This window comes from Strix uralensis, chromosome 22 (genome assembly GCF_047716275.1).
Source record: "Strix uralensis isolate ZFMK-TIS-50842 chromosome 22, bStrUra1, whole genome shotgun sequence".
Classification (NCBI taxonomy): domain Eukaryota; kingdom Metazoa; phylum Chordata; class Aves; order Strigiformes; family Strigidae; genus Strix; species Strix uralensis.
Genome location: NC_133993.1, coordinates 5,199,793 through 5,269,708, shown reverse-complemented (window position 1 = coordinate 5,269,708; position 69,916 = coordinate 5,199,793). Strand labels below are relative to the sequence as shown.

General features: G+C 52.6%; 3 protein-coding genes and 3 pseudogenes across 3 annotated transcripts; 2 read left to right on the top strand and 4 right to left on the bottom strand.

Moving 5' to 3' along the window:
- Nucleotides 1-13,170: 13,170 nt before the first annotated feature.
- LOC141953374 (feather keratin Cos1-2-like) lies at nucleotides 13,171-14,019 on the top strand (annotated as a pseudogene).
- Nucleotides 14,020-20,914: 6,895 nt separating this feature from the next.
- On the bottom strand, nucleotides 20,915-21,220 carry LOC141953391 (feather keratin Cos1-1/Cos1-3/Cos2-1). The gene has a single exon (XM_074891927.1). It carries the CDS (start codon nucleotides 21,218-21,220, stop codon nucleotides 20,915-20,917), a length of 306 nt encoding a protein of 101 aa, XP_074748028.1.
- A 10,599-nt stretch (nucleotides 21,221-31,819) lies between these two features.
- On the bottom strand, nucleotides 31,820-32,125 carry LOC141953392 (feather keratin Cos1-2). Its single transcript, XM_074891928.1, has one exon. The coding sequence runs from the start codon at nucleotides 32,123-32,125 to the stop codon at nucleotides 31,820-31,822; it is 306 nt and encodes a 101-aa protein (XP_074748029.1).
- A 4,175-nt stretch (nucleotides 32,126-36,300) lies between these two features.
- LOC141953271 (T cell receptor alpha variable 26-2-like) lies at nucleotides 36,301-39,170 on the top strand (annotated as a pseudogene).
- Nucleotides 39,171-50,915: 11,745 nt separating this feature from the next.
- Nucleotides 50,916-52,427, bottom strand: LOC141953270 (feather keratin Cos1-2-like; annotated as a pseudogene).
- A 6,686-nt stretch (nucleotides 52,428-59,113) lies between these two features.
- LOC141953316 (feather keratin Cos1-2) lies at nucleotides 59,114-59,875 on the bottom strand. Its single transcript, XM_074891794.1, has 2 exons — nucleotides 59,803-59,875; nucleotides 59,114-59,421 (listed from the first exon to the last, which is right to left on the bottom strand). The coding sequence occupies exon 2, from the start codon at nucleotides 59,417-59,419 to the stop codon at nucleotides 59,114-59,116; it is 306 nt and encodes a 101-aa protein (XP_074747895.1). The 5' UTR covers nucleotides 59,420-59,421; nucleotides 59,803-59,875.
- Nucleotides 59,876-69,916: the final 10,041 nt, after the last annotated feature.

The window sequence follows — 69,916 nt, the reverse complement described above, 5'->3', positions numbered from 1 at the left end:
CCAAAGATTTCATGAACACCACGAGCAGTGGGAAGGTCAGAAGTTCCTGCAAGTTTGGGGATGACACCCAACCACAGGGAACAGGTGGGACACTGACCTTTGCCACAGAAATTGTTCCCAGCAGGTGCAGGAAATAAGTGTTCAAAGGAAAGAGAGAAGATGGACTAGACTGTGGAGGTGCTCTGTGACATGAGTCGAGGCTTCTGGAAGAGGGAGATTTCTAGTTAAGCAAGAGGCATAAAGAAAGAATGAGAAGTGGAATGGATTTCCCTGGGAGATTCTGCAATCTCCATCCTGGAGCGGCCTGATCTAATGGGAACTGTGCCAGGTGGGGGTTGATCCAGACAACCTCTGCAGGTCCCTGCTCAGCTACATTGTGACTGTGTGATTCCCCCTGTCCCCTGCCCTCCCTGAAGCCTGCACGCCCAGGTCACCCTTGGCCTCCCATCCCCTCTGCTAGAGAGCAGCTCGGAGGCATTGTGCTCGGCCTGCAGAGGGGCAGCTGAAGGGAGGCTCTCAGCCTCCTCCGTGCCATGGGCAGGAGGTGAGTGGCTGCTGTTTGCAGGCGCTGAGCTCGGGGACAGCTCTGGGAAGCTGCTGCATGTGCTGGGCCAAGGCCCTGCTGCTGCCCCAGGCTGCAGCTGGCGCTGGGCAGGCTTCTTGTTGCTGGGGAGCCCTTGCTGGAGGAGGGAGAGAGTGGGATTGCCGGGAGCACAAGTGGTGGCGGTGCAGAGCCGCTGAGCACTCTGAGCCCGGGCGAGCCCCCGAGCGGCGCCGGCGCAGGGCTCAGCCCCGGGGCGGAGCTGGCGGCGGCCGAGAGGAGAGGAGGCGGCGGAGAGGAGGCGCCGCGGCCGGAGCAGAGAGCCGGGGCTGGCGGGGGGCAGCGAGGCGCGGGCGGCGGAGCGGCGGGATGCGGCGGGGCCGGGGCGCAGGGCTGGCGGGGCTGGCCGCGGTGCTCCTGGGTGCGCGGGGCTGGCGGCGGCGGCTGGGACAGGGGCTGCGGGGGCCGGGGCTGGGCCGGGGCTTGCCTGTGACCCTCCTGCTCCTCTTGAACCTTATTCTCTTCTCTGTCCTCCCTTCTGTCCCCAACGAGCTCTTCCCTCTAAGCTTTCTTCTCTATTCTGTTACTCCACTTCCGCATCCATCCATCCATCCATCCATCCATCCCAGCCAATCTCTTTTCCTCAGTCCCTTCTCCTCTTCCTCACTCGGACTGTCCTTCCAAACATTCCTGTCCCCAAAGAACCACTCTCAGAGGAACTGTCTCTCCATCCCGTGTTCTCAGATCACACCCCCATCATTTGTGAAGTGTCCCCTTCTCCCCTCTCCCGCTGCACGACATGTTCAGCTGAAGCAAAGGGATTCTTCTTTTCTCCTCGGCAGTGGCTGCGGGCAGAGCCCAGGTGCAGCAGGAGCCGTCGGCAGAGACCAACGAGGGCACCGGCGTCACCATCAACTGCTCCCACCCCAACATCCTGTCTAACGACAACATCTGCTGGTTCCGTCAGCTCCCGGGCCGAGCCCCCGCATTCCTCGCGTTCACTGTGAAAGGCTCCAGAGAGCTGCAGGCCCCGCCGGGGCGGCTGTCGGTGGCGGCAGACCGCCGGTCCAGCGCCCTGTGGCTCGCCCGGCCCCGGCGCGGGGACGCGGCGGTGTATTACTGCGCGCTGGGAGACACGGGGAGAGGAGCCGGGGCTGCGGCCGGGCACGAACCGCCGCGGGCGGGGCCGGGCGGGGCCGGCGGGGGCGGGGGGACAGCCCCGGGCGGGCCCGCCAGGGGGCGCTGCCGCTCCGCCCGCCGGGGCCGCCTCGCCCCGCCCGGCCCCGCCCGGCCCCGCCGGGCCCCGGGCCGCTTCCCCCGCCCGCCCGGCCCCGCCACCAACACCGGCACCACCAGGCCCCCCCAGCAGTCAAGGCCTGGCCTCAGCACCTCTTCTCATTGACGGCCGCTGCGGGTCTGTGCTCCCGAGGCCACCAAAGAGCCGCGCTTGGGCAGCGCTGCCCAGGGACAGGCAGACGGGCTGGGCAAGGCAGGCAGGGCAGGGCGGGCTTTCCCCCAGGCTCTCTTGCTGCCTCCCGACGGGCTCAGACTCTGCTGCCTAACGGGGCATCCTCGGGCCTGTCTGTAACGGCCGGCCAGCTCTGCCTCAGAAATGCCTCGCCCAGGGGACAGAGTCCCAGAGCTTTTGCCCTTCCCGGGCACATGCACCAAGGGCTCCCCCAAGGCTGTTAGTACCGCCAACAGCCTCCCTGCACGTTTGACGGAGCCAATTAGCAACGGGGCAATTAAGAAGCCAACGCACCCAGGAAGTATCAACTGTAGAATACCTCGCTACTGCTGTCAGCCCTTACATGGCAAAGGCTCATTCCAACAAAGCAGAAACGTTTGTTGGAGCTCTGCTAATTTTTAATTACTGTGGTCTACCACCTGCTCCTCCACCCTGGCAGGGCCAGACCTTCATCTGGGGTAAGCTGGTTACCTTGCCTAGCACCAGTGCTTGATTTTATTCCTCTCACACCAACAGAGACAGGCGATTGACCTGAACACACCTTTGGTTCCTCCCTCTTGCCTGGGTAGCTCTTCCAAACAGGGCAGTATGTTGCCCCAAAGGAAACACCAACTCAGTCAAGCGGGGTGACCTCCCCAGGGGGCACCTGGCCCTGCTTGTCTTTGTCTTCTCCATTTTTCTCCTCATTGTAGTGGGAATAACTGGCTCCTCGCGGCTTGGATGGGCACACGCTTTGCTGGGTTAAAAACTGGCTGGATGACTGGGTCCAAAGAGTTGTGGTGAACGGAGTTAAATCCGAATGGCGGCCAGTCACGAGTGGTGTCCCCCAGGGCTCAGTTTTGGGGCCACTCTTGTTTAATATCTTTATTGATGATCTAGCTGAGGGGATCAAGTGCACCTTCAGTCAGTTTGCAGACGACACCCAGTTGAGTGGGAGTGTTGATCTGCTCGAGGGTAGGGAGGCTCTGCAGAGGGATTTGGACAGGCTGGAGCGACGGACTGAGGCCAACTGGAGGAGTTTCAATAAGGCCAAATGCCGGGTGCTGCACTTGGGCCACAACAACCCCCAGCAGTGCTACAGGCTTGGGGAGGAGTGGCTGGAGAGCTGCCAGTCAGAGAGGGAGTTGGGGGTGTTGATTGATAGCCGGATGAACGTGAGCCAGCAATGTGCCCAGGTGGCCAAGAAGGCCAATGGCTTGCTGGCTTGCATCAGAAATAGTGTGGCCAGCAGGGACAGGGAAGTGATCCTGCCCCTGTACTCAGCACTGGTGAGGCCGCACCTCGATTACTGTGTTCAGTTTTGTGCCCCTCACTACAAAAAGGACATTGAATCACTTGAGCGTGTCCAAAGAAGGACAACGAAGCTGGTGAAGGGTCTGGAGCACATGTCGTATGAGGAGCAGCTGAGGGAACTGGGGTTGTTTAGTCTGGAGAAGAGGAGGGTGAGGGGAGACCTCATGGCCCTCTACAGCTACCTGAAAGGAGGCTGCAGACAACTGGGGATGAGTCTCTTTAAGAAAGTAACAAGCGATAGGACAAGAGGTAATGACCTCAAATTGCGCCAGGGAAGGTTTAGACTGGCTATTAGGAAGCATTTCTTTACAGAACGGGCAGTCAGGTGTTGGAATGGGCTGCCCAGGGAGGTGGTGGAGTCCCCATCCCTGGAGGTGTTTAAGAGTAAGTATGACTTAGCGCTTAGGGATATAGTGTAGTTGGGAACTGTCAGTGTTAGGTCAATGGTTGGACTGGATGATCTTCTAGGTCTTTTCCAACCTAGACGATTCTGTGATTCTGTGATCCTTGTCCCCGTGGGGAGTGAGCAGCCCCCGAGTCTGCTGATGTGTTTCCCCCTTGGCAGATTTTCCTACCTGGAGATCTGCTGTGCCACCACCATTGTCCCCTAGATGCTGAAGACATTCCTTGTCACCAGAATTAGCATTTGTGTTTCCTGCTTTCATTTTCCCACTTCTTCCTGGGTAGGTTCCTGATCCCCTCAGCCCCATCCTTTGATCATTATGTCACCATATGCAAAGTGCTTGGTGAAAAACACCATCATGATGAAGAAAGTCTACATCCTGCCAGCGCTGGCAGCGTGGGCAGTGGGCTTTGTGCTCAACTCCCCCCAGGTGACTCTGCTCCTGTATCAGCCTTTCTGCACCAAGGAGGTTATAGTCCATTTCTACTGTGATGCTGGGCCAGCACCATCTTGGCCTGTTGGGGTTGGGCTGACCTTGGCTGGTGGTCAGGTGCCCACCAAGCTGACATGGGGGGGAAAATAAAACAAAATGCTCGTGGGTTGAGATAAGGACACAGACATCACTCAGCCATTACCATCACAGGCAAAATGGACTTGAGTTAGGTAAACTAATTTATTTTGTTGCCAATCAAATCATAATAGGATAATGATCAATAGGAACAAATCTAAAAACACCTTCCCCCCACCCCGCCCTTCTTCTCAGGCTCAACCTCACTCCGAGTTTCTCCTCTTCCTCCCTCCAAGTGACATAGTGGAACAGGGAATGTGGGGTGCGGTCAGTTCATAGCACAGTTTCGCTGCTGCTCCTTCCTTCTCACACTCTTCTCCGCCTCCAGCGTGGGGTCCCCCCCATGGCAGACAGTTCTTCAGGGACCTCTCCAACACAGGTCCTCCCATGGGCTGCAGTTCTTCATGAACTGCTCCAGCGTGGGTGGTTTCCACAGGGTGCAGTCCTTCAGGAACAGACTGCTCCAGTGAGGGTCCCCTGTGGAGCCACAGGTTCTCCCAGAAATCCTGCTCCAGCGTGGGCTTCTCTCCACAGGGCCACAGGCCCTGCCAGGAGCCTGCTCCAGTGCGGGCTCTCACGTGGTCACAGCTTCTTTCAGGGCACATCCAGCTGCTGCGGCTGGGGTCCTCCCACTCACTCTCATATGTGTATTTGCAAATGCACACCCAAGGGCAAACACACAGGCACAAATGCCCCCTCAGGCACAGGCAGGTGCATATGCACATGAGGAAGCACAGCCTCTCCCCACACTCTGAGAACCAGGACTCCACCAGGCAGCTCTCTGCCTCTGTGCCCCTGACAACTCCAGGCAAGTCCTTGGAAGCCCAGTGCTCAGAAGGGAAATCAGACACCGGCCATCGCTGGTGGATTTAATGACAGCAGAGAGCTTTTGGGCTTTTGTGGGTTGAGCAGAAGCAGTTCAATCGATTGTGTTCTCATTACAGGCAAAGTCTGCTCGTGAGAGACAAAGTCAAATCTAGAGACCATCCCTATTGCTGCAGCTGCAGGGCTTCCCCGCTTTACAAGTCAAAACAATCCCAGAGTCGGACAAGATCCAGCCCATCCCTGGTGATCACCGTAGGGTGGCTGTGGAGGTCTGGGACCAGTTCCAGTTGAGCACAGGGAGAGGTGCTGCCCTGACATGCTCCCATGGCAGCAAAGGGCTGTGTCTGGGGTGAGCCAGATTCCCTGCAGCTGCAAATGCTGCGGCTGGGACACCAGAGAGGAAGCTGGCCTGATGAAGTTGCCTTAAGATAAATACCAACTCTTCAACAGACAAAGAAATGTTACTTAAAGGGGACTTAAAAGAAAGATGGAGAGATATTTTAACAAGGCCTCTAGTGACAGGAAAAGGGTAATGATTTTAAACTGAAAGAGGGTACATTTAGCTTGAATGTAAGGAAGAAATTTTTTTCAATAAGGTGTGTGCGACACTGGAACAGGTTATCCAAAAGAGTTGTGGATGCCCCATCATTGGAATTCTTCAAGGTCAGGTTGGACAGGGCTTTGAGCAAGTTGATCTGGTGAGAGATGGCCGTGCCCATGGCATGGGGATTGTGCTAGTTGACCCTTCAAGGTCCTTTCCAAACTAAACCATTTTATGATTCTATGCTTCTGTGATTCAGTGCTTCCATGATTCTATGACAGCCTTGGCCAGGCCTCCTACAGCCTCCTTGCCCTGCCCAGCCCCACCTGACCATGGACCCCAGGGTGCTTCTCCCACTGCCTGTCACTAGCATTAACATCAGCATTGCCAACAGCTAAGCACCAGCCTTGACATCGGAATCAGCATCGGGCTTCTCCCAAGCTCCTCCATCATTTCCACCTGGGGCGTCTCTTCTAGTGCTTGGAGACCATCCCACAGAGTCAGGATTTTGAGGTCAACACAGACATAAGAAAATGTTGTAGAGGTGACCAAAACCTTCAGGCTTTCTCCATACTTTCCAGACCATGAAGCTCTGTAGAGGATTTCCCTCCACACCAAATGCAGAACATTTTGGTGTGCAGGTGACATCCCAGAGACAGGATGAAAGCTTGGACCTCCTTTATAAAGATACATTTCGGGCTCTGAGAGGAGAGTCCTCTATTCAACTGATCCCCAGGGAAACCTGTATGGCTCTTGTAGCTCACTCAACTGTTCAAAGTCCACATTCTTGGGCTTCAGAAGCAGAGAGGAAACATGGTTTATACAATGGCAGAGGCCCCTGTCTTGACCTGTGAAAGGGTCCTTTCTCCAGGCATTCCTTGGATGGACTTCCAACTGGCCAGATTGCATGCTTGCCTCAGTGGTGGTGTCTTGGAGCCCAGGACAACACAAGCAGCCAGGGATTCTCCATGTGGACACCTGAAGAGGTGGATGGAGCCTGTCTGTAAAGCAGAGGGCAAGGTCATCTTTCCCACCATCTGTAGCTCCCCAGCCTGTGTGCCAGGGAGGAAAGCTGTCAGGACATGTGTAAGTGTAACTTCTTCAGCCAAGTTCAGGCCCAGGGACTTGAGACACAGGAATGGATACTCAGCAGAAGTATCCTACCTGCTTCTCTTGCTCCTAGGCTTGCCTCAGCATCCAGCAGTGGCTGTTGTTGGAGAAAACAGCTCTTGACAGGAGACATGATTGCTTCTGTGATTTATTTCCTGGCCAAATTAGCCCAAGAAGGGAAAATCCCTTTCTTGCCTTGCATCTAGGAAGTGGCTGAACCTTGAGCCTGCAATATCAGACTGCTCAGACACATGGATCAGCATTTGGTAGCTTGCAGAAAGTGGGATGGAGAATGAGTGCAGGGAGAAAGCTGCTGAAGTGATAGATGAATATGGACTTGGGCAAAGTTGAAATACCTTCCTGGCTTTATAGATCACCACATCTGTGTAACTGCTGGGCTGTGCAGGGAATGTTTGGGGGTAGAGGATGTATAGGTGACCTGCCCTTGTTATCCTTGCCCTTGGGTGCAGGCCACGCTCTCTCATTCTGGGGGGAGGTGGGAAGATGAGGAGAAGGTCTGGGGCTGTTGTAAATGCTTTTTCTCAGTCTGTCCCCACTCCTGCATCTTTTGGAGCCATTTTCAGAGTTACTTTTCCCAACACAGTGTTATCCAAACCATGAGAAATTCCCTTCTTCACAGTCTTGTGACCGTCTAAGCTCTCAGAGCCTCCAGCAGCACTGGGCTTCTCACTGAAGGATAGCAGTGGTTGGGCTCCCCACCTGCAGGACATGCTCTGAGGTCAAAGGCCTGTGTCTGAGCAGATGCCAGAAGGCAGAGCCTGATCGCTGCTGGCTGTGGAAGAGCCAGGGATGTCTTCCTCAGCTCCAAGAGACACTGCCATGTGTCCCATCCTCCCCTTCCTCTGGGAATGATGAAAGGTCCGCTTGTGTCCCCACCTTATCCCCCACCACCCAAGGCAATTCCATTCTTCCTCAGCAACTCAAGTCAATGACACCAAAAAAGGATTACGTGGAGGCAGAAACTGTGATGCAGAAAGTTTTAATGACTCTGCAGTGGGAAACAAGATCACTTCTAGAGGAGGCTGCTGGTGGTGGGAGATCACTGGCGGCTGCCAAAAGTCTGTGTCCGTCACCCACAGGGCATCCATCTGCCTGTCCCACAGAGGGAGGTGGGTCAGCAGGTCCCCCAGGCTGACTTTGATAATCTTACAGCCCAGAAGAAAGGAAAACAAGAAAGACATGGGGAGAGTGGAAGGCAAGAAAGTTAGACTTTGGCCATGTTTTCAGAGATTGCTGGCTGCCCTCCTTTGGAAGGACAGCATTGGATGCTCTGCCTTTATGAAATCGATGGCTCTGTCCTCAGTCCAGCATCAGCTTTGGGGTTCCTGGGATCCTTGTCTTGGTTGTCAACAGTGACTTTAGCAGGGGGGGCACCTTCTGCCACAGTAGTGGCTGGTAATGCAGGAGAGGTCAAAGCCCCCAGAGTTGATGGGCACTCCGTCACAGCTGAGGATGCTGCCAACGGCAGCAGAGGCGGAGGACCCCACAAGAGTGTTCTGTGGGAAGGAGCTGAGTATGGGGCCGGGCAGGGTCACCACCATGGGGGAGGGCTGGATGGCAACGGTGGAGCTCTGGCACTGCCTGACACAGGGCTCATTGCAGTTGTTGGCCAGTGGTGTCGGGCCGCAGGGCCGGCATGGCAGGCACTGGTCGTAGCAGGACATGTCTCTGAAGGTGGAGGTGCACCTGGGAGAGAGGTCAGGGCGGAAGCAGAGCACAGGCACATATGAGGAGCAGTCTGCCATGAGTCCATCAGCCCACTGTGGGCATTTCAGAGACACCTGCTGAGCCAGGACGTAGAAACTGGGCAGTGAGGCAAAAGGGTTTCTTGGCCTCATGCAGACATGGTACTGCAAAGTGTCACCAGGACCAATGAGGCTGCTGCCTATTTCTTCCATGAAGACCCTCCTCAGGCAAGTCCTAGACACTCTCCTTGACACTAGATAAAGTCAGACCTTTGCCCTTCTGTGACCCCTCATGACTAGCAGCACTATGACTTAGCATAAGATGGGGGAACACACATCTGCATGAGCAGAAGAGGAGATGGGGAAAGAGCTTCAGACTCACCTGTCTCCCAAGGAGAAGGAGGTGAAAGAAGTGGATGAGAGAGAGAGTTGAGCTCACTTTTATGGTGTCCCTGAGCTGGCCTAGGCCCAGAAGTAGCTTCTATGGAAGTGGCAATTTTCTAAGGTGTTCATGATGAACCAGAAAAATTCCAGCTAATGACATGGGCTGGGTGCCTGTTTTCCTGATGCTGCCTTTTCATTTCCTGGCTTATGCCATACCCCTTCCCTCACAGAGGCTTATTCTGAGTGCTGGGAATGAGAGGCTCAATGAGTTCTTGGGTAGGAATGTGTCAGTTCAAGCAGAAAATTCAAGTGCTGAATGGGTCCAATGTAATAAACTGATGTTGGCTTATGGCAACCTGCTGGGGTTGCCTATGGCCGCATTGACAGGAAGGGGCCCAGATGCTCTCAGCCCTATAACCCTTGACTGGTCACTCAGGGGCTTTCCTGGGTAAGGATGTGCCATGTCTTTCTCTTTCCCTCCCTCCGCCGCCCCCCTCCCCCCCCCCCCCCCCCCCGCCTTTGTAACTTGCTCCAGTGTTCACTTCTGGTCAGCTTCCCAGGCAGGTGGGCTGCACTGCTGGGTTTCATACTCTTCTGCATAGCTGTCCATATGTCTTTTGAATATCTTCAAGAAGGGAGAATCCACAACCTCTCTGTGCAACATGTGCCAGTGCTCAGTCACCCTCACCAGTAAAAAAATGTTTCCTGATGTTTCAGACAGAGTTTCTGTGTTTCAGCCTATCTGTGGTCCTGTCACTAGGCACCTCTGAGAAGAGCCTGGCTCTGTTTTCTCTGCACCATCTGTATTGGGTTTGCGTGGCAAGGTTTTGGTACTGGGGGGTTACTAGGGTGTCTTCTGTGAGTAGCTGCTAGAGTTTTCCCCCATGTCTGATAGAGCCAATGTCAGCTGGCTCCAAGACAGACCTGTGGCTGGCCAAGGCTGAGCCAATCAGTGATGGGGGTAGCACCTCTGAGATAACATATTTAAGAAGGGAGAAAAAAACTGCTGTGGAACAGCATCTGGGGGAGAGAAGTGAGAATATGAGTGAAACTACTCTGCAGACACCAGGGTCAGTGAAGAAGGAGGGGGAGGAGGTGCTGCAGGTGCCAGAGCAGAGATTCCTGTGGTGAAGACCATGGTGAGTCAGGGTGTCCCCCTGCAGCCCATGGCAGTTAACAGTGGAGCAGGTATTCACCTGCACCTGTGGAAGACCCTGCACTGGAGCAGGTGGATGCGCCCGAAGGAGGCTGGGACCTCATGGGAAGCCCTCGCTGGAGCAGGCCCTTGGCAGGGCCTGTGACCCTGTAAAGAGGAGCCCATATTGAAGCAGGTTTGCTGTCAGGGCTTGTCACCCCATGGGGGACCCACGCTGGAGCAGTCTGTTCCTGAAGGACTGCACCCTGTGGAAAGGATACACGCTGGAGCAGTTTATGAAGAACTGCAGCCCATGGGAAGTGCTCACGTTGGAGAAGGACTGTCTCCTGTGTGTGGGACCCCATGCTGGAACAGGGGAAGAGAGTGAGGAGGAAAGAGTGGGAGAGACAATGTGTGATGAACTGACAGCAGTCCCCATTCCCCATGTGCCTGCACTGCTCATCAGGGGAGGAGGTAGAGAAAATCGGGAGTGAAGTTGAGCCCAGGAAGAAGGGAGGGGTGGGGGGAAGATGTTTTGGTTTTATTTCTCATCATCCAACTCTGATTTGATTGGTAAGAAATTAAACTAATTTCCCCAAGTGGGTCTGTTTTGCCTGTGACAGTAATTGGTCAGTGATCTCTCCATGTCCTTATCTCAACCCACAAGCCTTTCATTATATTTTCTCTCTGCTGTCCAGCTGAGGAGGGGGAGTGATAGAGTGGCTTTGGTGGGCACCTGGCATCCAGCAGGGTCAACCCACCACACCCTGCCTTCAGGTATTTATATATGTTCATAAAATCCCTGCCAAACCCTCTCTTCTCTGTGCTGAGCAGTCTCAGCTCTCTCAGCCTCTCCTCATAGAGGAGCATTCCAGTTCATTCATCACTTTCATGCTTCTTCATTGGATTCTCTCCAGTGCTTCCATAGCTCCTTTGTACTGGGGAGTCTAGAACTGGAACCGGTACTCCAGGAGCGGTCTCACTAGTGCTGAATAGAGTGGAACAATCATCTTCCTTGACCTTCTGGCAACACTCCTCCCAGTGCAGCTCAGAACAGAGCTGTGCCTTCTTTGAGGCAAGGGCACATTGTTGGTTCATTGTCAACTTGGTGTCCAGCAGGACAAGCCAGGTCTTTCTCTGCAAAGCTGCTTTACAGCTGAGTGGTTCCCAGCACATGCTGATGCATGGGGTTCTTCCTTCTCAGGTGCAGGACTTGTCCCTTCCCCTTGTTGAACTGCAGGAGGTTCCTGTCAGTCCATTTCTCCAGTGTGTTGGGGTCCCTCTGAATGGCAGCACGATCCTTTGCTCAGCATGAGGTGTTTGGTAAGGCAGGGACGGACTATGTGGAAAAAACTTATCTGGTCCCTGCAAATTAGCTCAAGCAGCTACAGGTGCTGCCATTACCCAGGGAAGACATGAGGGCTGATATTGTCCACTCTTTGGTTGCTGAAATGAGGGACATTCTCCAGAAACCAGGTTTGGTGGCCTATAAGAAAGCTAAGGGATGTATGGGCACTCATCAAAAGTACTTCTCCCACAAGAAACAAAGCAATCAGAAAAGGGGGAAAATAACTCCTGCTTTTCCAGAAGAAACAAGACAGAGGTGGAAAAGCCCCTGGAGACTCCTGTTGTTCAGGAAGTGCATGATAATATGTGTCCACGATATTAAACAGGACCCAGTATCGATCCATGGAGTACACCACTAGTCACTGGCCTCCATCTCAGCTTTACACCGCTGATCACCACCCTCTGGGCCTGGCCATTCAGACAGTTTTCAATCCAACTTACTGTCTGTTCATCTAGCACTTATATCAATAGTTTCTTTATGAGGATCTTACGGGCAACACCATCAAAGGCCTTACTAAAGTCAAGCTAGACAAGATCCACTGCTCTCCCCTCATCTCCCAAACCAGTCACTTCATTGCAGAAGCTTATCAGGTTGATGAGGCACGACTTCCCCTTAGTGAAGCCATACTGGCTACTCCTGATGACTTTTTCATCCTTAACATGCCCGGATTAGCTGCTTTGTGGAGCTTATGGACAGAGAAGTGGAGAGTGCCCCTGCTGTGAGCAGCACATTCCCTTGTAATGAGGCACACACAAGCACACACATGCTCATGTGCACTGTCATGGAATCATGCAAAATTCTGCAGCCAAAAACACTTGCACAAATCCAGCATGCAGACAGTTGCAGACCAGAGAACACGTGCATAAGCATGACCAACTTTGCACTCAACCGGGGACACCCTGGGGATAACCCCAGCAGGGATTCTGGGGAGCATTCTGGGGAAGGACAAGGCCCTAAATGTGCTAATGTTGTTGTCTGGGGGACTGCACAGAGGGGAGCTTTGAAGAAAATACTGTATTCAAGGAGTCAGTGATCTTGGGCAAGACATGTCTGCTCTGTTGGGCCTTGCACTAAAGGCTTGAGAGACCTGTGTAATAGCATGAGTAGCTGCTGCAAGGGAATCTGCTGGAATGTCTGCTGCACGTTGGTGGGTGTGATGACAGAAATAACCTTCCAGTGTTCGAGAAGATGTACTTTTTGGGTTTTTTGAAACAGAAAATAAAAGGCACCATGGCATGGGAGGGAAGCAGAAGCTCTCCTTGGACAGGATCTGTGCAGTGTGCCTTGGAAAAATCTGCCTGGGTCCATCTGATGCTGCACAAATGCAGAGTTCCCAGCATCGGAAGGGATGTAAGGTTTACTCTCTATCTATATTCCTCTTTTTATTCTATCCTATTAAAACAGGCATTTTATTATGTCATTTGCTGTCCAACTTTTCTTTCTGAGATCTAAAAAAGACCCTGCACAACATCTTCCCCCATACCCCCTCCCTGGTGTAGAACAGGAGCAGGCAAAACCAGCGAGCAGAATTTCCCTGGGAGCACTGTTAGGTGGGATATGTTCAGACCCAGGAGCCAAGCCACTTCTTGGCAACAGGGCTACAAAGACCCCTAAAGGAGTGACCCAGACTGATAAAACTTGCCTTAACTGGACTCCTCCAGAATGCAAGGTGATTCCTCTGCCCACACTGATGTGTTTTGCTCCAGAAATGTTTGGGCCTCTCATGATGTCACACAAATGGTGCCTTCACTGGGGAATGTACCTGGCATCAAGCAGGAAATGAAAAGACAACAATTCTGGAAGCCAAAACACAGCCCATAGCATTAGGTGGGATGTTTTGCATTCAGGATGAGCTTGTCAGATAATAACCACCTCTACAAGGGATGCCTCTGTCAGCCTGGGGCAGTAAAGGTCCAGGATAAAAGCCAGCCCAGCTCCTCGCTCTCTCATCCACTTCTCTTGCCTCCTTCTCCTTGAGAACCAGGTGAGTCTGAGGTCCCTTCTCCTTCTCTGCTTTCTCGCAAAGGACATCTCACCTCAATGGATCTCTTAGCTGAGACCGGCTTTGTTCTATGCCAGATCATGGGGCTGTTTGTCATGGGAGAGGGAAGTGGGGAGGTTAGGCATGGAGGGAAGCTAAGACTGTGCTGAGGAGACATCTGGACTCAGGGGTAGACAGTAGCCACATAGGAGCTGGTGGCTCTTTTTGCACCCTTCAGGACAAGACCAAAAAGCCCTCATACATTTCTGCACAGCCTCCACCTCCCGACACAGCATGTTTTTGGCTTCCTCATACTGCAGTGACAAGCTGCTCCTCATGTATCTCCATGTTTTCCTTCCTCCCTGACCTGTCTCCCAGGTGCACCTTGGTCCCAAGACATGTCCTGCTGCGACCCGTGCCAGCCCTGTGAGCCCTGCTGCCGGCCCTGCGGCCCGACCCCGCTGGCCAACAGCTGCAATGAGCCCTGTGTCAGGCAGTGCCAGAGCTCCACCGTTGCCATCCAGCCCTCCCCCGTGGTGGTGACCCTGCCTGGCCCCATCCTCAGCTCCTTCCCACAGAACACCGTTGTGGGATCCTCCACCTCTGCTGCCGTTGGCAGCATCCTCAGCTGTGACGGAGTGCCCATCAACTCTGGGGGCTTTGACCTCTCCTGCATTACCAGCCGCTACTGTGGCAGAAGGTGCCCCCCCTGCTAAAGGTGCTTGTAACAGCCTGGAATAAGGCTTCCCAGGAACTGACAGAATAATACTGCACAGAGGATTAAACTTCATGCCATCATTTTAAGAGCAGCTGACCATCTCTGGCTTGCCCTGCAAGGACAGACCTGAAGGGACCAACCTGGGCTCTCTGAAAACGTGGCCAATGTCTGGCTTTCCTGTCTTCCACTTACCCTTTTTCTCTCTTTTCTCTGTTGTCTTGTGTCGCCCTCAAAGCCTGCTGTGAGGATTCCAGAAACAAGCCTGGAGGGACCTGCCAGCCTGTCTCCCTTTACCAGGCAGGTCAACAGATGCCCTGTGGGAACTCTGCCAGAAGAAAAAGGGAACAGATTGTTGACTGCTCCTGCTCCTTCCTGCACTGGGACCTCCACTTGTAGTGACCTCATTTCCCTTTTTAGACTCATTAAAAACCTGCTGCAACCCTGCCTGTGTCCCTTAGGTGGTCTTTCCATCCACATACTGACTGTTGATGAAGATAACCATTGCTTTGGAATGGAATTAGGTGGGGACACAGGGGGACCCTTCATCACTCCTAGAGGCGTTGGAGAGTGGGACACATTGCAGTGAGTTCTTTCTCAGGCACCGCCTCTTGAATGTAATTAATCATCGAATCATAGAATAGTTTGGTTTGGAAGGGAACTTTAAACATGTTGTGGTTTGAGCCCAGAGGAAACTGAGCACCAGACAGCCACTTGCTCATTTCTTACCCCTCAGGGATGGGGAGAAGAAAATACAACAAAGGGCTTGGGAATAGAGACAAGGACAGAGAGGGATGACTTACCCAATATGGTCATAGACAAAAGACAGACTTGATAGGGGAAGAAAAAGAGCATCAATTTAATTCAAGCACCACCACCACTTAATTTAACAAACAGAGTAGGACAGTGACAAGTATAACCAGACCTTAAAAACATTTTTCCCCCACCCCTCCCTTCTTCCTCTTTTCAACTTTGCTCCTGATTCTCTACCTTCTTCCCTGCAGTGGTGCAGGGGGCAGAGGATGTGGGGTTACAGTCGGTCTGTCATGTGTTGTTTCTGCCGCTTCTTCTTCCTCAGGGGCAGGACTCCTCACACTCTTCCCCTGCTCCAGCATGGGGTCCCTCTCATAGGAGACAGTCCTCCAAGAACTTTCTCCAACATGAATCCTTCCCACGGGCTGCAGCTCTTCCCAAACTGCTCCAGCATGGGTCCCTTCCATGCGTTGTAGACCTCCCAGTGATGAATTGCTCCAGCGTGGGCTTCCCTCAGAGTCCCAGTCTTCTTTGAGCGCAGCCACCTGCTCCAGTGTGGGGTCCTCCTCGGGCTGCAGGTGTGTGTCTGCTGCACTGTGGACATCCATGGGTGCAGGGGGACAGCCTGCCCTCTCACCACAGGCTCCAGGGGAGTCTCAGTTCTCATACACCTTTCCCCCTCCTCCTCCTCCTTTCTGACCACACTGACCCCTGTGTTTGCAGAGGTGTCCTCCTCGCAACTCCTCCTCACAACTCCCACTCCTCCTCTTAGGTTCCCCTTCTTAATTATGTTATCACAGAGGCGCAGTCACTGTCTCTAATTGGCTTGGCCTTGGACAGAGGGGGGTCCAACCTGGAGACTTCTCATGGGGACCACCTCTGTAGCCCCCTCCCCCACTACTGTAGCACCCTCCCCCACTACCAAATCCCTCTGCCACACACACACAAACCCAACATGAAAGGTCATCTAGTTCAAACCCCCTGCAATAGGCAGGGACATCTTCAACCAGATCAGGCTGCTCAGAGCCTCGTCCAACCTGACCTTGAATGTTTCCAGGTTTGGGGCATCTAACAGCTCTCTGGGCAACCTGTTCCAGTGTTTCACCACCCTCATTGTAAAAAATTTCTTCCTTATATCTAGTCTAAGTCTACTCTCTTTTAGTTTAAAATCATTAGCCTTTGTCCTATTGCAATAGGTCCAGCTAAAAAGTTTGTCCCCACCTTTCTTATAGCCCTCCTTTAAGCACTGAAAGGCTGCAGTAAGGTGTCCCTGGAGCCTTCTTTTCTCCAGGATGAACAACGCCAACGCTCTCAGCCTTTCTTCATAGGAGAGGTGTTCCATCCCTCTGATCATTTTTGTGTCCCTCCTCTGGACCTGTTCCAACACGACTATGTCTTTCCTGTGCTGAGGACTTCAGAGCTGGATCTGGTACTCCAGGTGCAGTCTCACCAGTGCAGAGTAGATGGGAAGAATCACCTCCCTCTCTCTGCTAGCCACTCTTACGATGCAGCCTAGGAAACGGTTGACTTTCTGGGCTGCAAGCACACATTACTGTCTCATGTCCAGCTTTTCATCCACTGAGGAAGACATCCCTAGTAACTCCACTGCCAATGGCCATCAGTCCTTGCCTTGCTGCATCTCTGCTCAGAAATAACCTCTTGGACCAGGAGCATATCATATGAACAGGAATCCTGACAAATGCTGTCCTCCAGAGAAGAACTGTGGGTTCACAGGGACAGGGGACTCCAACATGTGACCTGCTGTAGCTGATAGCAGTACTAACTTGTGAACATCTCAGCCCTACATATGTTGGCAACAGGTGGCCATGCCAAATGCTGTGCTGAATGGTGATAGGGCTGCACGGGGAAGAAGTCCCTGCTGCCCATGCCCAGGCATGCTGACCGTGGCTCCTAGATGGGATGCTGGAGGGGACAAGCAGGTGGAGAAGGGCCTGTGGGCCATCTCCAGGGCTATTTACCCACTCTCAATTCCTGCCAGCCTTGTGAATGTCATTCTCTGAGTCTCCTTGCTCAGCTCAGCTCTAGCCAAATCAAGAGGAGCACTCTTCCCCAAGAGATTGTGGCACTGCTGACCTCCCCGAGGCCTCCCACACACCCACAGTTCCTCCCTTCACTCTTCCTCACTTTCAAGAGGCAGTGCCTGAAAGAGAACTCACTGCAGTGTGTCCCACACCAGATGCTCAGTGTATTGGACAGAGTGCTACCACCACAAACAGTTCCACAAGGCATCTGCAAAGATGCATCAGGAGCCAATTCCTTACGTGCACTGCCACCAGCACAAATCCTGAGAGCACTGGCAAGAGGCACCTCAGCCTGACATTGGGTCTGTCCCCCAGCACCATCTCTGATGCCCAAAGGTGGCCACTGAGCATTCACATTCCAGCTGTTTCTTCTGTCCTCACCAAGGGAAACTGCACTCCCTTGCAGGGAGTCCTTCTGTCTCTGGCATCCCTGCTGCCAGCCACTTTCACTCCTTCTGCATTTGGGCCTTCTTGCCCTCCATGCCAGATCATTCCTTGGTCACAGATCACCACTGCTGAGCAGTTACAATTTGAATTTCCCCTACAGTGCACACACAAATTCATACACACGGGCACAACCACACACGTGAGCTTACACACACCCACAGAGAAACTCATACATGTCCCCTTAGAAAGAGGGGTGTGCACACATATTTCCAAAGGAGCCCACGTCCATACCAACATGCACAGCCACCCCGCATGCCAACATGCATGCACAGATAATCAAACACATGCTTACACATGTGTGTTGCTACATGCATGCATTTGCATACAGATATACATGCATGCTCCTCTACACAGATGTACACACATAAAAGCACGCATCTACATCACTTGTGCCCACGCAATTACATATATTCCAACCAATCACACACATTTATGCTCTCCTGTATGAAGACACATGTCTGTGCTAAAACACATGCACAGTCGGGGACACACTTGCCCAAACACACAAAAAGAAAGAACATTTGTGTACAGCCATGTTTGCATGTGTATTGCCATGGTCACACACATGTATGTGCAAATGCACACATGAGCACGGGCAGATGAACACATACGTGAGCACGATCAGGCACACACACCACTGAGAACCAGGACTCCCAACACGAGCTCTCAGCCTCTCTAGACGACTCTATACATGTCCTTCAGACCCCACAGTTAAGACATCGAATCAGTCATTGGCCACTGCCATAAACCTTAGTGAGCTCAAGTATTTGGCAGTGTTTCAGTCAGCTGTTTTCTCACTTTCAGAAAGAGACAAGCCACAGCAGAGACCAAGCTGTCATGACCTTTGCAGACACTGAGCCTCTCCGTGTCCCAGATCTGTGTGTGGAGGATAATGTAAAAGCCAGAGAACATCCATATTGTTGCAGCCACAAAGAATCCCTACATTACAAGTGAGAAAACTCTTAGAGCCTTAGATGCTCCCAGCTATGCTTACTGTTCTCCTGAAGGGAGATGTGGGGCTGGGGCACCGGCCCCTGCTCTGTAAAGAAAATGGTGCCTCAGTGGTGTATTCACACAGCAGCAGAGCGTGGTGTCCCTGGGACAAGCCAGACTCTCCTCAGACTTCAGACACTGAGGTTGGGGCACCAGAAATGATACTGACTGATCAAGAGGGCCACTCAGCCTTTTCAAAGCATGGCTTAAAATACCACTTATTAGAGTTAAGGGTAGAGAGAAAGAGAGGATAGTATAGATAACCTTACATCCCTTGAAATGCTGGGAACCCTGAGCTGCTCTCCATCAGCTGCTCTCCCAGAATGAGAGAATCACAGAACAGTTGAGGTTGGAAGGGACCTCTGGATGTCATCTGATCCAACCCCACTGCTCCAACCCCAGGACCACCTCGAGCCAGTTGCCCAGAACTGTGTTGAAGTGTTTTTGTCCCTCTCTCTAATCAGGAAGAGTCAGCAGCGTCCCTGGAATACCTATGCCAGTGCTCAGTCACTCCCACAGGACACTCTACTGATCCCATCCACAGAAAAAGTTACTCGATTTTGTCAGTCTAGCTTTACAGCATTTTCTTCAAAGGAAACAGCTCTATTCATCATTTTTACAGTCAAACACTATGACCCTGCCAGTTGTTTACTGGATGTGAACAACTATGAGCAGCTTTCACATGTTTGCTTCTTGGGGTGTAAATCAAGGAGTTCGTCAGGGGAGTAAGAGCGATGTAAAGAACAGCCACTGCTCTGTCTAGTGAGCCTTTTGAGGTCAGTTCCCATGGAGGTGAAGACACACAGGCCATAGAAACAGGCCACAGCACTGAAATGGGAAGCAAAGATTAAGACAGGCCAGTGCCTGGCTTGTGCATAACAGAGCCGCAGGATGGTTCTCGCTCTGCACCTGTAAGAAGTGAGGATGAAGAGGAAGCAGCTGAGGGTCACATCACCAATACGGAATGTGATCCCAGCCTTGTTGTCAGATGGGCCAGCACAAGCTGTGTCCAGGAAGGCTGGTGGAACACCAGAGAAGTGGTGGATGTGCCTGGGCCCACAGTAAACCAAGTGGGAGGTGAGTATTGTGTGCAGAGCAGGAGGCAGGGAACCGGCCAGCCATGTCCCTGCCACCTGCCGGGCACACACATCCTGATGTGTGATGGCCCCATGGCACAGTGGGGTGCAGGTAACCAAGCAGTGGCCATAGGCCATGAGAAGGTGGAGGAAACATTGGTCCCTGCCCAGGAGCTGGGAGGAGGACAGCTGGGCCATGCAGCTGTGGAATGAGAGGGGTATGTCCCCTGGTCTGAGGAAGCCCTCCAGCATCTTTGGAAGGAAGTCACTGGGTAAGAGAGACTGAAGCTTTTGGCCTTCAGTCGTTCCCAGATATGCTTCCTTAGACTTCATTCCCTCTCAGTGGAAGACATTGGGAGGGGTAGTTCCATCCTTCTCCTTGTACACTTTCGCCTAGTATATGCATTTTCATGGCAGGAAGTAGGACCTGAGACTCTAGTGGCTGCCAAGAGAAGGATGAGGTTTACATGTGAAAAAATCCTCATTCCCACAGAATGTCAGCCAATTCCTGAGCACAATTTGTCTGGGGGGAGCAAAGAAACGGTCAAGAGATCTATACCCTCCTGCACCCAGTACCCTCATCCTTGTTAATTTTCACATTCCCCTACAAGCTCAGCATGAGAGGAATTTGATCAACCTCAGAAATACAACATTGCAGTGTTTCAGTTTCTGTGGTGACTGCCCTCAGCTCCCCCATGCATAGCTCCAATTTCCAGACTCAATGCACTCAGCAACATGGGTGATTATTTCCTGTCCGTGCGTGCTGGCCACGGCCCCTAATTTGGGTGTTGGAAGGGAAGGAATGTGGAGTAGCAGCTATGGGCATCTCAAGGGCTGTTCCCTGCATTACTACTCCTGACATTCTGCAAAGTAAACCATCTCCTGGATCCCCAGACCATCCCCTGCCATCCCACTGCAGCTTGAACCATACCAAGAGGAACGCTCTTCCTCAAGAGGTCTTGGGGCTGCTGAGCCCTCAGGGTCTCCTGCCTTTCTGGGCATTTGTGGGCACAGACACAGCAAGGTAAGGCCTGATGGTCAGTGGCAGCAGAGCAGCCAGGGGTGTCTTCCTCAGCTCCAAGGAATGGTGCCCAAAAGAGGAGCCACTGCAGGGTGTCCCAGCCTCCCATTCACTGTGAATGGAGAAGGGTGTCCTTGTGCCCTCACCCCCTTCAACCGCAGAGCAACACCCTTCTCCTTTGGCAGCCTGGGGAGTGTCCAGAAAGGGAAAGACCACATGGAGGCCAGGCTTGAATGCAGCAGAACTTTAATGAGTCAAAAGAGGGAAACAAAGTCACACCAAGTAGAGGACAACAGTGCAGGGAACCCTGGGGGCAGCCAAGAGTCTATGGTTCTTGGCTGTAGAGAAGTTCCTGCATGATGTCCATCTGCCTGTCCCATAGAGGGAGAGGAGATAGATGGTCCCCACCAGGCTGGCCTTGGAGACATGTTGCTGCCAACAGGAACTGAATCAAAGCAAAGGGAGAGGAAGTCAAAGCCCTTCAGCTATCCTGAAAACAACATCAGAAAGAGCGATCCTGTGGCCTGCATGTCAAGGTGTCTCCCCTGGGATTTGCCAGCACCTTTAGCAGGGGGGGCACCTTCTGCCACAGTAGCGGCTGGTAATGCAGGAGAGGTCAAAGCCCCCAGAGTTGATGGGCACTCCGTCACAGCTGAGGATGCTGCCAACGGCAGCGGAGGTGGAGGATCCCACAACGGTGTTCTGTGGGAAGGAGCTGAGGATGGGTCCGGGCAGGGTCACCACCACGGGGGAGGGCTGGATGACGATGGTGGAGTTCTGGCACTGCCTGACACAGGGCTCATTGCAGCTGTTGGCCAGTGGGGTGGGGCCACAGGGCCGGCATGGCAGGCACTGGTCATAGCAGGACATGTCTCTGAAGGTGGAGGTGCACCTGGGAGAGAGGTCAGGGAGGAAGCAGAGCACAAGGGTGGGTGAGGAGCTGCCTGGTTACCCTGTCACAAAGGAGCCAAGGCTGCCACTGAGTGGGGAAGTAGAGCCAAGAGCCACATGGTCTTCAATGCCCTATGAAGAGCAACATTGTCCATGGAGGGTCTCTCCTAATTCATAAACCAAAAGCCCCCTCAGCCACATGCCAGCTTCTCTCGCTAAGCACACTTGGTCTCTGCTTCCCTATGTCATGATAAGAAGATCCAAACCCCGGGAGAGGACAGAGCAATTTCAGCTGGGATGTCTCTCAAGTGCAGATCTCCCTTTGGAAGAGGAGGAGAAGGGGCTTCAGACTCACCTGGTTCCCAAGGAGGAGGAGCCAAGAGAAGTGCATGAGAGAGCAGGGACTTGGGCTGCCTTTTATACCTGCCCTTCACTGCCGCAGGACCAGAGGCACCTTTGCAGAGGTAACAATTTTCTGACAAGCTCATCTTGAATGCAAACCATCGCAGCTAATGATATGGGCTGTGCTTTCATTTCCTGCACTGCTCCTTTTCATTTCCAGGTTTGTGCCATGCCCATTCCCCAGTGAAGGCTTGTTCTGAGCACTGGGATGAAAGGCCCCAGGATTTCTAGGGCAGGAATGCAGCAGTGCTGGCAGAAGACTCAACTGAATTGTTGGATGTTTCCAGAGTAGGCAAGTGATGTCAGTCTGGATCACTCTGGTGGGGCTGTTTGAAGTGTCATTCCCAGGAAGAAGCTCCAGCCGTTCTCAGTTTGATGCTATGGGTTCCTATGTATGAGGATGTGCCACGTCTGGTCCATCTCTTTCCTTTCCTCCTTAGCTCACCCTGATGGTCATTTCCTTTTGTCCTAAAGGGCTGAAGGTCTGACCTTAGTAAGACCTGGAAGGATATCTCTGGAAAGAGACTCCAGGCAGTCCCCCAGGGAACCCTGTGTGACTCAAGTAGCCAAGAGAGCTCTTCAAAGCCCATGGTCAGAGGCTTCCGAGGCACAGAGTTAAGGATCAACCGTGCTGCATGTTCCAGCTGGACTTTGGAACTCTGTTTCCAGGGAACTACTGGCAGGGAGACAAACAAAGCAGAACAACAAGTATGTCCAGGCCAACACATGGATCAGCCCCATGGTCACATGGGATCAGCCCCTCTTGTCCCTGTTTCCAGCTCTCCTCCCATGCCTGCTCCAGGCCAAACTGCCTTGGTCCTTCCATTTCTGTGTCTCTGCTGTTTCCCCTAAACAACCCATGCACAACCCCTTGCACAGTCCCCAAATGCTTTTCCACTGCATCCCGTAAGGAGTCCAATCCCCCTGTAGGCAGAAACACCCCTGAGTTCCTAAGATGATCCTCTCTTCTCACTCTTCTCAGAGTTGTCATCTCCAGACAGAGTTGACTGTGATACCTGGAGAGATGAGGAGTAGATGTCTGTGAAGCAGAGGGTTGTGCTGGATGTTCTCCTGCGACAGAGAGGTCATGTCTCTGACTCTGGCTGGGATATTTACAGCATCTGCTGTTCCCAGGGCCATTTCCCTTGAAGGGCCTTGTCTGTGGTGTGGGGAGAAGGGAGAGAAAATCCCTGTGGGAACAGGGAGTTAGGCTCCTGCTTCCAGGTGCTTTTGGCTGTTCCTGGTTCTGCCTCCCTTCAGACACTACCGAGAGACAAGGAGGACTGCAAAGGTGCCTGTCTCCAACCCTGAAAGAAGTGGGTGCAGGCCCCTGTGTCTGACTGGGAAATGGATGACAGGAGAAGTTCATCACAGACACTCCTTCCTTTCCCCTTGGAAAGGGAAATTTGAGCTGTGACTCTGCAGGGAACTGGGACTGATTCTGTAGGCAGAGCAGGGACTGCAGGTGGGAATGGAGAATCATCACAGAGATGTCAGCTGTGAGGGGAATGGAGGGAGAAGTAAGACTCTGCACATCCCTGTCAGTGTTCACAAGTACCTCTCTAGGGGTTGTTTTGCACAGGTGAAAGACAGAGCTGCTAGGGTAGAGTCCAACACTAGAAATGGAAACTCCTCTCACAGACATGTTTGACAAAATGCTTTCAGCCTGTGTAGGAATGGCCAAAATTGTCAGGAGAAGGCTGGGTCAATGCAAGGAGTGTTGAAATTCCTTTCTGGCTTTACAGGTCATGCGCAGAAGGACTCTGTGCTCCAATCCCCTCCAGAAAGGACCATCCAGGCAGGACACAACACAACACAACACAACACAACACAACACAACACAACACAACACTGTGATAGACAGTAAACTGTTTGTTCATCAAATTCCATTAAACATACTGGGAGCTCGTGACATGTTATTCCATAAACTATGTAGGTCTAAGCTTAATCTTAACTATTACATTGTGTAACGACTAACTGACTGCAAGTGCTTATCTAAGTTGAAATGCTGAAGCAAGGACTCCTATTGTACAAAAGACTGAAAAGAGGGAGAAAGGGAAGGAGGACAAAGGGGAGAAAGACAAAGGGGAGAAGGAAAAAGGAGTAATGTCTATACTCTGTAAGACATAAACAAAAGCTTTGTGAGCCACTCTCAGGAAAGCAGGAAATACGAGGAGTTGGTGACGCGAGGAAGACCTGGATGGACGACCCCCTAGCTGCAAAGTGCGCAGACGCAGGGTACACCTCTCAGAGAGACCCGATACCGGAAGGCGGAGGATATAAAAAAGACGGACCCTCGGGAAGTGAGTGCGCGCCGTTGGTGGAGCAAGGACTTCTTGACCGCCCAGCGCTGTTTTGCTTATTGCCGCTTGCTAAATAAATAGTTGAAATTTAATCTGTCCTAACTTGCATCATTTTGGCAAGATAGTCTATAACAAACACAACACAACACAACACAACACAACACAACACAACACAACACAACGCAACTCTCTGCTTCAATTTATCCACCAGCTGTTCCAATCCCTACATCTACTGTTACCAGCAGCTCCCAAATGAGTCCCCTCCAATGCTGCTGGGGGTGAGTGAGTACAAAGCTCACGTGGATTCAGGGAGTGTCTGCAGAGGACTCCCAGGTGCTTCTGTGTGTGGGGGATGCTGAGCTCCAGGACAGCGCTCTCTGTCTCTGTGTGCCGATTCCACAACTGTGCCCTCAGTGTGCAGCACTGCGCAGGAAGGGGAGGGTGTGTGCTGGGGAGCGACTCCCTCCCCACCACTGCTTGGGTGTAGCTCTGAGCTCAGCCTGCCCAGGAACTGCACACTGGTGCTGGGGTGAGGCTGGGTCTCTGCCTGCCCAGCCTGAGCAGCAGGGAGGAAATCTGGGCATATTGCAATGAATCACAGAACTGGATGGGTTGGAAGGCACCTTCTGAGATCATGCAGCCCCTGTTCAAGCTGGGTCAGATAGAGCAGGTTGCCCAGGACCATGTTAAGTTCTTTTTTTAAACTGGTGTCCACTACCTCTGCTCCTGTCAGAGGGCACTGCTGAGAAAAGACTCTTCTTCATTCCCTCCCATCAGGTATTTACAGACACTGCCAAGATCCCCCTCAACCCTTCTCTTCCCCAGGCAGAACACTGCCAGCCTGCTCAGCTTGTTCTCATAGGAAATCTGCTCCAGTCCCTGCACCATTTTGCTGGGCTCATTCAGCTATCTTTCTTGTACTGGGGAGCCCAGGACTGGACCCAGCACTGCAGAGGTGGCCTCACCAGAGCTGAGTAGAGAGGAAAGATCAGGCCCCTTGTCCTGCTGGTGATGTTCTTCCTACTGCAGCCCAGGATGCTGTTGGCCTTCCTTGCCACGAGGGTCCATTGCCACTGCAGATTCAGGAACAATCCTGAGCTGCTGAAAGTGAGTGGGACACACCTGTGAGTATTCAGGAGAAGTATCCCAGCTGCTTGTCCCAATGTTACTCTTCCTCGGCATCCACCAATAACCACTGTTGGAGGAGGAGGCTCATGGCAAAACACATGTCTGCTCCTGTAGTTTAACCTCCTGTAAAAGAAAGCCAAAAGAGGGAAGATGTCCTCCTAGCTCTACATCTGGGGATCAGTGAAAGCCTCAACATGTGTCAAAGGCCCATCAACCAGGTACTGGACAAGATTTTCTGTTCAACCCCTTGAGCTGTCCCCCTGCTTTTCAGGTCTCTTTCAGCTCTAGGGACTCCCCAGAATTGCCATGGGGTTTCACCCCAAAGCCTTGACTCAAGAGACCCAATTGTTTCAGGGGACAGGAGCCTTTCAGCTTCTTGAGGAAGTTGCACACCTGAGGAACTTCACCCGAGGATCCTGTCAGGCCATTTGAAAGCTGAGAGCACCCAGTTTACTGAGGCTGTCTGAGCAAGTTCCCCTTCCCTTTCAAAGGGAAGAACAAGTCAAAGGGAAAGTGATAAACAAGGCACACAATGACAGCAGTCTCTCAGGAAGTGATGAGGGAGACAAGGAGGGAGACCAGAGCTCTTCAGCCTCTAACTGATGGGCCATCAGGGAACTGCAGGTGCAGCTTTGAAGTGTTTGAGGCTGAGCTTTGTAAGTGACAAGAAGTGACAAGAGGAGCCTGAGGATTTGGGATGTTTGAGGGGGTCCTGCAGGACCAGGCAACAGTTCTGAAGGAATTCTTAAGGGAAGGGTCAAAGGTGGTGGGGAAGAGGGGACTGGGGAGGCGCAAGGGGAGGCGATAGAGAGGAGGAAGGAAAAAAGGAGCCAGTGGCACAGAAGCAGGGTTCAGTCAGGGCACATGTCAAGATGATGCCTGTGCCTGATCACTACTGTCCCCCTTGTCTTGTGAAATGCTTTTCTAACCATCCTACTGAGTAACTTCACTCCCTTTCCCGTGTGTGAGTGCTGCAAGGTCTGTGTGCCAGTAACTGGTGTGAAAGAGAGAGCTGGGTGCCAGTAACTGGACAACCAACCAATGCCCATAGGGATTGTAGGCCTCGGGGCCAGTAGCTGAATCACCAGGCTGTGCGCTGTAAGATCTAAGTGCCAGCAACTGGAGAAGGGTCACTCGTCAAAGAGCCTATTCCCCTCTGCACCAGCAGCTGGAGGGACTGGAGTGTAAGCAAGGTCTGGGTGCCATCAACTGGAGAAGGAAGGACATGACAGAGGGGTCATACATCTTGCTGTCAGCAACTGCAGGGACCATACTGCACGTGTATGTGTGGGAGGTCTAAGAACCAGTGACTGGAGGGACCTCAGTGTGTTTCTCATTTTTCTTTGTGAAATGAACCCGATGGTCATGGGTGTGTATGTGGAATTGGCAGCATATTTCAGGGAGTGGGCAGAAAAGCTGTATCTGAAGTCTGAGAAAGAGGTGGGTAAGGGAGCCCAGGGCCCACTCATGGCTGCTAGACAGGCTGATATTACCAAGCCATGGTAATGTTTGGGGGATCCAAGAGTGTGGGGATGATGGTGAGAGGAGTGGGAGATTTCACAAATCTTTTTGCTAGTGAACATCAGGCTGGTCTAGCCAGAGAGAAGTAGGAGCCCCAGGTGCTGGGTGAGAGGGCCCAGGCTCCAGGCACGGCTATTAGATCGGCTGAGGGCCAGTGCTGGTATTTGGGGGATGAACAAATGTGAGTGTTGAGTGAAATCAGAGGGTGTGGGTGTGGTGGTTTGACCTTGGCATTTAACCAGGTACCCACTAAGTTGCTCTATCACCTCTAAGGGATTTCACCAGACTGTGGGTATCTCTAGGGTTGCTTTATTAACAATTCAGAGATGGGCCAGCACCTCAGTGAGTGGCAACAGCTCACAAAACGTGCCCCCTATATATATGATATAACATACAACAAAAAGAGTCTTTGGTGATTTTCCAGGAACTTTCAGCTCTCAATTCATCATCAATTTCAAAAGTCCATCGTATTCCACAGTTTCGACTGGTTCTTATCATTCTGTTCCAATTCCTCTTTGGATACCACTGCTCATTGATGACCATTGACTTTGGTCATCATGGTTACTTATCTTCTGAACAATCTTCATCATAATTCACTTTTAGATTTCTGAGAAAAGACTCAAAATGTTCTATTTAATATATACTTAATCTATGTCTAGCTTTTCATTACCTAGCCTTTCTAAGTTGCTTAAACTGTCAGTATTGTTCCTAGAGCACCTGTGCTCTATTAATTAAGCCTATAAACCAATATCTATTTATTAATTATTCCTGTTATTAATAATATCCTAAGAGAAAAGAGTTTTCTAAAGCTTGTTCCTTTTACAATCACTTCCGTCTCCTCCCCATTTTTTCTCAACAGGCCAAAAAGGGGGAAAGAAAATAAGATAGGAAAAAAACCGACCCTTGTGGGTAAAACAAAAGCAGTTTTAATGTAAGCAAAGCAAAGCAAAGGTCTGCATGTGGAAACAAAAAAAACCCAGATTTATTCTCTACTTCCCATTAACAGGTGATGTCGGGCCTTCTCAGGAAACAGGGCTCCGATACACGTAGTGATTGCCTCAGATGAGCAAGGGTCACACACACACACACACACACACACACACACACACACACACCCTCCTTCCTCCTTTTTCCCAGCTTTATACTCGAGCAGACGTCATATGATCTGGAATATCCCTTTGGTCAGTTCGGGTCAGCTGTCCTGGTTGTGTCCCCTCCCAAGATCTTGCCCACCCCGTCCCACTTGGTGGGGGTGGGGGTGGGGTGGGGGAATGTCGGAAAGAGCCTTGGTGCTGTGTAAACACTCTTCAGCAGCAGCCACAACACCAGTGTGTTATCAACACCCTTCCAGTTCCCAACATAAAAAACAGCACCATGAGGGCTGCTATAAGGGAAAACCAGTTCCGGCTCAGCCAGACCCAGTACAGTAGGCATGTGTGTTTTCACTGAGAACTGTATGTCACAGCCGTACAGGAGAGAGTGAAGCCACAGGCTACTTAGGTGACGAAGAGCCTGGGGCATGTCTCGTATGGAGATCCCAGCTAAGAGAGCTGGGACTGTTCAGCACAGAGAAGTCTCAGGGAAGATCTCATCAACATGTACAAATATCAGAAGTGAGTCTGTGAAGAACGCTCTTCTCCATGGTGCACTGTGACTGGACAAGAGGCATTGGGCACAAAGTGAAACACAGGAGGCTTTGTCTGAACACCAGGAAACAATGTTTGACTGTCAGGATGAGGAAGCACTGGCGGAGGATGCCCAGAGAGGTTGTGGAGTCTCCATCCTTGGTGGCATTCAAAAAACATCTTGAACATGGTCCTGACAACCAGCTCTAGGTGAACCTTCCTGAGCAGGGGATTGGAGCAGGTGACCTTCACATGTACCTTCCAAATTTAACAATTCTGTGATTCCATAATGTGAGACATGAGGAGAGGTTGAGAGAAATGACCCGCTTCAGCCTTCAAATGAGACGCTGAAGGGAGAGGTTTTTAATCTTCTAACACTTGACTGGAGGATGGAGAGAGGAGCCAAACTTGGAGGATGATTGGAGGAAGCCAGAGGGAGCAAAACTCTCCTTGAGCATAGTGATGGAAAGAAAGGCAATGGACACAGTCTGGGACAGGGGAAATTTATAGCGGAAATTAGGAATGTGTTTTGGTTTTACCCATGTGGTTGGAGCATGGGTGTAGATGGATCCCAGTAAGAATGGCACTGCAGCTCCATAAGGTGTTGATTAAAATACCATTAACTGAGATGAGACAAGAAGGAAAAGGGGGATGGCACAGGTAATGTTATGTCCCTTCAGATTCTGGCAAATCCCCATTATGGATCATGAAAAGGACCTTGAGTTGGGGTTTGTCACATGCTGCAAATCCTGCCCATTCTGAGATTCACTGACATTGTCGTCTCTGGAGTTGTCACAGGATTTTCTTAGACATAGGCAAGTCTGTTCGTCATTTCTACTGCTGAGCAAAATAACGTTCATATGAAAACACGGTGTTTCATTCACTCCTAAAGACAAGGACGTGTTTGTGGCATCATTGCCGAGTGCCAAGTGATATATAGAGCACAGCACAGCACGCGTCCATGCCTGCTCAAGTCAGCTGCCATGCGGATCCCTAACTCCTCCAGGAACAATCATCTTCTGGTTACTGTGGGCCACTACAGGCAGGCAGGGAGATACACTGGTTCCTGAGGTACTTTAGTTTGGATAGAGGAGAAAGCTGATACTGCCTGGAGGATTCAAAAGGGACAGTCAGGGTCTGCAGGGCTTGGAGTGTCATTCTTCAGGTGTCGGAGAGCTGCATCCTAGAGGTGTGCTGAAGGAGATGTGGGGCAGACACTATGATGGAGCCAGGTGCAGAAAACTGGACAAAGTATAAAGGATGTTGAAAGAGGAGTCACAAGCATCAAGAATGGAGAGATCCCAGTGATGTGGCCCTGGGGTCAGCAAGGATAGTTGCAGGTTGAGGATTATGACTCTTTTTCTCCTCTCAGTAAAAATGCAGAAATCCTCTTCTTCCTGTACAGGTCTTACAACTTCTGCAAACCCTAAGAAGGCAGATCCATCTCAGGAGCCCATTGGAGGGTAAGCTTCAGCTTGCTCTTCCACCTGGGAAAGACTGTGTTGAAATTAGGATCCTCCACTTCTCTAGAAATCTTCTTTTACAGCATGAAGATGTGCAGCACTTCCATGAGAATGTGCTTATTGTTGCCATTAACCAAGTAATGAGTGATAAGAGAAGAGGGAATGGCCTCAAGTTGCGCCAGGGAAGGTTTAGACTAGATATTAGGAAGTATTTCTTTACAGAATGGGTTGTTGGGCGTTGGAATGGGCTGCCCAGGGAGGTGGTGGAGTCCCCATCCCTGGAGGGGTTTAAGAGTAGGGTCGACATAGCGGTTAGGGATATGGTGTACTTGGGATCTGTCAGTGCTGGGTTAACGGTTGGACTAGATGATCTTGAAGGTCCTTTCCAACCTAGATGATTCTGTGATTCATTATCATTACCTGGATTGTTATTCACCTCATTGTGGAGGTTTTCTGGAGCAAAGCCTATATGACACAACCAAAATGAACAAAATGTTATCTTTGTTGTGACTGGTGGGTGGGATCACTCTGGAGTTGATCTGGAAAGGGGGTGGCAGTAGGGGTCTCCACCTGCCCACCCCCCATCCCTTTGCATGCCCTTTCAGCTCTGGGGTGCAGCGCTGCCCTATACCCCACCCCTCACAGTGCAGTGCTCCAGTGGGTGCCCCATGGGCTCCCTGTGTGTGTAGGAGGGTGACCCACTGATTCCTCATCCTGTTCCCTGTTGACCCATCACCCCTTTCCCTATGGAATTTGTTCTCTTTATTGCCTCTGGTTTTGTGGCATTCAGCTGCCTCACTGAAGGCAAGTTCCTCTCAGTCTGTAGTTTATACCACCAGAGCAGGACACAGGCAAAGCCCCTGGGCTGCTGCACAGCAGGGCTCATCTACAATTTCTGGGGACTTGGGGGAGAAGCTTTGTTGAGGAAAGAAAGGGGAGACGTGAGAGAAACAGAAGAGACTTCTCTTCCCAGAACAAATAGCAGTGTCCCCAGAGAGCTGAGGACCAGGGGAAGATGCAAAACCTCAGCAGGGAAGAAACCCCTGACCTCCCACATGGCCCAGCAGTGGCTGTGCAGAAGAGCAGGTGATTCTAGCTGGGGAGGTGAGGACTCCACTGTGAGCTCACCGGGAACAGCTTCTTCCCACAACTGGGACCCCCAGAGACCCCAGGGCCTCTCACTGTGGAGATGCTAAGAATGCCCTTGGCTGAGGGAGCCACAGGTGTTTCTTCCGGAAAAGGGAGAAACCCAGAAGGAGCATTTCAGTCAGAGGAAGAACAGATCATTTCTCTCCCCCACTTCTTCCTTTGCTCCCCCAACAGAGTCGTTTCCTGCAGCTCTGTTATCTCAGGGCTGGGAGGTTCTTTTCTGACTCTCTCTCACTCTGTAAATGGGCAGGTTGGTCTCGACATACACCTCAGATATCTCAAGCTCATGGCCTTCATGGGACAACTGCCATCAGCTCTCCCCTGGCAGCTCTCTTTCCCCATGCACCCAGGGATCTGCAGGTCAAGATCCTTCTCCAGGAGGTCCCAAGTGTCAGTGGCCAGGATATCTTCTTTATCTCCAAGTGACAATGCCAGAAGGTGCCCCACTGCCATGTGTCCCATCCTCCCCTTCCTCTCCGAATGATGAAAAGTCTCCACCAAATCCCCCACCAGTCAAGACAATGCCTTTCTTCCTCAGCAACTCGATACAATGTCCACCAACAAAAGAATTATGTGGAGGCAGAGGCTGGGATGCAGAAAGCTTTAATGACCCTGAAGATGGAAATTAGTCCAATTTAGGAGGAGACGGCCAGAGCAGGGAGAGCACCAGCAGCTGCTAAATGTCTGTGCCCATCGGCCATGGTGGAGATCCCACAAGGGATGGATCAACATGGAGGGAGAGGGGCCAGCAGATCCCCCAGCTTGGCTTTGTGGGTCTTACAGGCCAGAAAAACAAAAGACAAGAAAGAGATGGGAGGGAGGAGAAGGCCGAGGAGTTAGACTTTGGCCATGTTTTCAATGAGACCCAGCTGCCCTTCCATGGAAGGATGCTCAGCCTCTCTGAAATCACTGGCCAGGAGCTCTGTCCTCAGTCCAACATGAGCTTCTGAGTTCCTGGGGTCCTTGTCTGGGCTGTCACCAGTGGCTTTAGCAGGGGGGGCACCTTCTGCCACAGTAGCGGCTGGTAATGCAGGAGAGGTCAAAGCCCCCAGAGTTGATGGGCACTCCGTCACAGCTGAGGATGCTGCCAACGGCAGCGGAGGTGGAGGAGCCCACAACGGTGTTCTGTGGGAAGGAGCTGAGGATGGGTCCGGGCAGGGTCACCACCACGGGGGAGGGCTGGATGGCAACGGTGGAGCTCTGGCACTGCCTGACACAGGGCTCATTGCAGCTGTTGGCCAGCGGGGTCGGGCCGCAGGGCCGGCATGGCAGGCACTGGTCGTAGCAGGACATGTCTCTGAAGGTGGAGGTGCACCTGGGAGAGAGGTCAGGGAGGAAGCAGAGCCCAAGGGTGGGTGAGGAGCTGCCTGGTTATCCTGTCACCAAGAATCCAAAGTCAATACTGAGTGGGGAGCTGGAAGCTCTGCCAAAAGCCACATGGTATTCATTCCCCCACAAACAGAAGCCTGGCCCAGGGAGGATGTCTCTGAATTTCTAAACCACAAGCCCCCTCAGCCACATGCCAGCTTCTCTCGCTAAGCACACTTGGTCTCCGCTTCCCTATGTCATGACAAGAAGATCCAAACCCCGGGAGAGGACAGAGCAATTTCAGCTGGGATGTCTCTCAAGTGCAGATCTCCCTTTGGAAGAGGAGGAGAAGGGGCTTCAGACTCACCTGGTTCCCAAGCAGAAGGAGCCAAGAGAAGTGCATGAGAGAGCAGGGACTTGGGCTGCCTTTTATACCTGCCCTTCACTGCCGCAGGACCAGAGGCACCTTTGCAGAGGTAACAATTTTCTGACAAGTTCATCTTGAATGCAAACCATCGCAGCTAATGCTATGGGCTGTGCTTTCATTTCCTGCACTGCTCCTTTTCATTTCCAGGTTTGTGCCATGCCCATTCCCCAGTGAAGGCTTGTTCTGAGCACTGGGATGAAAGGCCCCAGGATTTCTAGGGCAGGAATGCAGCAGTGCTGGCAGAAGACTCAACTGAATTGTTGGATGTTTCCAGAGCAGGCAAGTGATGTCAGTCTGGGTCACTCTGGTGGGGCTGTTTTAAGTGTTATTAGAACGAAATTCCAAACGTCTTTAGATGGATGCCGTTGGATCCCGCACATGAGGTTATACCATGTCCATATGTTTTCCTGCCTCCCTCCTCAGCTCACCTCAGTGGTCACTTGTTGTTGCTTCCCCAGGTGTAGGTGTTGTGCTGCTGGGGTTTGACCCATCCTGCGTAACACTGCCCAGTCCCCCGTGATCCTCAGCAGAGTCCATGGACCGTTGTGTTCCCATGTGTGTTCTTTTCTTGTGTTTCCTTGTAAGCAGCTGTATTTTTGTGAATGCATGTGGGAGCACAAATTTCTGTAAAATTCCATGCTGGTGTGCATGAGCTTGTGTGTATGTGTGACGTTGTGTGTCCTTCATCATGGGGGAATGTGCTGCTCATGGCAGGGACACTCTCCTCTGCTCTGTCCATGAGCACCACAGAGCAGCAGGTTGCCAGGGTCAGAAGGAGCCTGAGTGCAGCTGAACGGTGATGGCACCAGCCTGCTAGAGATGTGTCCAGGGAAGAGGCTCTGAAGTGCAGCCCCTGGATCCTGAGACCTCCTTTTCCTGCCCCTCCAAAGCTCACGCTCCGCTGCTGCCAATGTCAGGCCACTACACCGATGGTTTCACTCCAGCTTGGCTCCTTAGTTTAATTCAGTGCGTGAAGTGTTAAGGCTTGGACAACCAGCCCACGTTAGAGTTGACCTATAGATTAATCCTGTATGTTTTATAACTGGTAACCATTGTCCTTATAAGTGTTATACTAAGTTAGAACAAACCGCCCATTCTGATGTAAAAAGTGGAAGTATTGAAGCCTGAACAACAGGCCCTGAGCCGAAGCTGCTAGCTCAGTATGTAATCATTAGTGAAATATGTATGGAAGATGTAGCTATCTTGAATTTATATTTATCTTTCTTTGTGTGTGGATAAAATAACAGGGTCATGGGGACAGCTGTCTGTCACTGTGGCCTGAAGTGAGTCCTTGTGCCTTATCCAATTAGATAAGCAGGGAATCTCCCTTAGCTTCTCCCTTGAGCCCTGGCCAGGCTCTGGGGGCATCTAATGTGAGATTGAAACCAGATACTTCTGCTTAAAAACAAAGGTGCCAGCTATTCTGGCTTGCTGATTTTTGGGTATATAAGGCTGGACCCGCTCACAGCAACTTTGGATGCCTGACCTACGGGTGGAGGCACCGCGTAGGATTTCACACTTGCCGGGACAGGCTCAACAAATCCTCGCTGTAACCAGGGCTCCCCAGCGACTGCAGATCTGGATGATGGTAAAGTATGCAAGTGGTGATGGATCTTTCTTAATCACTATTCTCTCTCAAGTAGTAATGATTTGATGCATTACCCTGTATTTTCCCATTTGTTTAAATGCACTATTCTGTCTTTTCTTACTGTATGTTTTCTGTATTACTCTGTTACATTATTTAGTTATGCCCAGTAAAATAAACCTACTCTTCTCACTCTGGTGTCTGAGTTTAATTGGTATCCTTAATCAGCAAAAGAGTGTAACAACAGTGGGAGTGCCTCAGCATGGCTGGCAGTGCCCCCTCCCTGCCTCTCCAGGCCAGGACACGGCTGCTCTCCCCAGCTCTAGAGAGTTCAGAAGGACGGGGATTGCTTTCTGGGCAAGGAGAAAGGCTGAGGAATCCTGCTGACCATGTGCTGGCCATCCCTGAGTGCATCTGCTTCCTGTGCAGTGTCAGTGCTGTCTGCAGCAGGACACAGCAAAATGTACGTGCACAGATCTTCGGTCTGGTGCTGCATCAGGCAGGACCTGAGACCTTGGAGCAAACAGATAAGGAATGAAAGGAACAGAGAGCCTGATATCACTGTGCTCTGAGGGGAAGTGACAGACCCTGTGGCTCTCTCAGTTAAAGCCAAAGAAATGGTGTCTGTCTTGGACTTCAGACCACAAGGACCACAAGGCAAGGGGCATTAGGTTCGACACCACATTCCTCAAAGCCTGCTGCTGTCCCACAGGGCTGTCAAGAGGAGACTCTTTTCTAACAAGGGCTGTGTACAGTGGGTAAATGTTCTAAGCCCATCTCCCCTCCTGAATATTTGTCTGCCTGGGTCAGGCCCAGCTTGGACACAGTGCAGCCAAGGCTTCCCCCCTTCCCTTGAGTGACCTCGGGGAGATCAGTGCCAGGGAGCTCTGCTGGGAGAGCTCAGCCAGGGCTGATTCCCCTCTCCGTGGAGCTGCTGCTAAGCTGAGGCTCTCGTGTAGCTGAGGGAAACCTTGCTGGTGTGTCAGGAGGTAACAGGCACTGTGGACAAGGAAAGGGCAGGGGAGGTGTGTACCTACAGTTTAGCAAGACCTTGACAGATTCTCTCACACTTCATTTATGACAAAATTTGTGAGAAATGGTTTCAGTGAGAGAATGATAATGTGGGTGGAATATTGGCTGGACTACCAGGCTCAAAGAGTTGTGATGAGTGGTGCAAAGCCCAGCTAGCAGACACGTACTGTTGGGCTTTCTCAGGGATCAGCAGGAGGATCAATACTCCAAAGATTTCATGAACACCATGAGCAGTGGGAAGGTCAGAAGTTCCTGCAAGTTTGGGGATGACACCCAACCACAGGGAACAGGTGGGACACTGACCTTTGCCACAGAAATTGTTCCCAGCAGGTGCAGGAAATAAGTGTTCAAAGGAAAGAGAGAAGATGGACTGGACTGTGGAGGTGCTCTGTGACATGAGTCGAGGCTTCTGGAAGAGGGAGATTTCTAGTTAAGCAAGAGGCATAAAGAAAGAATGAGAAGTGGAATGGATTTCCCTGGGAGATTCTGCAATCTCCATCCTGGAGCGGCCTGATCTAATGGGAACTGTGCCAGGTGGGGGTTGATCCAGACAACCTCTGCAGGTCCCTGCTCAGCTACATTGTGACTGTGTGATTCCCCCTGTCCCCTGCCCTCCCTGAACCCTGCACGCCCAGGTCACCCTTGGCCTCCCATCCCCTCTGCTAGAGAGCAGCTCGGAGGCATTGTGCTCGGCCTGCAGAGGGGCAGCTGAAGGGAGGCTCTCAGCCTCCTCCGTGCCATGGGCAGGAGGTCAGTGGCTGCTGTTTGCAGGCGCTGAGCTCGGGGACAGCTCTGGGAAGCTGCTGCATGTGCTGGGCCAAGGCCCTGCTGCTGCCCCAGGCTGCAGCTGGCGCTGGGCAGGCTTCTTGTTGCTGGGGAGCCCTTGCTGGAGGAGGGAGAGAGTGGGATTGCCGGGAGCGCAAGTGGTGGCGGTGCAGAGCCGCTGAGCACTCTGAGCCCGGGCGAGCCCCCGAGCGGCGCCGGCGCAGGGCTCAGCCCCGGGGCGGAGCTGGCGGCGGCCGAGAGGAGCGGAGGCGGCGGAGAGGAGGCGCCGCGGCCGGAGCAGAGAGCCGGGGCTGGCGGGGGGCAGCGAGGCGCGGGCGGCGGAGCGGCGGGATGCGGCGGGGCCGGGGCGCAGGGCTGGCGGGGCTGGCCGCGGTGCTCCTGGGTGCGCGGGGCTGGCGGCGGGGGCTGGGACACGGGCTGCGGGTACCGGCGCTGGGACTTCTTCTACCTTATTCCCTTCTCTGTTCTCCCTTGTGTCCCAAACGAGGTCGATTCCTCCCAGCTTTCCTCTCTATTCTCTTACTGCACTTCTGCTCCATCCATCCATCCATCCATCCATCCATCCATCCATCCATCCACCTCTCCCTCTCTCACAGCCAATCTCTTTTCCTCAGTCCCTTCTCCTCTTCCTCACTCGGACTGTCCTTCCAAACATCCCTCATACATTCCTGTCCCCAAACAACCACTCTCAACGAAACTGTCAATCCATCCTGTGTTCTCAGATCACACCCCCATCATCTGTGAAGTGTCCCCTTCTCCCCTCTCCCGCTGCACGACATGTTCAGCTGAAGCAAAGGGATTCTTCTTTTCTCCTCGGCAGTGGCTGCGGGCAGAGCCCAGGCGTAGCAGGAGCCGTCGGCAGAGACCAACGAGGGCACCGGCGTCACCATCAACTGCTCCCACCCCAACGCAAAGATCACCGACTACATCCAGTGGTACCGTCAGCTCCCGGGCCGAGCCCCCGCACTCCTCGTGAGCGCTTTTCAGGGCTTCAAAGAGCTGCAGGCCCCGCCGGGGCGGCTGTCGGTGGCGGCAGACCGCCGGTCCAGCACCCTGTGGCTCGCCCGGCCCCGGCGCGGGGACGCGGCGGTGTATTACTGCGCGCTGGGAGACACAGGGAGAGGAGCCGGGGCTGCGGCCGGGCACGAACCGCCGCGGGCGGGGCCGGGCGGGGCCGGCGGGGGCGGGGGGACAGCCCCGGGCGGGCCCGCCAGGGGGCGCTGCCGCTCCGCCCGCCGGGGCCGCCTCGCCCCGCCCGGCCCCGCCCGGCCCCGCCGGGCCCCGGGCCGCTTCCCCCGCCCGCCCGGCCCCGCCACCAACACCGGCACCACCAGGCCCCCCCAGCAGTCAAGGCCTGGCCTCAGCACCTCTTCTCATTGACGGCCGCTGCGGGTCTGTGCTCCCGAGGCCACCAAAGAGCCGCGCTTGGGCAGCGCTGCCCAGGGACAGGCAGACGGGCTGGGCAAGGCAGGCAGGGCAGGGCGGGCTTTCCCCCAGGCTCTCTTGCTGCCTCCCGACGGGCTCAGACTCTGCTGCCTAACGGGGCATCCTCGGGCCTGTCTGTAACGGCCGGCCAGCTCTGCCTCAGAAATGCCTCGCCCAGGGGACAGAGTCCCAGAGCTTTTGCCCTTCCCGGGCACATGCACCAAGGGCTCCCCCAAGGCTGTTAGTACCGCCAACAGCCTCCCTGCACGTTCGACGGAGCCAATTAGCAACGGGGCAATTAAGAAACCAACGCACCCAGGAAGTACCCGGTGCAGCAGAGCTCCTCCTGCCCACGGGCAGCCGGGCAGCCCTCGGCTCACACGGAACATACAGGGCCCCTCCTCGGGCTCTGGGCTTTCCCCCCGAGGACAGCCAAGGGATCCCCGAGCAGGTGCTTTCCTCTGCCCCGGCCCCACGGGCACTCCAGGGCTGAGTTGCTAATGCAAAACTTTCCTTGAGAAAGAACAGCCGGAAATGGTTCCACATGTCGTTACTTTGTAAATCTCTGATACAGAATGAAAAACTCCAGCTACAGGCTGTCACGGATCTTTGAAAATGTTTCTGCTCATGTTACAGATTCATCCCACGGAGTGAGGAGTTCAAGCTCCACAGCGAGAGGAGAAGTGGATGTCGAGGGCACAGGCACCTTCATCACTCCCCTCAGTGGCTCAGTGTTGACACCACGAGCCTGTTTGACAGGATTCAGGTCTTTCTGATTTGAGGTGCAGGAGACACAGGAAAAGCCTGGTCTGGGCACCTGAGTTGGGTTAAACTTTGCTGGGTGCCAGGTGCCCCACCAAGCTGCTCTATCACTGCCCCTCCTCAACTGGGCAGGGGAGACAAAATATTACCAAAGCCTCATGAGTTGAGATAAGGAAGGAAAGATCACTCAGCAATTACAGGCACAGGCAAAAACCACTCACTTTGGGGAAATCAGTTTGATTTATTGCCAATCAAATCAGAGTAGGATGGTGAGAAATGAAAAACAAGTCTAAAACAGCTTCCCCCTTCCCCCCTTCTCAGGCTCAGCTTCACTCCTGAATTCTGTGCCTCATCCCCCTAAGCAGCACAGGGGGATGGGGAATGGGGGTTGTGGCCAGTTCATCACACATGTCTCTGCTGCTCCTTCCTCCTCACACTCTTCCTCTGCTCCAATGTGGGGTCCCTCCCATGGCAGACAGTCCTCCATGAACTTCTCCAACGTGGGTCCTTCCCATGGGCTGCAGTTCTCCACTGGGAAGAGCCTGTGGGCTCCAGCCGTTCGCCTGGGAACCCTGTGTGGCTCAAGTAGCCAACACAGCTCTTCAAAGTCCATGGTCAGAGGGTTCCAAGGCACAGAGTGAAGGATCAGCCATGGTGCCTGTCCCAGTTGGACTTTGTAACTGTGTTTGCAGGGAACTACTGGCAGGGGGACAAACAAGGCAGAGTCACAGGCATGGCCAGGCCAGCACATGGATCAGCCCCATGGTCACATGGGATCAGCCCCTCTTGTCCCTGTTTCGAGGTCTCCTCCCATGCCTGCTCCAGGACAAACTGCCTTGATCTGTGTCTCTGCTGCTTCCCCTAAACAACCCATGAACAATCCCTTGCACAATCCCCAAATGCTTTTCAATCCCCCTGTAGGTAGAAACACCCCTGAGTTTATAAGATGATCCTCTTTTCTCACTCTCCTCAGAGGTGTCACCTCCAGACAAGAATTCAACTGTGATACCTGAGGGGATGTGGACAAGATGTCTGTGGAGCAGAGGGTTGTGCTGGATGTCCTCCTGCCCAAGAGAGGTCATGTCTCTGACTCTGGCTGGGATGTTTACAGCACTGCTGTTCCCAGAGACATTTCCCTTGAAGGGCCTCATCTGTGGTGTGGGGAGAAGGGAAAGAGAACTCCTGTAGGGACAGGGACTCCTGCTTCCAGCTGCCTTTTGCTGTTCCAGGTTCTACCTCCCTTCAGACTCTACCGAGGGACAAGGAGCACAACAGGGGCTGCAAAGGGGCCTGTCTCCAACCCCGAGAGAGGTGGGTGCAGGCCCCTGTCTCTGGCTGGACACGGGATGGCAGGAGAAGTTCACTATGGACACTCCTCCCATGCTGGGGGCTGGTTGGGCTGGTTGTGATCTCCAGGAGCAGCAAGAAGCAGGCAAACAGCCTGCAGCTTCCTATTGCCTGACAGCAGGCTGCTTGATCCCATCCTTCAGGTTCCTGCCTGAACTTCCAGGTGCCCCAGACCCCATTGGCAATATTACTGGAGCTGAGCGGCAGCACTTCTACAGCAGGGTATGTGTGTCTGAGGGGATGCTCAAGCACCTCCCAACTTGGAGGACTGAGAAAAGCCCATTTGTGGCCTGACTGCCCAAAGAGGAGCCTCCCAGTGCTGAACACCCTCCCCTTGGCCCTTGCAAATCTGGAACACAGTAAGAGTCACAATTTGATGTCTTCCTTTGGGCTGAGCACTTTAACAACTTTAATTTATCTCCCTACAGAGCCTCCCCGGGCAGAGGTGTGGAGTCCCAAGCACATCTGTCTGCAGCAGCAGGGAGAGTGTTGCTCCACCCTTGACACTAAGATTTGGTGGATGGTTTGAGCTGGCAGAAGGAGGAGAAGTGGTGAACTCTCAAGTTTCGTCTCCCTCTTTGTGTGAGTACTATAGACATGCTGTGCATGGGAGTGTGTGACATGGTCCTGGTTTTCCTGGTAGCACTGGTGGCACTGGCATCTTTTAGTGAGACACAACATTCAGGCTGGGGAGGAGCAGGGCAAGAGGTTGTCCTGCCAGTGGTGGGAGGGGAAATTCAAGTTGTGACTCTGCAGGAAACTGGGACTGATTCTGTAGGTAGAGCAGGGACTGCAGGTGGGACTGGAACATTGTCAGGGAGATGTCAGCTGTGATGGGAATGGAGGGAGGTAGAAGACTCTGCACATCCCTGTGAGTGTTCACAACCACCTTTCTAGGGGTTGTTTTTGCACAGGTGTTTCAAGAAAGACAGAACTGCTAGGGTAGAGTCCAACACTAGAAATGGAAACTTCTCTCCCAGGCATATTTGACAAAATGCTTTCAGCCTGTGTAGGAATGGCCAAAATCATCAGGAGAAGGCTGGGTCAATGCAAGGAGTGTTGAAATTCCTTTCTGGCTTTACAGGTCATGTGCAGAAGGACTCTGTGCTCCAATCCCCTCCAGAAAGGGCCATCCAGGCAGGACACAACACAACACTCTACCTTGATTTCTCCACCACCTATTCCAACCCCGACATCTACTGGAATCAGCAGCTCCCAAACCAGTCCCCTCTAATGCTGCTGGGGTTGAGCAAGTACAAAGCTCACGTGGATTCAGGGAGGTTCTCCTCTGTACTGTCTGCAGAGGACTCCCAGGTGCTTCTGTGTGGGGGGGATGTCGAGCTCCAGGACAGCGCTCTCTGCCTCTGTGTGCCGATTCCACATCTGTGCCCTCAGTGTGCAGCACTGCGCAGGAAGGGGAGGGTGTGTGCTGGGGAGTGACTCCCTCCCCACCACTGCTTGGGTGTAGCTCTGAGCTCAACCTGCCCAGGAACTGCACGCTGGTGCTGGGGTGAGGCTGGGTCTCTGCCTGCCCAGCCTGTGCAGCAGGGAGAAAATCTGGGCATATTGCAATGAATCACAGAACTGGATGGGTTGGAAGGCACCTTCTGAGATCATGCAGCCCCTGTTCAAGCTGGGTCAGATAGAGCAGGTTGCCCAGGACCATGTTAGTTTGGGTTTTTAAACCGGTGTCCACTACCTCTGCTCCTGTCAGTGGGCACTGCTGAGAAGAGTCTCTTCTTCATTCCCTCCCATCAGGTATTTACAGACACTGCCAAGATCCCCCTCGAGCCTTCTCTTCCCCAGGCTGAACACTGCCAGCCCGCTCAGCCTGTCCTCATAGGAAAGCTGCTCCAGTCCCTGCACCAATTTGCTGGGCTCATTCAGCTATCTTTCTAGTACTGGGGAGCCCAGGACTGGACCCAGCACTCTAGAGGTGGCCTCACCAGCGTTGAGGACAGAGGAAGGATCAGGACACTTGACCTGCTGGTGATGTTCTTCCTACTGCAGCCCAGGCTGCTGTTGGCCTTCCTTGCCACGAGGGTCCATTGCCACAGCAGAGTCGGGAACACCCCTAAGCTGCTGAAGCTGACTGGGATAGAGCTGTGAGTATTCAGAAGTATCGCAGCTGCTTGTCCAGCTCTTACTCTTCCTCAGCATCCACCAATGAACATTATAGGAGGAGGGGGCTCTTGGTAGGAGACATAAGTGCTCCTGTGGTTTTACCTCCTGGAAATAAAAGCCAAAGGAGGGAAAATGTCCTCCTAGCCCTGCACCTGGGGATCAGGGAAAGCCTCAACATGTGACAAAGACCCATCAGCCAGACACTGGACAAGATGCTCTGTTCAACCCCTTGAGCTGCCCCCCTGCTTTCAGGTCTCTTTCAGCACTAAGGACACCCAGAATCACCATGAGGTTCCCCCCCAGAGCCTTGACTCAAGAGATCCTATTGTTTCAGCGGACAGGACCCTTTCAGTGTGCCTTGAGGAACTCACTCACCTGAGGAACTTCACCAGAGGTCACTGCAAAGGCCTGTGGAAGGTGAGAGTGGCCAGTTCACTAAGGCTGTCTGATCAAGTGCCCTTTCCTTTCAAAGGGAAGAACAAGTCAAAGGGAAAGTGATAATCAAGGCACACAATGACATCAGTCTCTCAGGAAGTGATCAGTGTCCCAGGGAACTGCAGGTGAAGCTTTGAAGTGTTTGAGGCTGAGCTTTGTAAGTGACTAGAAGTGACAAGAGGAACCTGAGGATTTGGGATGTTTGAGGGAGTCCTGCAGGAGTAGGCAAGAGTTCTGAAGGAATGCTTAGGGGAAGTGTCAAAGGTGGTGGGGAAGAGGGGACTGGGGAAGAGCAAGGGGAGGCAATAGAGAGGAGGAAGGAAACTGGAACCAGCAGCACAGAAGCACATGTTGGGATGATCCCTGTGCCTGATCACTACTGTACCTCTTGTCTTATGAAATCCTTTTTCAACCATCCTACTGAGTAACTTCACTCCCTTTCCAAATGTGAGGGTTGCAAGGTCTGAGTGCAAATAAGTGGAGAGAGTGATGTGAAAGAGAGAGTTAGGTGCCAGTATTTGAAGAGCCAACCTATGCCCGTAGAGATTGTATGCCTGGGTGTCAGCAGTTGAATCACCAGGGTGTGTGCTGTAAAATCTAAGTGCCAGCAACTGGAGAAGGGTCACAGGTCATAGAGCCTATGACCCTCTGTGCCAGCAGCTGGAGGGACTGGAGTGTAAGCAAGGTCTGGGTGCCAGCAACTGGAGAAGGAAGAAGGTGGCAGAGGGGTCATACATCTTGCTGTCAGCAACTGCAGGGACCACATTGCATGTGTATGTGTGGCAGGTCTGAGAACCAGTGACTGGAGGGACCTCAGTGTGTTTCTCATTTTTCTTTTTGACATGAAACCGATGTGCATGGGTGCGTATATGGAATTTCACAGAATCACAGAATCATCTAGTTTGGAAAGGACCTTGAAGATCATCTAGTCCAACCGTTAACCTAGCACTAACAGTTTCCAACTACACCAGATCCCTCAGTGCTATGTCGACCCGACTCTTAAACACCTCCAGGGATGGGGACTCCACCACCTCCCTGGGCAGCCCATTCCAACGCCCAACAACCTGTTCTGAAAAGAAATACTTCCTAATATCTAGTGTAAACCTTCTCTGGCACAACTTGAGGCCATTACCTCTTATCTTATCCCTCATTACTTGGTTAAAGAGATTCATCCCCAGTTCTCTGCAAACTCCTTTCAGGTAGTTGTAGAGGGCAATGAGTTCTCCCCTCAGCCTTCTATTCTCCAAACTAAACAACCCCAGTACCCTTAGCCGCTCCTCATATTGCACTCCCATTTGCAGCATATTTCAGTGAGTGGGCAGAAAAGCTGTATCTAAAGTCTGAGACAGAGGTGGGTAAGGGAGCCCAGGGCCCACTCATGGCTGCTAGACAGGCTGATATTACCAAGCCATGGTAATGTTTGAGGGATCCAAGAGTGTGGGGATGATGGTGAGAGGAGTGGGAGATTTCACACATCTTTTTACTAGTGAACATCAGACTGGCCTAGCCAGAGAGAAGGAGGAGCCCCAGGTGCTGGGTGAGAGGGCCCAGGCTCCAGGCAGGGCTATTAGATAGGTTGAGGGCCCGTGCTGGTATTTGGGGTGTGGTGGTTAGGTCCTGTCGGGGTCTGAGACCACGTGGCCGCTGCCCGTCCCCCACAAAGGGAGTGAAATACAAAGCCCTGGGGCTGAGATAAGGAGAGGTTTAATACAACAGTGCAACAGCAACAAAATAAACAACAACAATAGCAATAACAATAGCAGTAATAACAATGAACAGAGCAAGATATCTACCGATACAGCAGTGAGAACAGAGAGATGGCATAACACACGCGTTAACCGACTCTCCCGCGCTCCCGCGCTTGGGCGCCAGGAGGTGATGTCAGCATGGTATATGAATAACCTTGCTAGAGCTTCCCCCCCACTACTGGGGAAACTTAACCCTATCCTAGCTGAACCAGGACATAGGGGATGCACAAACGTGACTTGTGAGTGACAACAGCGGGTGAAGCGTGTGCGATTTCACTGAGAACTCTATGTCACAACCATACTGGAGACAGTCAAGCCACAGGCTACTTAGATGATGTAGAGCCTGAAGCATGTCTCGTATGGAGATCCCAGCTGAGAGAGCTGGGACTCTTCAGCACAGAGAAGAGAAGTGTCAGAGGAGCTCTCATCACTGTGTACAAATATCGGAAGGGAGGGTGTGAAGAAGGCAGAGCCAGTCTCTTCTGCATGGTGCCCTGTGACAGGACAAGGGGCATTGGGCACAAAGTGAAATGCAGGAGGCTCTCTCTGAACACCAGGGAACAATGTTTGACTGTGAGGATGAGGGAGCACTGTCACAGGATGCCCAGAGAAGTTGTGGAGTCTCCATCCTTGGAGGCATTCAAAGGCCATCTGGACATGGTCCTGACAACACAGCTCTAGGTCACTCTTCCAGAGCATGGGGTTGGAGCAGCTGACCTGCAGACATCCCTTCCAAATTTAAGAATTCTGTGATTCCATAATGTGAAACATGAGGAGAGGCTGAGAGAAATGACCCGCTTCAGCCTTCAAATGAGACGCTAAAGGGAGAGGTTTATAATCTTCTAACACTTGACTGGAGGATTGTGGAGGTTTGAACTCAGCCGGCAGCCAGACACCGTGTGGCCAGCTGTTCACCTCCCCCTCTCCCCTCTGGTAAGATAGGGGAGGGACAAAAGAAGAGAATTCGTGGGTTGAATAAAAAGAAAGAATTTACTAAATATAACAAGAGAACAACAGTAACGATAGTGAGTTCAAAAAGAAAACGGGTAAAATGCAGCAGTGGCTTACCGAGCGTGACGACCGACCCCCCGCAGCAACAATACTGCAGAGAGAGAGAGAGAGACAGAGAGCGCGAGTGCCCGCCCTGATGGTATGAAATACTCCAATGAAAATTAACTCCATCCTGGTCGAAACCAGGACAAGGATGAGGAGAGGAGCCAAACCTGGATGAAGATTGGAGGAAGCCAGAGGGAGCAAAACTCTTCTTGAGCATAGTGACGGAAAGAAAGGCAATGGACACAGTCTGGAACAGGGGAAATTTATAGTGGAAATTAGGAATGTGTTTTGGTTTTACCCATGTGGTTGGAGCATGGGTGTAGATGGATCCCAGTAAGAATGGCACTGCAGCTCCTTAAGGTGTTGGTTAAAATACCATTAACTGAGATAAGACAAGAAGGAAAAGGGGATGGCACAGGTAATGTTATGTCCCTTCAGATTCTGGCAATTCTCAATTATGGATCATGAAAAGGACCTTGAGTTGGGGTTTGTCACATGCTGCAAATCCTGCCCATTCTGAGATTCACTGACATTGTCGTCTCTGGAGTTGTCATGGGATTTTCTTAGACATAGGCAAGTCTATTCATCATTTCTACTGCTGAGCAAAATAACGTTATTATGAAAACACGGTGTTTCATTCACTCCTGGGTAAAGACAAGGACATGTTTGTGGCATCATTGCCAAGTGCCAAGTGATATATAGAGCACAGCACAGCACGCGTCCGTGCCTGCTCAGGTCAGCTGTCATGCAGATCCCTAACTCCTCCAGGAACAATCATCTTCTGGTTACGGTGGGCCACTACAGGCAGGCAGGGAGTTACACTGGTTCCTGAGGTACTTTAGTTTGGATAGAGGAGAAAGCTGATACTGCCTGGAGTATTCAAAGGGGAAAGCTGGGATCTGCAGGGCTTGGAGTGTCATTCTTCAGGTGTCAGAGAGCTGCATCCTAGAGGTGTGCTGAGGGAGGTGTAGGGGCAGACACTACGATGGAGCCAGGTGCAGAAAGTCAGACAAAGAGAGTATTAGGGATGTTGAGGGAGGAGACACAAGCATCAAGAATGGAGAGACTCCCAATGAGGATGGTTGCAGGTTGAGGACTATGGCTGTGTTTCTCCTCTCAGTAGAAATACAGAAATCCTCATCTTCCTGAACATGTCTTATGTCTGCTACGAAGCCTAGGGAGGCAGATCCACCTCCGGAGCTTGTTGTAGGGTTGTTACTGTAAAAGCCAGCAGAGGAACTCTCTAAGACTCCTTTTGGAGTTTTAGAAATCAGGCATTCTTTGTTGCAGCACTGGGCACACACGCAAATATCTTCATATTGTGTGCCCACGAGTGTGCCTAAGATCTATAAGCGGCAGCTAATATACAGTGTGATCATTCATAGTCACATTTTTTCTGAGAAGTGAGTTACATATGCATTAGATTTCCTGCGACTAATTATAATATCTGCATCCCAATTTTCTTGCTGGGTGGTGGTCTCGAGGGGTCCCTGGTGGTCGTTGGTAGTCTTCCTCGCCATGTCTGCTGGTTGACCTCAGTGCTCACACATGCTCACAAAGGCCTGTTTAGGAGGTGCTGTGCAGCTGTTTTGTGTCTTGAGCTGGTTTGTTTTAATTTGCCCTGTCCGTGTTCCTGTTATCTTTAAGAATAGGCCCTGACTGTCTTATTTATTAATGTCTTCTCTTCAAACCCCTTTCTTCTTCACGACAGCACCAACCTTCAGCTGTATCTGCACACTCCAGAAGTTACATTGACATTGACCTACTTTATTCTCAGAAAAAAGAATGTTCAGCAAGATGAAAAACAAGAAGAAAAAATCTGTTAGCAAGCTGTTTTGGCTCACAGAGTAAGCTTCAGCCTGCTCTTCCACCTGGGAAAGACTGTGTTGGCCTTAGAACCCACCACTTCTCTAGAAACCTCCTTTTACAGCCTGAGGAGGTTCAGCACTTCCGTAAGAATATTCCTGTTATTACCATTATTGTTACCTGGATCATTATTCGCCTCATTGTGGAGGTTTTCTGTTGGAAAGCCCATATAAGACTTAAGGAAAATGACCAGGATGTTATCTTTGTTGTGACTGGTCCATGGGACCACTCTGGAGTTGATCTGGAAAGCGGGTGGCAGTAGTGGTCTCCACCTGCCCCTCCCCCCATCCCTTCGTGTGCCCTTTCAGCTCTGGGGTGAAGGGCTGCCCCATCCCCACCCCTCACAGTGCAGCGCTCCAGTGGGTAGCCCCTGGGCTCCCTGTGTGATTGGCAGCAGGGGGTGACCCACTGATCCCTCATCCTGTTTCCTCCTGACACCTCAGCCCTTTTCCCTGTGGATTAAGTTGTCCTTGCATCTGGGTTTGTGGCATCCAGCAGCCTTGCTGGAGACAGGTTCCTCTCTTAGACTGTGGTTTACACCACCGGAGCAGGACACAGGCAGAGCCCCCTGGGTTGCTGCACAGCAGGGCTCATCTGCTATTTCTGGGGCTTGGGCGAGAGGTGTTGCAGAGCAAAGAAATGGGAGACGTGAGAGAAACAGAAGAGACGTCTCTTCCCAGAAGAAATAGCAGTGTCCCCAGAGAGCTGAGGACCTCAGGGGAAGATGTGAAACCCCTGACCTCCCAGATGGCCCAGCAGTGGCTGTGCAGAAGAGCAGGTGATTCTAGCTGGGGAGGTGAGGACTCCACCGTCAGCTGACCGGGAACAGCCTCTTCCCACAACTGGGACCCCCAGAGCCCCCAGGGCCCCTCACTGTGGAGATGCTGAGAATGCCCTTGGCTGAGGGACCCACAGAGGAGGGAGAAACCCAGAAGGAGCATTTCAGGCATAGGAAGAACAGATTGTTTCCCTCCCCTGCTTCTTCCTTTGTTCCCACAACAGAGTAATTTCCGGCAGCTCTGTTATCTGGGGGCTGGGAGGTGCTTTTCTGACTCTCTTTCACTGAACAAATGGGCAGGTTGGTCTCGATATGCAACTCGGATATCTCATCCTCACAGCCATCCTGGGGCAACTGCTGGGTAAGTCCTGGCTTTCTAGAAACACATAGTTCTTCTTCTCCTAAGGAAACCCTCAGCAGTCTTATCGGGTCCATATGGGGAAGGAGTCCTGAATAACAGGAGAACACTGGGAAAATGTCAGCTGACATCTGTGGTTTTCACTGGTTCTCTCAAAATGCTCTTACTTTTGAAAAGGAGAGAGGAGAGATACCTCAGGCCCCCTCTCCATCTTCTCTCTCCCCTTTGATCCATTCCTCTCTACCGCTCTCTTCAGATCCACCTGCTGTCACCATAGGAGATCTCAGCTGTCTCTGCTGTCTCATGTTTCTCGATTTCCAAAACAAGTTAGCAGATCCTATCAGCGCTGCTACAGGGACTTTAAAACACTCATCCCACTGACCCCTGAGGATCCTAGGGCCCTCAAGTCTGCCTCCTGCCTGGCACATCCCTGCCATGGCCTCCACTTTCCTCCTGGTTGTGAGCATATCAAGGGCTCATCTTTCAAACACTGGTCTCAGCTGTGTGTTTACCCAGGGACCAAGGACCCCTCAGAGATAACAGGGATAGTGCAGCAGGAGGAAACTTTTTAATGCAGTTCCAAGGGCCCCTCAACATTACGGAGGGGTACTGGTACAGCACACAAAAGACAAACATGACAGCCTGTTCCCTTCACCACTGGACAGTAGAAGAAGGAACAGAAACACAGCACAGCTCTCCTCAGGGTCCATTCTGGTCTGAGATCTTGGAGCTCCTGTCCAAAACTAGTCTCCACCTTGCAGTGCCCAGGCCTCATGATGTTACTGTAGGGCAAGGGACAGGAAGCTTTCTCCTCCAGGGTTTTACATCCATTTCTAATATGCTTATACAAGCCTTCCCAGTAGAGCTATTGAGCTTCCCTTTCTTCCAGGCACCATGGGGCAGACCACAGTCACCCAGCAAGAAGGACAAGTCACTGCAGAGGAGAGAGGCACCTTCCAGATCACCTGCACATACCAGGTCTCTAGCCTTTATGGATTCTCCTGGTACCAGCAGAGGAAAGGCCAAGCTCCTCAGCTGCTCTCGTATCAGGCAGCAGCTGGCCCAAGGCAGAGCACCCGTCTCACCACGCTGCTGAACACCACAAGGAAATACAGCGTCCTGCAGCTGGAGGAAGTTGAGGTCTCTGACAGTACCTTGTACCTCTGTGCTGTGCAAGACACCCTGGTGCAAGGAGGTTCCTTGGCTGTGCAAGAAGCCAAGGGGAGGGAAGGGATGTGTTTGTGCAAGGCTGAGCTTGGGGGAAGGGGCCCTCAGCTCTCCCCTGGCAGCTCTGCTTCCACTGGGCACCCAGGGATCTGCAGGTCAAAATTTTCTTCCAGGAGGGGACAGTGTCAGTGGTTTGAGATGAAGGAGAAGGTGCTGACAGAGTCTCAGGTCCTCTTGTTCTCACCATGGTTCACATGATTTTTCTGCCCATTAGATATGGTGAGGGGGCAGGCAGTGGAGGAGGTTGTGGCTGTTTGTTCAATGTTTCCTTGCTGCTGCGCTTTCCTTTCTGTAATTCCCTGTTGCACATTACTTCCTCAGGTTTTCCTGCAGGCCTGTCTCTTAGAGTACCTGCTCCGGGATGTGTCCCTCAGAGGTCAGAGTTCAAAGTACAATGGAAAATATAAAGCGGATGTTGTGGGGCAACGCTCCTTCCTGGAATTGCATGATTATTACAATAGTGGATAATAGTCTGAACCACCTTGTAGATTCTCCTGTTGCTCCATCACCATGTGCTGGGATCCAGAGGAACTGCTCTCCCCAGTGCACTCTGCCAGTCCTTGGAGCCCTTCTCATGCCCTACCTCATGGGCCTGCCACGAGAAGACCCGGCCTTGGGGACAGCTGCCTCATGCCTGGGGGAAGCTCAGGCAGCACAGATGGACCATGGGGGCTTGGGCACTGGCTGCTGTCCTTGGGGTGCCCTGTCTGGTGGGAGCTGGGGGTGTGTGAGTGACAGGAGGGCTGTGGTGTGAGGGCTGGACAGGCTGAATTCAACATCTACCTTAGGGTCATCTTAGCCCTTTGAACTGTGTAACTGCTGGGCTGTGGGGTGATCTCTTTGGGGGATGGACGCTGTAGAGGTGACATGTCATTGCTATCTTTGCCTTTGAGTGCAGGTCACACCCCTCATTCTCGGGAGAGGTGGGAAGATGATGAGGAGAAGTTCTGGGGCTGTTTTAAAAGATTTTTCTGCATCCTTCATCCTTTGCTGGTATCTTTTGACTGAGTTTCTTTTCCTAGTACTAAAGCAAGAAAAACTCCCTTTTGCACAAACTTCTGAGCTACTAACCTCTCAGAGCCTCCAGCAGCATTGGGCTCCTCTCTAGGGGATAGCAGAGGTCAGGTTCCCTTTCTGCAGGTCATGCTCTGAGGCCAAGGGCCTGTGTCTGAGCAGAGATGCCAGAAGGCAGAGCCCTATGGCCACTGGCTGTGGAGGAGCCAGGGGTGTCTTCCTCAGCTTCAAGAAACAGTGCCTGAGAGGGCCGACTGCCTTGTGTCCCATCCTCCCCTTCCTCTCCAAATGATGAATCATCTGCCTGGTCCCCCACATGATCTCCCACTAGTCAAGACAATGCCTTTCTTCCTCAGCAACTCGATACAATGTCCACCAATAAAAGGATTATGTGGAGGCAGAGGCTGGGATGCAGAAAGCTTTAATGACTTTGAAGAGGGAAATGAGTTCACTTTGAGAGGAGGCAGCCAGAGCAGAGAGAGCACCAACAGCTGCCAAATGTCTGTGCCCATTGGCCATGGTGGAGATCCCAGAAGGGATCCATCATCATGAAGGAAGAGGGGCCAGCAGATCCCCCAGCTTGGCTTTGGGGTCTTACAGCCCAGAAGAAGAGAAGAGAAGAAAGTCATGGGAGGGAGTAGAAGACAGGGGAGTTAGACTTTGGCCATGTTTTCAGAGAGACCCCGCTGCCCTCCCTTGGGAGGATGCTCAGCCTCTCTGAAATCACTGGCCAGGAGCTCTGTCCTCAGTCCAGCATGAGCTTCTGGGTTCCTGGGGGTCGTTGTCTGGGCTGTCATCAGTGACTTTAGCAGGGGGGGCACCTTCTGCCACAGTAGCGGCTGGTAATGCAGGAGAGGTCAAAGCCCCCAGAGTTGATGGGCACTCCGTCACAGCTGAGGATGCTGCCAACGGCAGCAGAGGTGGAGGAGCCCACAACGGTGTTCTGTGGGAAGGAGCTGAGGATGGGTCCGGGCAGGGTCACCACCACGGGGGAGGGCTGGATGACGATGGTGGAGTTCTGGCACTGCCTGACACAGGGCTCATTGCAGCTGTTGGCCAGCGGGGTCGGGCCACAGGGCCGGCAGCAGGGCTCGCAGGGCTGGCACTGGTCACAGCAGGACATGTCTTGAGGCCCGAGGTGCACCTGGGAGAGAGGGCAGGGAGGAAGAAAAACATGGGGATGTGTGAGGAGCAGCTTGTCAATGCACCATGAGGCAGCCACACAACATGCAGTGCTCGAAGGTGGAGTCTGTGAGAGATGTATGAGGGATTCTTGGACTCATCCTGCCATGGACCAAAAAGAGCCACCAACTCCTATGTGGCTACTGTCTACGCCCAAGTACAGAAGCCACCTCAGTACTGTTCCAGACTCCCTCCAATCTTAACTCTCCCCACTCCCCTCTCCTATGACAAGCAGCCCCAAGATCTGGTATAGAACAAAGCCAGTCTCAGCTGACAGATTCACTGAAGTGAGACCTTCTTTGCAAGATAACAGAGAAGGAGAAGGGGCCTCGGACTCACCTGGTTCTCAAGGAGATGGATGCAAGAGTAGTGGCTGAGAGAGCGAGGAGCTGTGCTGGCTTTTATCCTGGACCTTTACTGCCCCAGGCTGACAGAGGCATCCCTTGTAGAGGTGGTTATTATCTGACAAGCTCATCCTGAATGCAAAACATCCCACCTAATGCTATGGGCTGTGTTTTGGCTTCTGGAATCGTTGTCTTTTCATTTCCTGCTTGATGCCAGGTACATTCCATAGTGAAGGCATTTTTGCGTGACAGGATGAGAGGCCCAAGCATTTCCAGAGCAAGACACGTCAGATGAGGAGAGGACTCACCTCACATCCTGGAGGAGTCCAATAAAGGACACTCAAGGTAGACCAAACAGCTGGCTTAGACAACACACACAGACACACAAGCATGTGAACATGCACACACACACACACACACACACACAAAGCTAGACCTCTAGTAATTCAGAGTTTATTGAGAAGACTCAAGACTCCCAAAGAGAGAGTCGTATATACTGTCCACTCAGGTGTTGGACTTCAGAGAGTCATATTCTCCCAACCCTGTTTCCAAGGGTTCCCTGTGGCTGAGGGAAGACTGATCTGTGCTTGGTAAGAGCGGGAGATGCAATTGATGAGAGAATTGTGTCCAGCTTGAGCCCATTCACCCCAAAAAATCCTTTTCCCTGCTCTCTGTCTGTCCCTGAGTACCGTGGACATGGACGTGGGCTTTAGGCATGGGATGGAGGTGCTTCTAGGTGCTAGTAGGACAGCCTGTGGGTTCATTCCTGATCGCATGATGAAACAAACCATGGAGACGTGACCAGGTAGGTCAGCCCTGCTGTGAGCTAATGCTAGCTGGGAAGTTCAGAGGTGACCATGGGTCAAGGGCAGGATCAGTGTCTCCAGAAAGAGGGTTCATTCCATTTGCCGTGTACATCTGCTTTGGGGTGGGATAAGTCCCGTGTGTGAGCTGACGTCTCTTCACTGACTGAGGGAAAGAGGAGGCCACGAAGATGGTGAGAGGGATGGAACACCTCTCCTATGAGGAAAGGCTGAGTGAGGTGGGATTGTTCAGCCTGGAGAGGAGACAGGTCTAGAGAGACCTTCTTGAGGTCTTTCAATTCTTAAAGGGAAGCTTATAAGAAAGACAGAGAAAGATGTTTTCAAAGGGCCTGTAGTAATAAAGAGGCAATGGCTTTAAACTGAGAGAAGGTAGATATAGATGGGTCATAAGGAAGAAAATTTTTCCTATGAGGGTTTTGAGACACTGGCAGAGATTTACCCAAGAAGTTGAGGAATCTCCATAATTGGAAGTGTCCAAGGTCAGGTTAGATGGGGCTCTGAGCAACCTGACCTAGTGAGAGATGACCCTACCCATGGCAGGAGGCTTGATGTAGATGGTCTTTCAAGGTTCCTTCCAACACAAACTCTTCTTTGATTCTGTGAGTCTATGAATTATGCTGGTGAGTGAGTCTGGGCTGAAAGAGCCTCTACACAAGGATGTGATGGAATCTGCGTTGGTCCCACAGGGCTGGAAGGACATATCTCCTCAGGGGATCTTGTTCCATTTCACTCACAACTCCCTTAATTACCTATATTTTCTAAGAGTGTGATGCATATTTACTAAGAGTGAGATCCAAAGCATGGCACAGAAGTCAGAAGAGACTCCCTCTCCCTCATGTGGAAGAGCTCATTTGGGCAGCGTGCATGGCAGCAGGAGGCTGCAGCAGCGCTGCACAGCTCTGGCTTCTGTCCCCAGACGACCTTCTTGGACGAGTGAAGACTACTGGTCAGGGGTGGAATGTGCCTAGTAAGGTGAGGTAAGAGTGTCTTTCCAAATCCCTGCTAAACTGGGAAGGAGGAGTTTAAAGTAGGTATGGAGGGAGAGGTCTCCCACAGACTGAAGAGCAGGGATGTCACAAGGGTAGAAGAGGCATGCACGGGGGAACAGCATGCCAGGGGAGGCTCTCACACTTCCCGTGTGACGCAGGTGGTGGTGTACTTAGGTGGCGGCTATGCATTTCCTGCTCAAGAAGAGGAGGCAGATGACACCTTTGTCAGGCAGTTGGTGAAAGCCTCATAGTCACAAGCCCTGGTACTCACCTGGTACCACGTCAGTACCTACTGCAGGAGGAAAACGGCTGGGCACAAGCAAAACAGGACATGTCTGGTGTGTATGGAATACAAATTTTTGATGCAGGCAATCCATGAATGGATTAAGGGAGAGGATCTCTTAGACTTGCTACTCACAAATGAGGAAGAACTGTCGGATGATGTAAAGTTCAAGGGCAGTCTTGCCTACAGTGACCAGGAAACTGTGGAGCTCAGGATCCTCAGAGGACTGACCAAGACAGACAGGAGGATTACTGCCCTGACTTCAGAAGAGCATGGCTTATTCTCATCAGGGACTTTACGGCTTGGTATGCTGCCATGGGAAACTGCCCTGGAGCCCAGAGAGTCCCAGGAGAAGGGACTAACCTTCAAGACAGCCTCCTCAGAGCACAAGGGTGGTCCCTGCAATGTGCAAAGAGGTGAGTCAAGAAAAGCCAAAACGACTGTAGTAGACGCTTACAAAGGAGGTGAAGGGAATCAGGCAAGATATCTCTGAGCCTATTGGCAGCAAAAGGAAGGCTGAATAGGTGAGGGCTCATTGGTCAGTGAGGAAGAGGACTTGGACAAATAACAAGGAAAAGGCTGATGTACTTGATGCCTGTTTATCTTCAGTTTTTATTGATATGGCTTCTCCGCAGGCCCACCATGTCCCTGAACCTTCCCACAGACTCTCAGGGAATGAAGCAGCACCCACAGTAGAAGAAGAAAGAACTAAGGAGCTCTTACTCTCATCTGGCCATACACAAGTTCATGGGATCATTTGGGGTGTATCCAAATGTGTTCAGGGAGTCTCTACTCAGTCCCTGAAAAGGACATGCAGGAAATACTCTCAGAAGCCGTTCCTAAACTCATGAAAGGCTCAAGACGGGCTTGGAAGCAGCTCACATGAATTGACTGAGGCCAAATCATGCCTGAGCAACCTCATTGCTTTCTGTGAGGAGGTCTCTTGCACTGTGGGGAAGGGGAGGGGCACTGCCTGGGCTGTAACTGGGTTTTAGCAAGAGCTTTGACATACCCTCATGGGTGCACACACATGCACACCTATACCCACACCGAGGTACGCACACACACAGGCATGCACACACACAGACATATGTCATATCTGTGCACTTGTAAAGAGGTGTGTGCACACAGGTTTCCAAAGGAGCCCATGAGCAGACACAGGCACAGCCACCCCACAAGCCAACATGTACACACAGATATTCAACACACATGCTGACATATATGCATCCTCCTGAACCCAGGGGTGTGCAAACAAATTTACCTGTACGCTGATGTACAGCGCCACGCAGGCAAAAAAGCACATACCAACACATATCTGTGCCCACACACTTACATATCTGCAGACCAATGTCACATCCGTCCATGCTCAGCTACATGAAGACACGTGCATGTGATAAAACACATACGCCCTCATCAACAGACGTGCACAAACACACCCGCAGCTGATATTTGTGCACACTCCTGCTTGTCTGTGCATTGCCCCGGGCACACACAGACACACATATGTGCAAATGGACACGTGAGCACAGCCAGAAGAACATGTATGTGAGCATGACCATGCACACACAGCACTGACAGCCAGGAAGTTCAATGCCAGCTCTCAGCCTCTTGCGATGACAAGTCCTAGGCAAGTCCTTCAGGCCCTAGACTTAAGGCAATTAATCAGTTCCTGGCCATTCCCATCAGTTTTAATGAGAACAAGGGTTTGACTGGGCTTCATTCTGGTGTTTCCTCACTAGAAAAGTGAGAGATGAAGCTGCCATGGCCTTTCCAGGCATTCAGCTTCTCTGTGTCCCAAGTCTGTGTGTCAGGGATAACGTAAAAACTGGAGAACATCCGTATTGCTGCAGCCACAAAGAATCCCCACATTGCAAGTGAGACAACTCTTACAGCTTTAGATGCTCCCAGCTGTGCTCAGTGGTCTCCTGAAGGGAGATGTAGGGCTGGGGATCAGGCCCCTGCTCTGTAAAGGAAATGGTGCCTCAGTGGTGTATTCACACAGCAGCAGAGCGTGGTGTCCCCTGGGACAAGCCAGACTCCCCACAGAGTGCAGACACTGAGGCTGGGGCAACAGAAATGAGAGTGTCTGGTTCCAGTAAGAGAGGTACTCAGCCTCTTCCAAGCGTTCCTTAAAATGCCCATTATTAGTGCTAAGACAAGAAAGGAAAGCAGGATTATGTCCGTGACCTTACATCCCTTCAAGTGCTGGAAAGCCTGAGCTGCTCTACATCAGCTGCTGTCACAGAATGAGAGAATGACAGAACAGTTGATGTTGGAAGGGACCTCTGGATGTCATCTGGTCCAAGCCCCCTGCTCAAACATGGCCACCTAGACCCAGTTGCCCAGGACCGTGTCCAGGTAGTTTTGGATATGGGAAGGCCTGTGACCTCCCTGGGCAACCCACGGCAGTTGTCAATCACTCCCACAGCACAGTATAATTTGTTGCCCCCTTTCTAGAGTACAGGACACTGTGTATGTCTCATCCACACATGGATTACCCCATTTTAGTCAGTCAGGCTTGTTATAAGTAGATTTCTCAAATTGATGTGAGTCAGAGCCAATCAAAATTTCAATTGTTTACTTAGCAAGCGGCAATAAGCAAAACAGCGCTGGGCGGTTGGGAAGTCCTTGCTCCACCAACGGCGCGCGCTCACATCCCGAGGGTCCATCTTTTTTATATCCTCCGCCTTCCGGTATCGGGTCTCTCTGAGAGGTGTACCCTGCGTCTGCGCACTTTGCAGCTAGGGGGTCGTCCATCCAGGTCTTCCTCGTGTCACCAACTCCTTGTATTTCCTGCTTTCCTGTGAGTGGCTCACAAAGCTTTTGTTTATATCTTACAGAGTATAGACATTACCCCTTTGTCCTTCTTCCCTTTGTCTTTCTCCCCTTTGTCCTTCTTCCCTTTCTCCCTCTTTTCAGTCTTCTGCACAATAGGAGTCCTTGCTTCAGCATTTCAACTTAGATAAGCACTTGCAGTCAGTTAGTCGTTACACAATGTAATAGTTAAGATTAAGCTTAGACCTACATAGTTTATGGAATAACATGTCACGAGCTCCCAGTATGTTTAATGGAATTTGATGAACAAACAGTTTACTGTCTATCACAATGCTTTTAGAGCATTTTCTGGAAACAGATCTCCTCATCATATCACCTGTCAAACAAGACAGCCTGGCCAGTGTTGGCAGCGAAGAAATACTAGCAACTTTCACATCCTCTTTTCTTAGGGTGTGAATCAAGGTGTACAGCACAGGAATAAGTGTGATGTAAAGAACAGCTCCTACTCCGTCAGTCAATGGTTTAAATCACCATAAATAAAACCCAACCTCTGGCACAAATACACTTAATTTGAAGTGTAAAGCCTGCATGGATCCTGTGCCCTTTTCCTACCTTTGCAAGAGCTCTTTAGTTGGGTTGGCAAACCAGGGGTCATGCCAGGAGTCAGCGGCAGCACTTTGGCAGTGCTTTGGCCAAGGGTCTTACTCATCTGTCAGAAACAATGCCATCCCTCCCTCATCCAGAAGGAAAATTTCAGACAGTATTGTGGTGGTGCAATTCTTACCCACCCCCCCCCCCCCTTCTTTGTTGGGCTGCTTGGTACTAGGTGCGATTCCACCCACATCCCCTGAGCTATACACCAATCTGTGGAGATAAGGACTGACAATGTTAACGAGCCTGGCTCCTGCCCCTCCCAATTGCTCGGAAATGGTTAAAATGGCCCATCAACTCCTAAGGGCCTGGCACACCTGTGCCTGGGATGTGGTCAAATGGGAATAATAAGAGAGTCGCACATTAATCAAATTCTTTTGTAACTGCTGGAAGGCACCAGAAGGCATTTGACAAAAGTCAATTATCTTGGACCCTATAAATGGCGACCACCAGGGAGACCCTTTGAACTATCCTGGATCGCAGTGGGCCTGTGACCAGCATCTCCCCTGAGCTGGGACGTCTCTCAGGTACCAAACCCTTAAGGTGTCATCTGCTCCAGACGGAAGGCCAGGGCGAAGTCCCCTGCTTGAGTCTCAATTATCGCCCGTTGAGGAATGCCAAAGCATTGGGAGTATTTGCTCTAAACTCGAGAGGGAAATTTTCTTTGAGCTAGCTTCTCTTTACTCTGCGTGTGTGTGTGTGTGTGTGTGTGTGTGTGTACACGTACCCTTGTTTCTGTGTGTGTATGTCCGTTCTGTGTTCATTCTACTGAATCCAAACACCTTTGTTTCTGTATGTTTGTCTGTTTTGTTATGTGCATGCATGTGTGTATATATATATAGGTACCATTAAGTAAGTTAGTGTGAATCTTGTCATTTTAGAATCTGAATAAGTCGCTTTTCTTTCTTTTAGTATTTCTGAATTATTTTATAACAAAAAATTGCTGTTAGTTATTAATAAACCTAGATTTCTTACTAAATATTACCGTGTCAATACTTTCATCCGCGACAAGTATCATCATTGCCAAGGACCTTCTCCTTGTTAAAAGATTCAGTGTGGTAGCATAGGAGGTCTATATGGATGATGATGTTTGTCATTAGCAGCATGACTAGGGAAAAAAATTTCAGACATGCAAGTGAAACGCTGCTATAGAGCTTTTGGCCTTCAGGTGTACTGAGCTCTGCTTCATGAGCCAGCCTCAAGACATTCAGCAGCATGGGTGATTTTCCCTGCTAGTCCCATCCATGTGTGCTGGCCATGGCCCCTAGATTGAGTGGTGGAGGGCAGAGGAATGTGGAGTAGCAGCTCTGGGCCATCCCAAGGGCTCTTCCCTTCTTTACCACTCTTGTCATTCTGCAAATCAAATCACCTTTCAGAGCCCAAAGCCAACCCCCTGCCAAGGCAGTGCAGCTCCAGCCATAGCAAGAGGAACGCTCTTGCTCAGGAGCTGATGGGGCTGCTGAGCCCTCAGAGCCTCCTGCCTTTCTGGGCATTTGTGCACAGAGACACAACAAGGCAAGGTCTCCTTGTGCCCTCACCCCCTTCCACCCAGAGCAACACCCTTCTCCTTTGGCAGCTTGGGGCGTGTCCACAGAGGGAAGGACCACATGGAGGCCAGGCTTGAATGCAGCAGAACTTTAATGAGTCAAAAGAAGGAAATAAAGTCACTCCAAGTGGAGGTCAGAAGTGCAGAGAACCCCAGGTGCAGTTGAGAATCTGCAGTCCTTGGCCATAGAGAAGTTCCTGCATGATGTCTGTCTGCCTGTCCCAGGGAGGAAGACGAGACAGATGGACCTTATACAGCTGGTGCTGGGGTGCGTGAGGGGAGAGGTAGTAAACAAAGTAAAAGGAAAGAAAGGCAAAACCATTCCGCTATCCCAAAAGCAACCTCCAAAATATTAATCCTCTACATGTTCTGAGTTCCTCAAGGTGTTTCCTGGGGTTTGTCGGCACCTTTAACAGGGGGGGCACCTTCTGCCACAGTAGCGGCTGGTAATGCAGGAGAGGTCAAAGCCCCCAGAGTTGATGGGCACTCCGTCACAGCTGAGGATGCTGCCAACGGCAGCAGAGGTGGAGGATCCCACAACGGTGTTCTGTGGGAAGGAGCTGAGGATGGGTCCGGGCAGGGTCACCACCACGGGGGAGGGCTGGATGGCAACGGTGGAGCTCTGGCACTGCCTGACACAGGGCTCATTGCAGCTGTTGGCCAGCGGGGTCGGGCCGCAGGGCCGGCATGGCAGGCACTGGTCATAGCAGGACATGTCTCTGAGGGTGGAGGTGCACCTGGGAGAGAGGGCAGGGAGGAAGCAGAGCACAAGGGTGGGTGAGGAGCTGCCTGGTTACCCTGTCATAGAGGAGATAAGGACAATACTTAGTGGGGAGATGAACGTTTTGACAAGAGCCACACGGTATTCATTCGCCCACAAAGAACAGCCTGGCTCAACAAAGATCTCTCCTTATGCATAAACTTAAAGTCTCCTCAGCCCCCCAGCCTCTATAAGCACACCGTGTCCCCAATGTCGTGTAATGTCGTGTAATGACAAGAAAATCCAAACCCCAGGACAGGAGAGAGTAATATTAGCTGGGATGTCTCTCAAGTGCAGATCTCCCTTTGGAAGAGGAGGAAAAGGGGCTTCAGACTCACCTGGTTCCCAGCAAGAAGGAGCCAAGAGAAGGGCATGAGAGAGCAGGGACTTGGGCTGCCTTTTATACCTGCCCTTCACTGCCGCAGGACCAGAGGACCCTTTGCAGAGGTAACAATGTTCTGACAAGCTCATCTTGAATGCAAACCATCGCAGCTAATGATATGGGCTGTGCTTTCATTTCCTGCACTGCTCCTTTTCATTTCCAGGTTTGTGCCATGCCCATTCCCCAGTGAAGGCTTGTTCTGAGCACTGGGATGAAAGGCCCCAGGATTTCTAGGGCAGGAATGCAGCAGTGCTGGCAGAAGACTCAGCTCAAGTGTTGGATGTTTCCAGAGCAGGCAAGTGATGTCAGTCTGGGTCACTCTGGTGGGGCTGTTTGAAGTGTTGTTTCTGAGGAAGAAGCTCCAGCCATCCTCAGATGGATGCCGTGGGCTCCCATGCATGAGATTGTGCCATGTCATGTTCTTTTCCTGCCTCCTTCTTCAACTCACCTCAGTGGTCACTTGTTGTTGCCTCCCCAGGTGTAGGTGTTGTGCTGCTGGGGTTTGACCCCATCCTGCCTAACACTGCCCAGTCCCCTGGGATCCTCAGCAGAGTCCATGGTCCATTGTGTTCCTATGAGCTTTTTTTCCTTGTCTTTACTTGTAAGCAGACAGGTTTGTGTGGATGCACATGGGAGCAAAGATTTGTGTATAATTCCATTGGTGTGCACAAGTGTGTGTATGTGTGACCTTGTGTGTCCTTCATCACGAGGGAATGTGCTGCTCATGGCAGGGACACTCTCCTCTGCTCTGTCCATGAGCACCACAGAGCAGCAGGTTGCCAGGGTCAGAAGGAGCCTGAGTGCAGCTGAACGGTGATGGCACCAGCCTGCTAGAGATGTGTCCAGCGAAGACGCTCTGAAGTGCAGCCCCTGGCTCCTGAGCCCTCCTTTTCCTGCCCCTCCAAAGCTCACGCTCCGCTGCTGCCAATGTCAGGCCACTACAAGGATGGTTTCACTCCAGCTTGGCTCCTTAGTTTAATTCAGTGTAACAGCAGTGGGAGTGCCTCAGCACGGCTGGCAGTGCCCCCTCCCTGCCTCTCCAGGCCAGGACACGGCTGCTCTCCCCAGCTCTAGAGAGTTCAGAAGGACGGGGATTGCTTTCTGGGCAAGGAGAAAAGCTGAGGAATCCTGCTGACCATGTGCTGGACATCCCTGAGTGCATCTGCTTCCCGTGCAGTGTCGGTGGTGTCTGGGCTGGGACACAGCAAAATGTACATTTGTAGATCATCAGTCTGGTGCTGCATCAGGCAGGACCTGAGACCTTGGAGCAAACAGATAAGGAATGAACAGAACAGAGAGCCTGATATCACTGTGCTCTGAGGGGAAGTCACAGACCCTGTGGGTTTCACAAGGAAAGCCAAAGACATCGTGGCTGCCTTGGACTTCAGCCCACAAGGACCACAAGGGAAGGGACTTTAGGTTTGACACCACATCCCCCAAAGCCTGCTGCTGTCCCACAGGGCTGTCCAGAAGAGACTCTCTTTCCAACAAGGGCTGTGTACAGTGGGTAAATGTTCTAAGCCCATCTCCCCTCCTGAATATTTGTCTGCCTGGGCTCAGGCCCAGCTTGGACACAGTGCAGCCAAGGCTTCCCCCCTTCCCTTGAGTGACCTCGGGGAGGTCAGTGCCAGGGAGCTCTGCTGGGAGAGCTCAGCCAGGGCTGATTCCCCTCTCCGTGGAGCTGCTGCTGAGATGAGGCTTTAGTGTAGCTGAGGGAAACCTTGCTGGTGTCTCAGGAGATAACAGGCACTGTGGACAAGGAAAGGGCAGGGGAGGTGTGTACCTACAGTTTAGCAAGACCTTGATAGCTCCTCTCATACGTCATTTATGATGAAATTTGTAAGAGATGTGTTCAGTGAGAGGATGATAATGTGGGTGGAATATTGGCTGGACTACCAGGGTCAATGGCTCTTGATGAGTGGTGCAAATCTCAGCTAGCAGCCACTTGCTGTTGGTCTTTCTCAGTGATCAGCAGTAGGATCAATACACCAATTGTTTCATTAACACCATGAGCAACTGGAAGGTCAGAAGTTCCTGCAAGTTTGGGGATGACACCCAACCACAGGCAACAGGCAGACACTGATCTCTGTCAGCCAAATTGTTCCCAGCAGGTGCAGGAAGTAAGAGTTCAAAGGAAAGAGAGAAGATGGACTGGACTGTGGAGGTGCTCTGTGACATGAGTCGAGGCTTCTGGAAGAGGGAGATTTCTAGTTAAGCAAGAGGCATAAAGAAAGAATTAGAACTGGAATGGATTTCGCAGGGAAATTCTGCGATCTCCGTCCTGGGGCAGACTGATCTAATGGGATTTATTCCAAGCAGGGGTTGGTCCAAACAACCTCTGCAGGTCCCTGCTCAACTACACTGTGACTGTGTGATTCCCCCTGTCCCCTGCCCTCCCTGAACCCTGCACACCCAGGTCACCCTTGGCCTCCCATCCCCTCTGCTAGAGAGCAGCTCGGAGGCATTGTGCTCGGCCTGCAGAGGGGCAGCTGAAGGGAGGCTCTCAGCCTCCTCCGTGCCATGGGCAGGAGGTGAGTGGCTGCTGTTTGCAGGCGCTGAGCTCGGGGACAGCTCTGGGAAGCTGCTGCATGTGCTGGGCCAAGGCCCTGCTGCTGGCCCAGGCTGCAGCTGGCGCTGGGCAGGCTTCTTGTTGCTGGGGAGCCCTTGCTGGAGGAGGGAGAGAGTGGGATTGCCGGGAGCGCAAGTGGTGGCGGTGCAGAGCCGCTGAGCACTCTGAGCCCGGGCGAGCCCCCGAGCGGCGCCGGCGCAGGGCTCAGCCCCGGGGCGGAGCTGGCGGCGGCCGAGAGGAGCGGAGGCGGCGGAGAGGAGGCGCCGCGGCCGGAGCAGAGAGCCGGGGCTGGCGGGGGGCAGCGAGGCGCGGGCGGCGGAGCGGCGGGATGCGGCGGGGCCGGGGCGCAGGGCTGGCGGGGCTGGCCGCGGTGCTCCTGGGTGCGCGGGGCTGGCGGCGGGGGCTGGGACACGGGCTGCGGGGGCCGGGGCTGGGCCGGGGCTCGCCTGTGACCCTCCTGCTCCTCTTGAACCTTATTCCCTTCTCTGTCCTCCCTTCTAACCCCAACGAAGTGTTCCCTCTAAGCTTTCTTCTCTATTCTCTTACTCCACTTCCGCATCCATCCATCCATCCATCCATCCATCCATCCATCCATCCATCTATCCCAGCCAATCTCTTTGCCTCAGTCCTTCTCCTCTTCCTCACTCGGACTGTCCTTCCAAACTTTCCTGTCCCCAAAGAACCACTCTCAGAGAAACTGTCTCTCCATCCTGTGTTCTCAGATCACACCCTCATCTGTGAAGTGTCCCCTTCTCCCCTCTCCCGCTGCACGACACGTTCAGCTGAAGCAAAGGGATTCTTCTTTTCTCCTCGGCAGTGGCTGCGGGCAGAGCCCAGGTGCAGCAGGAGCCGTCGGCAGAGACCACCGAGGGCACCGGCGTCACCATCAACTGCTCCCACCCCAACGCAAAGATCACCGACTACATCCAGTGGTACCGTCAGCTCCCGGGCCGAGCCCCCGCACTACTCGTGAGCGTTTTTCAGGGCTTCAAAGAGCTGCAGGCCCCGCCGGGGCGGCTGTCGGTGGCGGCAGACCGCCGGTCCAGCGCCCTGTGGCTCGTCCGGCCCCGGCGCGGGGACGCGGCGGTGTATTACTGCGCGCTGGGAGACACGGGGAGAGGAGCCGGGGCTGCGGCCGGGCACGAACCGCCGCGGGCGGGGCCGGGCGGGGCCGGCGGGGGCGGGGGGACAGCCCCGGGCGGGCCCGCCAGGGGGCGCTGCCGCTCCGCCCGCCGGGGCCGCCTCGCCCCGCCCGGCCCCGCCCGGCCCCGGGCCCCGGGCCGCTTCCCCCGCCCGCCCGGCCCCGCCACCAACACCGGCACCACCAGGCCCCCCCAGCAGTCAAGGCCTGGCCTCAGCACCTCTTCTCATTGACGGCCGCTGCGGGTCTGTGCTCCCGAGGCCACCAAAGAGCCGCGCTTGGGCAGCGCTGCCCAGGGACAGGCAGACAGGCTGGGCAAGGCAGGCAGGGCAGGGCGGGCTTTCCCCCAGGCTCTCTTGCTGCCTCCCGACGGGCTCAGACTCTGCTGCCTAACGGGGCATCCTCGGGCCTGTCTGTAACGGCCGGCCAGCTCTGCCTCAGAAATGCCTCGCCCAGGGGACAGAGTCCCAGAGCTTTTGCCCTTCCCGGGCACATGCACCAAGGGCTCCCCCAAGGCTGTTAGTACCGCCAACAGCCTCCCTGCACGTTCGACGGAGCCAATTAGCAACGGGGCAATTAAGAAGCCAACGCACCCAGGAAGTACCCGGTGCAGCAGAGCTCCTCCTGCCCACGGGCAGCCGGGCAGCCCTCGGCTCACACGGAACATACAGGGCCCCTCCTCGGGCTCCGGCCTTTCCCCCCGAGGACAGCCAAGGGAACCCCGAGCAGGTGCTTTCCTCTGCCCCGGCCCCACGGGCACTCCAGGGCTGAGTTGCTAATGAAAAGCTTTCCTTGAGAAAGAACAGCCAGTAGGTGTTGCACATTTCTTTACTGAATGAAAAATTGTATCCTCTGGCTAAAGGTTTCATGGAGCTTTCAAACTGTTCCTGCTCCCGTTACAGAGTCATCCCATGGAGTCAGGAGTTCAAGCTCCACAGCGAGAGGAGAAGCAGATGTCGAGGTCACAGGCACCTTTAAGTGCTCCCCACAGTACCTCAGTGTTGAGACCATGAGCTTCTTTGACAGGTTTCAATAGCTTTGGACTTGAAGCCCAGTAGACAGGGTAAAAGCTTGGACTGGACACACCGACCGCAGCCTCAAGGGATGCCATGACTCCTACTTGATGAGTGAGTCATAAACATATTTGCTGGGTTGCCCAAAGCAGCTGAAGGTCTGAGCTTAGTAAGACCTAGGAGGAGGCCTCTGGGAAGAGCCTGTGGGCTCCAGACAGTCCCCGGGGAACCCTGTGTGGCTTGGGGAGCTGACACAGCTCTTCAAAGTCCATGGTCAGAGGTTTTCAAGGCACAGAGTGAAGGATCAGCCGTGGTGCCTGTCCCAGCTGCACTTTGTAACTGTGTTTGCAGAGAACTACTGGCAGGGGGACAAACAAGGCAGAGCCACAGGCATGGCCAGGCCAGCACAGGGATCAGCCCCATGGTCACATGGCATCAGCCCCTCTTGTCCCTGTTTCCAGCTCTCCTCCCATGTCTGCTCCAGTACAAACTGCCTTGCTCCTTCCATTTCTGTGTCTCTGCTGCTTCCCCTAAACAACCCATGCACAGCCCCTTGCACAGTCGCCCAATTCTTTTCCACTGCATCCCATAAGGAGATTTCCCCTGTAGGCAGAAACACCCCTGAGTTCCTAAGATGATCCTCTCTTCTCACTCTTCTCAGAAGTGTCACCTCCAGACAAAGAGGCTGATCAGTTGTAACGAGAGGGATGTGGATAAGATTTTTGTGAAGCAGAGGGTTGTGCTGGATGTCCTCCTGCCACAGAGAGGTCATGTCTCTGACTCTGGCTGGGATGTTTACAGCATCTGCTGTTCCCAGAGACATTTCCCTTGAAGGGCCTCATCCATGGTGTGGGGAGAAGGGAGAGAAAATCCCTGTGGGCACAGAGAGTCACACTCCTGCTTCCAGGTGCCTGTAGCTGTTCCTGGTTCCACCTCCCTTCAGACACTACTGAGGAGGGACAAGGAGCACATGAGGGGCTGCAAAGGGGCCTGTCTCCAACCCTGAGAGAGGTGGGTGCAAGCCCCTGTCTCTGGCTGGACACCGGATGGCAGGAGATGTTCATCATGGAGTCCAGAACTGGACCCAGCACTCCAGAAGTGGCCTCAGCAGTGCTTAGTAGAGAGGAAAGATCAGGTCCCTTGTCCTGCTGGTGATGCAGCCCAGGATGCTGTTGGCTTTCCTTGCCACGAGGGTGCATTGCCACAGCAGACTCGGGAACAATCCTGAGCTGCTGAAAGTGAGCTGGACACAGCACTGAGTATTCAGGAGAAGTATTGCAGCTGCTTGCCCAAATCTTGCTCTTCCCTCAGTGTCCACCAGTGACCCCTCTTGGAGAAGGGGACTCTTGGTAGGAGACATGACTGCTCCTGTGGGGTTACCTCCTTGCCAAAAGAAACCCAAGGAAGGCAAATGTCCTCCTAGCCCTGCTTCTGGGGATCAGTGAAAGCCTCAACTTGTGACAAAGACCCATGAGCCAGGCACTGGACAAGATGCTCTGTTCAACCCCTTGAGGTCTCCCCCTGCTTTTCATGTCTCTCCTGCAGCTGTGGGAACTCAACAGCACTTGGCTGGGGGAGTCCCTGTGTCTCTGAGTCCCTGTGAGTTCTTTGCCCAACAGTAAACTGCTGGTGGCTGCAGTTCTGGGATGTGCATTTCTGGGTTCTAGTGTGTCCCTCTGTGCACACGTCTCTTATTATGCTCAGTCTGTCTGTTCCTGGAGTGGGGAAGCTGTGGGATGAGCTGGAAAAATCTGCCACGGTGGCAGACCAACATGTCTTAATTACGAGAGTGGGGTCAGCTCAGTAGGCCATGACAGTGGATGTTGACAGTGAGGCCGCTTGAGGTGTCAAAGAAATTTCCGTTTTTGTGGAAGACAGTGGGTGTCTTATGTGTCCAAAGGAGAGATGGGCCAGAGGGAAAGAGAAGGAGGCAAAGAGAGTGAGGCACCTGGAGAAAAATGTCTCTGTGAGGTACTGCAAGAGATATGAGAAGTCCCCTTATCACCTGAGTGGGGTAAGAATGATAAGATTTGGGTCCCACCTGGTGGTGGAATTCAGGTCTGTCCTCATGCTGGGATGTTCCCAAAGAGCTGTGAGAAAATGTTCAGGGTCTTGCAGGAAAGGCAGGACATCTGGGAGAGCAAACAATAAATACGTTGGAATATGGGAGCACAAAGTAACTCATTGCAGAATGATATTTCACATGACCTGAGTGCTTTTCTACACCTGTCTTATCTCTGTCTTATCTCTGAGCTTGCTGGAAGGGGCCCTCAGCTCTCCCCTGGCATCTCTGCTTCCCCTGGGCACACAGTGATCTGCAGGTCAAAATTTTCTTCCAGGAGGGGAGAGTGTCAGTGGTTTGAGATGAAGGAGAAAGTGGTGACAGAGTCTCAGGTCCTCTTGTTTTCGCCATGGATTACATGGTACATCTATCCAATGGCTCTGGTGAGGGGGCAGGCAATGCAGGAGGTTGTGGCTGTTTGTTCAAAGTTCCCTTGCTGCTGCTCTTTCCTTCCTGTTATTCCCTGTTGCACATTGCTTCTTCAGGTTTTCCTGCAGGCCTGTCTCTTAGAGTATCTGCTCCAGGGTGTATCCCTCAGAGGTCAGAGGTCAAAGTAAGATGGAAAACATATCATGTCATGGGGCAATGCTCCTTCCTGAAATTGCATGATGATTCCAATTTTGGATAATAGTCTGAACCACCCTGTGGACTCTCCTGTTGCATGGTCATGTGCTGAGATCCAGAGGACCTCCTCTCCCCAGTGCACTCTACCAGTCCTTGGAGCCCTTCTCATGCCGTGCCTCATGGGCCTTGGGGTCAGCTGCCTCATGCCTGGGGGAAGGCCAGGCAGCACAGATGTACCATGGGGACTTGGGCACTGGTTGCTGTCCTTGGGGTGCCCTGTCTGGTGGGAGCCAGGGGTGTGTGAGTGACAGGAGGGCTCTGGTGTGAGGGCCAGACAGGCTGACTTCATCAACCTTAGGGTCATCTTAGCCCTTTGAACTGTATAAATGTTGGGCTGTCCAGTGAACTCTTTGGGGGATGGAGGGTGTATAGGTGACCTGTCATTGCTATCCTTGCACTTGAGTGCAGGTCATACCCCCTCATTCTGGGGACATGTGGGAATATGAGGAGGAGAAGTTCTGGGGATGTTTTAAAGGATTTTTCTCACATCATACCCACTCCTGCATCCTTTGCAGACATCTTTTGACTGAGCTTCTTTTCCTACCATTAAAGCAATAAAAACTCCCTTTTGCACAAACATGTGAGCTACTGACCTCTCAGAGCCTCCAGCAGCATTGGGCTTCTCTCTAGGGGATAGCAGTGGTCAGGTTCCCTTTCTGCAGGTCATGCTCTGAGGCCAAGGGCCTGTGTCTGAGCAGAGATGCCAGAAGGCAGAGCCCTATGGCGACTGGCTGTGGAGGAGCCAGGGATGTCTTCCTCAGCTGCAAGACACAGTGCCTGAAAGTGCCCCACTGCCATGTGTCCCATCCTCCCCTTCCTCTCTGAATGATGAACAAAACATCTGCTTTGGTCCCCGACCCGATCACCCACCAATCAAGACAATGCCTTTCTTCCTCAGCAACTCGATACAATGTCGACCAATAAAAGGATTATGTGGAGGCAGATTCTGGGATGCAGAAAGCTTTAATGACTTTGAAGAGGGAAATTGGTTCACTTTGAAAGGAGATGGTCAGAGCAGGGAGAGCACCAGCAGCTGCCAAATGTCTGTGCCCTTTGGCCGTGGTGGAGATCCCGGAAGGGATGCATCATTATGGAGGGAGAGGGGCCAACAGATCCCCCAGCTTGTCTCTGGGGTTCTTACAGCCCAGAAGAAAGACAAGACAAGAAAGAGATTGGAGGGAGGAGAAGGCAGAGAAGTTAGACTTTGGCCATGTTTTTAGAGAGACCCTGCTGCCCTCCCTTGGGAGGATGCTCAGCCTCTCTGAAATCACTGGCCAGGAGCTCTGTCCTCAGTCCAGCATGAGCTTCTGGGTTCCTGGGGGTCGTTGTCTGGGCTGTCATCAGTGGCTTTAGCAGGGGGGGCACCTTCTGCCACAGTAGCGGCTGGTAATGCAGGAGAGGTCAAAGCCCCCAGAGTTGATGGGCACTCCGTCACAGCTGAGGATGCTGCCAACGGCAGCAGAGGTGGAGGAGCCCACAATGGTGTTCTGTGGGAAGGAGCTGAGGATGGGTCCGGGCAGGGTCACCACCACGGGGGAGGGCTCGATGATGATGGTGGAGCTCTGGCACTGCCTGACACAGGGCTCATTGCAGCTGTTGGCCAGCGGGGTGGGGCCACAGGGCCGGCAGCAGGGCTCGCAGGGCTGGCACTGGTCACAGCAGGACATGTCTTGGGATCTGAGTTGTACCTGGGAGAGAGGTCAGGAAGGAAATAAAACACAGAGATGCATGATGAGCACCTTGTCACTGCAGTATGAGGCTGTCCAGAGGTGTATGAGGGCTTCTTGACCTCTTCCTGCCAGAGTCCAAAAAGAGCCGCCAGCTCCTATGTGGCTACTATCTACCCCTGAGAACAGAATCCAAGCCAGTACTGTCCCAGGCTCTCTCCAAGCTTAATCTCTCCCCCTCTTCCATGACAAGCAGCCCCAAGATCTGGTATAGAACAAAGCCAGTCTCAGCTGACAGGTTCACTGAAGTGAGACCTCCTTTGCGAGAAAGCAGAGAAGGAGAAGGGGCCTCAGACTCACCTGGTTCTCAAGGAGAAGGAGGCAGGAGAAGTGGATGAGAGAACGAGGAGCTGGGCTGGCTTTTATCCTGGACCTTTACTGCCCCAGGCTGACAGAGGCATCCCTTGTAGAGGTGGTTATTATCTGACAAGCTCATCCTGAATGCAAAACATCCCACCTAATGCTATGGGCTGTGTTTTGCCTTCCGGAATCGCTGTCTTTTCATTTCCTGCTTGATGCCAGGTACATTCCCCAGTGAAGGCATCTTTTGCGTGACAGGATGAGAGACCCAAGCATTTCCGGATCAAGACACGTCAGCATGAGCAGAGGACTCACCTCACATGCTGGAGGAATCCAGTATGGGAGACTCAAGCTAGACCAAACAGCTGGCTTAGACAACACACAGACACACAAACATGTGCACGTGCACACACACGCGCAATCACACACACATATCTAAACCTCTAGTCTTTCAGAGTTAATTAAGAAGACTCAATGCACCCCAAGAGAGACATATACACTGTCCACACATGTCTTGGACTGGACAGAGTCATCTTCTCCCAACCCCTGTTTCCAAGGGTTCCCTGTGGCTGAGGGAAGACTGATCTGTGCTTGGTGAGAGCGGGAGATGCAACTGATGAGAGTAACATGCCCA

Coding starts and splice junctions, on each gene's coding strand:
- LOC141953391 (XM_074891927.1), bottom strand. CDS start 21,220: ATGTCCTGCTATGACCAGTGCCTGCCATGCCGGCCCTGTGGCCCCACC.
- LOC141953392 (XM_074891928.1), bottom strand. CDS start 32,125: ATGTCCTGCTACGACCAGTGCCTGCCATGCCGGCCCTGCGGCCCGACC.
- LOC141953316 (XM_074891794.1), bottom strand. CDS start 59,419: ATGTCCTGCTATGACCAGTGCCTGCCATGCCGGCCCTGCGGCCCGACC.